The 72089-nt window shown below is 40.7% G+C and overlaps 2 protein-coding genes across 3 annotated transcripts; one reads left to right on the top strand and one right to left on the bottom strand.

Annotated features, from left to right (window-relative positions):
- Positions 1-42905: 42905 nt before the first annotated feature.
- On the top strand, positions 42906-66922 carry ZBTB40 (zinc finger and BTB domain containing 40). Of its 2 annotated transcripts, XM_072156106.1 has the most exons (18): positions 42906-43053; positions 45281-46320; positions 48169-48302; positions 49275-49479; positions 51563-51705; positions 51798-51990; positions 52448-52584; positions 53634-53832; positions 53935-54068; positions 54428-54596; positions 56809-57255; positions 59058-59264; positions 59359-59523; positions 59680-59894; positions 59978-60140; positions 60540-60626; positions 61633-61859; positions 64012-66922. In XM_072156106.1, exons 2-18 carry the CDS (start codon positions 45336-45338, stop codon positions 64234-64236), a joined length of 4035 nt encoding a protein of 1344 aa, XP_072012207.1. In that variant the 5' UTR covers positions 42906-43053; positions 45281-45335; the 3' UTR covers positions 64237-66922. The 2 variants fall into 2 exon arrangements, with proteins under 2 accessions (XP_072012207.1, XP_072012208.1); XM_072156107.1 differs by lacking the exon at positions 60540-60626.
- A 3581-nt stretch (positions 66923-70503) lies between these two features.
- LOC140065905 (olfactory receptor 1L4-like) lies at positions 70504-71439 on the bottom strand. The gene has a single exon (XM_072113465.1). It carries the CDS (start codon positions 71437-71439, stop codon positions 70504-70506), a length of 936 nt encoding a protein of 311 aa, XP_071969566.1.
- Between the last annotated feature and the right edge of the window lie 650 nt (positions 71440-72089).

The following is a 72089-nucleotide window of genomic DNA, read 5'->3' as shown; positions in this document are numbered from 1 at the left end:
TAATTTTATATTGATTTTAGAAGAAAGAAGGCATGGTTAACAAATATAAGAAGATTATCACAGTCTCGGGGCCTGAATCTATGAGTAAATGTGCCTGGTTTATCATGATGGATTTTAATGGTAGATTTTATTTAAGCTACTGGCCCCATTAGGTAGGTTATAAAATGTCCTTTCTAGAATATCCCGTTTACTTGTGAAAATAAGCAAAGAAGAGACTTCTTTTGCATGAATAGTTAGGTATGAAATCTGCATTTCTATCATTGGTTCTACAGTGCGTAAGGATGCACCTAGGGCATCGGGCTTACAGAACCATTGATATAGGCAGTTAATGAAGGTCCCTTTTACATTTGCGGCCAAATATAAGTTCCCATCGATGGCTATGGCCATGGTCATACCTGGCCGCGGTATGGTGCCACACACGTGTGGTATTGTACTGTTCCGTACTCGTGGAAAAGATAGAGCTTGCTGTATCTTTCCCTGTATGTACAGCCAGGCAGCGCTCTCCCCTCTTCTCCTCTCCAGTGCCCGGCAAGCACACGTCCATGTGAATGCAGCCTGACATTAACTAATGGTGAGATTTCAGAAAAGAGGGAATTCTAGAAAGCATATTTCATAGCCAATCTGATGGGACTGGTAGTTTAATGCGGTAAAATCTGGTTGAAGTCTCCTTTTATAATGTGGATAGATGATCAATGTTATTGGCTGGAATAACCCATATAAGGGATAAAGTGATCTTCTCTGTAGCGGTAGGGGTTAATATATGTCATTTTCTTTTACATTTCAGAGTATTATCAGGTATCATTATGGTAATTTCCAAATCAAGGATTAGCACAGTAGTATCAGGACAGCCATTTATAATGAACACATTAGAAGATCAGTAAACATGAGAAGTATGTGATAGAGCTCTGCTCATCTGTTACTGATTGGGAGACGAAGAACTTTCTTTAAACCGCCCAATAAAACTGGCTTGGAAGAGAATTTCCTGAATCCAAGATTAAGTGAATAAAGATGTTGCTGAAGAACAAGGAAGCATTTGGGCGGTTTGTCCGCTATATGCTGTTGATTTCGCCCTGTTTTGCCTAATGAATAACAGAAAATCACCTCTTATTATTATACAAGACTAAAATCCTATATGGGACCTATACTTACATGATGTTTGCCTTGGATATTATTTATCCATATATCTGTTTTAAAAAACTTTCTTTCCATTGATCTATTATATGGCCTTATTTATTTGATCTATCAAATGATCTATTCGTTACAGAATTTATCATCTATATGTAAATATAATTAGATTCTATAGAACAGTGATGGCTAACCTATGGCACTGGTGCCAGAGGTGGCACTCGGAGCCCTTTCTGTCGGCACCCAGGCCATCACCAGAGATGACTCCAGGTATATTCCTGCAGTCCCAGACAGCCCAGGACTTGCTTTGCACAGAGCTATTTTAAAGTGACAGCTGTACCTGGGAGTATTTTCTGCTTTATTGGTGTCCTCAGGTGCCGGTATCAATGACAACTGAGACATAGAAGGGAGTATAAATCACAAATTAAATTTCTGTGTCGGCACTTTGCGATAAAGAAGCGGGTCTTTGTTGTAGTTTGGGCACTCGGTCTCTAAAAGGTTTGCCATCACTGCTATAGAAATTTTTTGTCCATAGGCCATTAACCTATGCCCAAACGGTCAGTCTACGTCTTATCTAAATATTTCACTAACTGATTCAAACTGTCGCAGAGACATATTTGGCGAATTCTGGAAGTCAGGGGCACAGCTAAAAGTTCATTATCAAATATGTTTGTACCCTATGTACTGTTGTAACCATAAGGCCAGTTGCCTTATTGCAACACTATCTTTGACCACTAAGCTAATTGCCTCAATTCATGATAAGTTTGGTTTTGGTTATTTTCACTATGTTTTCCTGAGTCATTGCAAGCTACTCGAGCACAAATGATCCCAGTAAGGTGTGATACCCTTTCAAACATCTAATATATCTATGACCATGACTTTTGTCCTGGAAATTTTAAGTGTTTCAGAAGAAGCACAATGGTAATAATCAAAGCAAAGACTGATTGTAATATCAAGATTGCTCAAATCAACACTTTCCTATTATTGCAAAGGAAGGACCATCATAGGATCAGAATAATTATGCAAAAGAGACCAGCAGTGGATAGTAAAGATTATTCATATATTGCAATACTTGCTTTTGAAGTTCTGTAATCAGCAGGACAAAGTATGTGGGGGGAGCAGAAGGGGCACTGGTATTCATTTTAAGACTGACAAGCAAAGATGGTCTACTTTAGACTTCATCTGAACAACTAATAGTGTTCTAGAAAAGTGGGTGAATCAGAGAATCTAACAGCTGGTATCATGATAATCGCCACATTCAAACATGATCGCAACATCTGTAGGACTTTATCAAGTTCTTCTCTTTAAAGGAAACCTACCACTTGAAGTGGCAGGTTTCCGATGGCAATACCAAGCACCAGCTCAGGGTGAGCTGGTGCCGGAGCTTATTTTAGTTAGTGTTTTAAACCGCGGTATCGCTCGGCGCTTACCGTGCGCGCGGCTACATAGGAAGTGAATGAGAGCCGCACGCATGGTAAGCGCCGAGCGTGTACCTGCCTGCGCCGGCTATAAAGTTTAAAAAGTGTTTTAAACCGCGATACCGCGGTTTAAAACACTAACTAAAATAAGCTCCGGCACCAGCTCACCCTGAGCTGGTGCCCGGTATTTCCATCAGAAACCTGCCACTTCAAGTGGTAGGTTTCCTTTAAAGATCCCCCAATCCCTTTCATGCTGGTGTCAAAAATGTGCAAATAAAAAAAAAATAATTAAAAAAATATATATAATGCCTCATCCAATATAAAAGTCTCATATAAGATAAAAAAGTGAAAAATCACCACACAAACACTATGTATCAGTGCATCTGTAATAACTCGTACAAAAGAATAAAATTATTAATCAACACAAACAGTGAACGCCATAAAAAAATGTTAGAAACATACAGAAGATTATGATATTTGCTCATCCAACCTTACAAAAAAACTGGATAAAAAGCGATCAATAAGCAACATTTACCGTGACATGGTACCAATAAAATGTCAGTCAAAAACTCAATCTACAAAAAAATAAAATAAAAAACTACGTAAATTGCTTACCCAAATAATAAAGGTTACCTGTGCAATATTGCGTATAAAACAAAAATATATATTTTATTGTCAAAATGTGAAAATACAAAATGGAACCTTCATGTTGTTCATGTCAGATGCGTAAACGGTTAACAAGCTCACTAAAGGCAGCTTTAAATAGTTTAAGGGGTGCAGTTTTGAAAATGGGTCATTTATGGGAAGTTTCTAATAAATAAAACTTTTGAAATCCCTATTTAATTGATGTTCAATTTCTGCGCTTCCGAATGTCCTAATAAAATAAAATAACATTAAAAAACTAAGCCAAAATAAAGGAGACATATGGTAAATGTTAATTCATAACTACACTGGGCTGTAAAATGTGCATAACCATAAGAAATCAGAAAATTTACAATTTTTTAATAAATAAATGCAAACATATCATCCAAAATATACCACTAACGAGTGTATAACCTGTCACAAAAAAACTGAAAATCACCTAGGTAACTTAAGTAATATAAAGTTATTACCATATACAGTATCGTGACACATGGAAGATTTGAAAAATTGGACATGGTCTTGAAGCTCCAAAACGGCTTAGTCACAAAGGGTTTGATTATTTACGTTGAACATGTTTTAAAAATTGTTGGCTTTATTTTTCTAAATTTTAAACATGTAAATCTTTTAGACAGTTGTGAAAAGATGCTACAAAGTAAAAAATGTGTAACTCTAATTTCATACTAATGTTACCAAATTGTGATTTCTTATTTCAAAACAAACAGAACAATGCCTAGATTGTGCTGTCTACCCTTATTTTTCCAGAGTTATGTCATTTTTTAACTAGTTGTCAGAAATCATTTTCAGCAGCAATGAAGTGAACAGAGACAAACCTCTTCCTGTCTTTGCCCTAAAGTTGAGTACATAATGAATTTATATAGTGACTAGCCTGGCCGCTTTCAGCACATGAAAAAGCATGGAGCATGGAATAAGTAGTGCAAACCAGCAAAGAAACAGGTATGTGAAGTGTAGTCTGTGCATTGTGAGCAATAAGTGTTAACAGCTTCCCTGCTGTGAAGACAGTGTCTAGAGAGCAGTGACTGAAGGTGCAGATGACTCTATGACACAGCTTGAGGTACAGAAAAGACAGAGAAAGCTCTGAAAAATCACATACTGGGGTGGTGGGACTGATGGGAAACAAGGGAGCCCTTTTACCTCACTGTTCTTTGCAGGAGACTTATTCATACATGGAGGAGGAAATCAATGATATGTATCAGTTATATATAAATTACATTGGGACCACAACCCATAAAAAGCTTATCCCACCTAACCTTTAAACAATAACGTCCAGAAAGACCAGATTGAACATTTTTATTTTGTTAAATGGGTACTAGAGATAAGCTAAACTACTTCATAATTTAGACTGAAAGACAAGAAGATAAAAATACATCAATCTAGTCCCTATTGACAGACGCATATGATAATATAGCAAACCATGAGTTACCTCAAAATACTCCTAAAGCCACAGCCACATATTGGCAGTGTAGTGGGGACACTGGACTCAGGGACGACAGACAGAACAGCGAGTCCTAAACTCCATTTAAAACATAGAAAAAATGAATGTTTTTTCAATCGAGTGTGACCCGAGGAAGATACAGACGCATGTAACATGCAAGGATTACATTTGTCTCCACAAAGGCTTTGTGCAAGTGGCTCTGCTTTGTGTATAAGGCCTAATGTGTCTCAAAGAGATTCTGCAGCAGCTGAGATGGATGGGAAATAAGGTAACGGAACAACCCGGTAACATGTAATATATCTTATAACACAGTTTTGTATACACAAGTTTCCAGCATGATGGAAATCACTCCAACATGTAAGCGATCACCTCTCTCCTTCTGACTTAATAATACCCCTCCCCCTTCCAGTCATTATGCAGGAATCTCATAATGTTCGTTGTCTGCAACAAATCCATAATGTTCTTGCAGATTTCTGACTTCTCTCAGGCATTTTTAACAATGGTATTTTGATAACTTCTGACAAGCAATTTTCATTTTATTCGTTATCGGTTGCAGTTACTTCACAAATATGTCAGATTTCCAGCTCTGCAGATTAGCCCTAGTCAGGCTGGTCTATGTATTCCAGATTTCAATGTATAGATCACATACCATACATGCAAAAAAAGTAAAGTGACCTCTCTAGAGTCGTATTGTTATTCTGATTTAGAAGCCGTACAATAACATATTTTCAGCATATTAGATGGAGCCTCACTGAACTGTTATTCATCATGGAGTCTCAGTATGCCGTGGCGAAATTGACTGTGCATTCTTAAGGGACAAGATAACGCATCAGTATGTCTTGTTCTAAACATCTTTTCTTCATTACAGTACATTGGGTCCAAGAATTTTCTTCCCACACAAAGCACAGGAGTAATGTTTTAGAAAGTAGCTATGATCATTCTATCGTGAAGTCCATGGCTAATCTGGATTACAATACTTTTGGGGGGGGGGGGGTCTACCGTGTATAATGTGGGTAAAAACCAATAGCATAGTAATATATACCTTTTGAATAGTAAAGTGGATGATCGTGTGGAAAGCCCTTGGAAGAATGTTGAGAAATATCCCAGTTGGGAACTAAAACCCAAAAGGCTGAGAAAGAAATCTGAACTGTGAGATAAAGAGTCAAAATTCTGAAATAAAAAGTCATCATTGTGATATTTTTGCAATAGAAAATGCAATTTTGCAATAAAAAATCTAAAATAATCAATAAAAAATTCTATACAAATTATAAACAAAGAGGAATCAGAATGTTGTGTTAAATTCTGAGGTTTGAAAAATGTTGTGATAAAATAATAACATACAGAATTATAGGAAAGTTGTGTGTTAAAATTGTTTTGAATTGAAGGTAAAAAAAAAATCTGTTTTATGATTACAAAGTCATCAGTGTATGACTACTCCCACTGTGCTGGATATATCAGGAGGCTCTGGCCTGTTTACACTAGACCCTGTCTGGTCTAGAATTGCGCTATAACCTGAACAGACACAGGCTATAGCCAGTGAGCAGGCGCGGCCCCGCCCAGCATGGCCCCTTTTACACTCCTCCATCACAATTCCAGATGAGGCCCGAGCATTACGCAGCCTGGTGGGAGGGAGGGGGAGCCAGGGGGCGTTTTCGTTAGATGATCCGGTTTTAGGAGGGAAGGGGTAGAGGAAGGGTTAGGGCTGAGGGGACAGTCGGCCATCCGTTAGGTTTTGCTTGTGAACGGGGTGGAAAGTCTTTTGTCATGGCAGCTTTACGCGGGAGGGAGGTAAGAAGGTCCTGAAGTTGGTGGAGTGATGGTGAAAAATATAGGGAGCATTTTACACATCTGAAGTTGGGGGCCGTATGGGGGGTGGCGATTTTGGGCTCTTGCTGGGTTGTGTCCCAGGAAGCAGGTTTTTCAAATGGGAGAGATAGCCGTCTGCAATTATTTGTACCCTTGAGCCAGAGGGGGCGGTTAGGGGTAAGTAAGAGGGTACGCAGTTTGGCGTTTTTTGATTGTCTGCAGAGATAGGATGTTTTCCTGTGTAATGTTATACAATTTTCATGTACAGTTATGTTATGTTGTTTTGTTAAAAAAATGGCTGCTGTGGCCAAAATTAATCTAACAGGCATGTGTTATTTACAGTGGAGGACCTCTGGGGGCAGAGGTTCCAGGTATGGCCAGGTAGCAGTCCTAACGGTGGCAAAGAGTGACTGAATTCAACAGTGCGGCGTCAAGCAAAACGGCTGTACAAGCTTTGATAAATCTCCCCCAAAGTGTCTGAAATCTTGATGTTTTTCTTTCAATATATAGAATTCTACTTTTCTTTAATGTATTTTTCCATTTCGCGCACTCTTTTAAGACATGGTACCACCTTTATCCATTGGTAGTACGGCTGAAGTATATCACTTGAATGCTGCAATACTAATACACAGAATCTGTATGACAGGCTTGTAGTCTATGTAATTTGTTATACTGTAGAGAATGTGTTAGCAGAAAACCATTTTTTTTAAAACAAGATTTTAAATTACAGAATCATATTCGCTGATCTCTTTCTTTAATTATACTTTCCACTAAATTTTTGTATGGATTTCTATGTAGCAGTCACCTCATTTACATCACAGACATGATTGAACTAGAAGATAACATCTCTATAGAACATAACATTATTACATCACTACTGACAATAGATGATGTCACAGCTTGTCTCCTCTCCCTCCCTGTACAATAAGCTCTATACAGATAAGACTGACCCATCATTACATCACTACTAACAATAGATGATGTCACAGCTTATCCCCTCCTCCCTGTACAATGACCTCTATATAGAGGACACTGACCCATCATTACATCACTACTGACAATAGATGATGTCACAGCTTATCCCCTCACTGCACACTGACTATATATATATATATATATATATATATATATATATATATATATATATATATAATATATATATATATATATGTGACCTCACATATACTGCAGATAACACCTCTGAGCCATTATTACATCGGCACATTTTGTGAGAAGATAATAAAGATATATTGAACCAAATAAAGAACCAGAGATTAGAGCTTCTAAAGTGAAAAATATAAGTCGTACAAAAAAATTCACAATCAGAAAATGAAAACATATTACAAAAAAGTGATTGGCTGCTTGGGTGCAACTGCTACCCGATAGTCATCCACCTAAATCTGTGTAACAGGAGCTTTGTTGTGTATAAATAAATAGATAGTATAAGAAAAATGAAACATTATTGATTTGTTTTTCAACTATTTTACAGGAAATGCAAAATTATACAAAACTGGAGCAGTCATAACAATTATTTAGCACCTAATAAATCAGGGCACACGCTGTTTATTACAATAACATAATGGATGAGTGTGACAGCGCAGATGTTAGAAGTCAGTGATGACGTAGACGTGAATCAGACAGTTCCAGTAACAGCGATTACAATCTCTTTCTGTTCCGATAATACCTGTTCAATAACTGTTAGCATCCAGCACATGGGATTCCAGGAAAAAGGGCAACAGATGTTTCCAAAATTGGAAAAGCTAATAACGACATGTGCAATTAATATTTTCTTGTTAATCCATATTGTGTTCTGTATACAGCCAACATCCTTTAAAGGAAACCTACCGCAGGTTTCAGACGAAAATACCGAGCACCAGCTCAGGGTGAGCTGGTGCCGGAGCTTATTTTTGTTAGTGTTTTAAACCACTGTATCGCGGTTTAAAACACTTTTTAAACTTTATAGCCGGCGCAGGGAGTTACGCGCTCGGCGCTTACCATGTGCGCGCCTCTCCTTCACTTCCTATGTAAGCGCCGAGCACGTACCTCCCTGCGCCGGCTATAAAGTTTAAAAAGTGTTTTAAACCGCGATACAGCGGTTTAAAACACTAACAAAAATAAGCTCCGGCACCAGCTCACCCTGAGCTGGTGCTCGGTATTTCCATCTGAAACCTGCCACTTCAAGTGGTAGGTTTCCTTTAAGGGAATCAACCACTTGGACACCACAGTTTTGAGCTGATATAATTTGCATTATAATGCCAGTTCTTATAGTCAAAATAGAGCCATTACAGAAAAAACTTAGTCTCAGGCACTGCGGATAAAGCGTTCGGCGCTCCGTTATGACACTTCTTCCCTCCTCCTTCCTCTGTACCATTTCCCTGCCCGTTGGCTGGTGACATCAGCCTCCTCCTTCTCAGGAGGATGGGAGGAAGAAGAAGGGAAGAAATGCACGCAAGAGGCATGCATAATTATGTGATGTGGGAGCGCCGAACACCTTACCTGACACACCCTGTGGTGCCAGAGACTTATTTGCATATTTTTAAAAGGCGTATTACTCTGCAATGGCACAGTTTTGGGGATAATGAAACTAATAACCATTCTTTGCATGAAGACGCTCAAAACTGGTGGTTGACTTTAAAGGAGTCCTGCTAAAATGACAGGTGTCATATTAACGATAAGACGTGTTTTTTTACAAGTTACAAAACCAAAGATAGAAATAGATGGTTTGGCTGGAACTAAGATCAAGTTTCTGTTTATGTCTTTATAGGACTGTATATCCAGTTCTGTAGCTGCTAGAACTATAAGCCAAAATTATGATTCTGGGTAAAATAGAACCAAAGTTAAGAGCATCTAAAGCGACACTCTTACAGCCTGTAGGCTTAACACAAGATAGCAAAATATGATTCTTCTCTGCTCATTTTTACATGGCTATGGGGGAGATTTTTTATAGCTAGACAGGTAAGATTTTACAGAAAAGAGGAAATTCTAGAAAGCACATTTCATACCTTACCTGAGTGGGCTAGTAGTTTGGTGGGGTAAGTCTGGTAAGTGTGTCCCTTTAAAGGAGTCAGAAAAAAAGGGTTACACAAAACAGCACCTAACTTGTTTAATAGCTGTGTGCAGTATTATTATTCATATAAGTCTCATTTACAATTTTACAAGTCAGAAGTGGTATCAAGTGTATCAGATATTGAAACTACAGGTCTGGAACTTATGCACTTAGTCCATGTGGGCCAGTGGTACTTATGGAGACTCCAATGGCCAAGGGAATTTTTATTTGAAAAAAGTTTTTCTGTGTTTTACGATACGATAGTACTTTATTGATCCCAAGGGGAGAGATTGTTTTATTTATTGGGCTGGAGGGGTTGGTTAGTACTATTTTCTAACTTAACACAAGTTTATTGACAAATTTGTGCATATTTTCTGTGTAAACTGTTTTTGGTGTTTTGTTTCACGTGGGGCAGGAGTGGTTTTTCGAAAGCCGTATGTAATAAACTATTGGAATTTTTGACTACATATAAGCCAGAGAGCCATAGTAGCAAATAGATATAAACGAAATCTTCCATCAAGATAAACCTGGGACACTTACTCATAGATCCAGGTACTGTGACTGTGGATATCTTCTTATATTTGTTATTCATGGCCTCTTTTTCTAAAATCAGCTTTTATATTTTTGCTAATGAGTCAGAAGAGCACTAAGAGGCATTACCTCGGCCCCTCCATGCTGTAGCTTCACAGGATGTTACAGGGTGCAAGGAGCACTTCTCCCCTTCCACTATGTGCTGAAACTTCCTCTGCTGCTGTGAGATTACATCATGCAGAGGGAGGAAGGAAATGCTGAGGGAGCAGGGGGTGGGGTGAGATGTGCTCCTGCATTGCTCCATGTAACAGCCAGAGCACAGTGGTGTTTAGGTACCACCACTGATACCCCTCAGGCTCATAAGCATAATTATCAAAGTTTTTATAAGAAAGAAGGAGACGATAAGTAACAAATATAAGAAGATCACCCCAGTCCCGGTGCCTGGATCTATGAGTAATTGTCTCTGGTTTATCATGATGGATTTGGATGGTAGATTTCCTTTAATCAGGTGCTTATAAAAAAAACTTCCAAAGCCTCAACAATAAAAAAAAACTGTGAATTCCTAAAGGGACTGTAATACTATATTGATAAATCCCATATTATATTGTAATATATCGTACATTGTCTTTGTGAGGTGGACAGACATACAGATATACTATGCACAGTCTATAGAAGTTGGAATGAAGTTAGCACTTCTGTACATGTGAATAGAGAGTGACAGCTAATATGATTCTATCACATAATACCCGTCCTCCTCATTGACAAGTCTGACTGACATCTCCTTAAAGTGTTCCATGGAAATCCCTTTAACTGTTTCTGGTCTGGTTCCACAACACCATTAATTCTTGGGATACACATATAAAAGGTATGTTGTGGCAATAAATCACTATATAGAATAAGATTACAGACTCCTCCAGCTTGTAAAAAATACACACATTTAATAGGAACACATAATATTCAATATTTGACATATGGAAACAATCTAAAACGCCAGAACATTCTTGGTCATCATTCACTTTAAATGTATTTTACACGCTATCCTGAAGGGTCATACTTCATCCTTAAAGTCTATGCATATTGTATTTTTCCCACTACGGTTATTTGATGGTGAATCTAGATCCATAAAATATGGTCTGCCCTACATTACACTTTGTCTGTATCATACAGAGCTCGATGCATTTATAGAAACATTATGGGCTTCATGTATCAACCTGTCTACGACTGAAAAAATAACCCAGAATGTAAGTATGGCGAGAAGAAGGGAAAATAGTTCCAGAGATTTGGAGTCTTTGGAAAAATTCTGTGGGCATGCTCTGTGACCTGTGTAGAGGTCATTGTTCCAGGAGAGGGAGTGGCTAAATTTTCTCTATAATCTATGCTCTTGGGGGCTGCCCTTTATATCAGACTCAAACTTTATAATCGTGGTGTATGTTTGTATCATAATCCCACTGTTGGGCTCAGTTAAATTGGTAAAATCTGAATATTTAAAATGAATCTATCATGAATTTTGACTTAATGACAGGATCACATAGGCTGTGTAATACTAATTACCAATCTTCTTTTATAATAAACATTCTTAGTTCCATTCCGTTTTAAAAGAATATAAAACTTTTCTTGGCTCACTGCCGGGAAAGAGGATCGAGTAATGGTGTCCATACAAGGCTGTGAGTCCCTGTGTCATCACAGCAATGTAAGCTCTCCCCTTCCATCTTTCATCATGCAGATGAGGGGAGGGGAAGGTGGGAACAGGACGGAGGGGGGAAGATCTATCAGAGCTCTGATGACACAGGGACTCACAACCTTGCATGGATGAGCCTGTGACTTGATCCCATATGATCACATAGAGCCAGGTATTCTTTTATATACTTGGAATGGAATGGAACCAAGAATGTTTATTATAAAAGACTGGTATTTAATATTAAACGGCCTAGGAGAACCTGCCATTAGGTCAAAATGTGAATTCCTTTAAAAAGGTTCCCTTTAGTCCCAACCCTGTGAAACCTTCAAATCGGGTTTGAATCGGCGAAATTTCCTGCTTTCTGGATACATCTATATATAGAGGAGACTCGGACCTGCTTCTGCGGCTAGCACTGGAGCAGTAGGAAAATGCAGCGACGTCTGGGCCTGCGGCTGCTGACTTTATGAGGAAATAATCATTTTAATTTTTACTATATTTTAATATTACAATTGAGTAATAACTATTTTATAACTGCTTAAAAAATGTCATGCAAGAAAATACTCCTGGATGGTATCACTATATAAGAATTATAAAACAGGCGGCTACTAGACTGATGACATTCTCATCATCTGGACTGCAGGTGAGGAGGCCCTGCTTCAATTCCATGAGGGTTAAACAACTTTCACCCCACCATCAATCTGAAACTAAGCTATTTAGATAAGGAGATACACTTTCTGTATACCACCATACAGATTAAAGTCAGCCACTTAACCACAACAATATTCCATAAACCAACAGACAGAACGGCCTACCTGAGAAATAACAGCTTCCACCCATTTCTCCAGTTGGGAAACAGACCAAAAGTGACTGACAACCAAATAAGAAAAGCAGCAGCTATCAACAGAGACCATTTACTCACATATAAGGAGACCCAACAGGAGGCCAGAGTACCCCTAGTAGTCACTTACAGCCCACAACTGGAGATCCTGCGTCATATTGCCAAGGAACTCCAACTGATTCTGCATAAGGATACAAGACTAAAAGAAATATTTCCAGTCCCTCCTCTTTTGTCCTTCTGGCAACCACCAAACCTCATAGTGCCCTGAGACCCATATCAGAAAATGGTACCTCACTCTGCCTGCAAAGCAGGTGTAAAACGTGCCAGCACATTCGCACGGGTGGCCAGGTACCTGTACCTCAATCACAGCAGGTACATAAGATCAAGGGGACCTTTTCCTGCAGGTCCTCTAATGTGGTCTACCTTATTATGTGTCAGTAGTGTCCAACCACAGGCCTTTATGTTGGAGAAACAGGTCAGAGACTCCATCAGCATATGAACTCGCACCGATCTGATATAAAAAATGAAAGGAAAGATCTCCCAGCAGCTGCACATTGCTCCAGAGAGAGCCACACTATGGAAGATTTGCAGATCCCTATTTTAAATGGACATTTTAAGACACAGAGGGAAAGGAAAGAATGGGAATATAAATGAATGCAGAGAATCAACACCTTACAAAGTGGCCTTAACATTCATGCAGCTTCATGACCTCCTATCTCTGACCTGGAGGCCACAAGCAGATAAGAGCCAGGGCTCTCTTGTCTTGCCTCACAGGTTTTTAGTCTGTTTATTGCTCTCCTGTTGTAAATAAGATGTCCCTGTATTTATCAATATGTTGTTTTAAAGGTTTTTTTCATATCTTTTGATGATCACTGCCTAGTGTGTATAAAATGCTGTGAATTTTCAGGCATAACATCATGTCTGACGAAGAGAACTGGTATTCTTAAAAGGTGCTCATCAAATATACTCAGTTAGCCTATGCACTGGCATCATATTCCGTAGCACTTTACAAACTACACATATACAAATAAAATAAGACATTGCAGAGTACAAACAGTAGGAGTGAGGGCCCTGCTCACAAGACCTTAAGGATGAGGGGGGGCACAAGAGGTTTAATGTCCAGACATTCTTTATAAGGGTATATAAGTTAATAAATAAAAATTCTGTTGCTTGAACCTGCCATAAGGCGCCAACTTATAATACAAAGTCCAAAGTCAATGTGACTACAGAAAAGCCTGGAGCTTGGTATCTTTCTGGTGTTTGCCATAGAAACCTGTACTAAGAACAGCAGCTGTTAGTTAACGCTGCAGGAGAGAATAAAGAGCTGCAAACACCGAAAACAAAAGACTAAACTCTTGAACTTTCCCCTTCAGTAGAAACTATGTAAGGATATGGGGATCATAATAAGTTCCCAAAATCTGGTGGGTACTAACAATATTTGTCCCACCTTGCACAGTACTACAATATTTATCCCTATTATACTCTCAATGGAACTATGATAGAAAATAGACCTCTTGATAGTACCCTGTACTGTACATAGAGCAGCCCAGACAGGACCTAAATTGTAATAATTAATTTCTGTACTTTCAAGGCTGTCCGGTTTCAGCAGCTGGACAGCGTACATCAACAGTAAGGAGGAACACCATAGAACTTTCATTATGAACACTGATGTAATATAGGTCCATTGATGCAGAAAGTAATTGCAGGCAGTCCCCGGGTTACATACAAGGTAGGTTCCATAGGTTTGTTCTTGAGTTGAATTTGTATGTCGAAACTGTATATTTTATCATTGTAGATTCAGACAAATTTTTTTTTGCCCCAGTTACAATTGGAGTTTCAAAATCTTTTGCTGTAATTGGCCCAATAATTATCAATAAAGCTTCATTACAGGCACCTTACAGCTGATCATTGCAACCTGCGACTAAAGTAAAGCATCTAGAGAGCATCACCAGAGGTAACAATGGGCAGAGGTCCGTCTGTAAGTCAGGCGTCCTTAAGTAGGGGACCACCTGTATATGGCTTATAATTCAGAAACTCGTTACATTTGAGGATTGAAGTTCAATGCACTTTTGTTATTGGTATTTAGATATATAGAGAATTGTGTGGTCTAGCAGCTAGAGTAATATTTTGAGCAGACTTCTCCTTTTAATATATATTGTAGAGTATGGTTCTTTGTGAAGACTCCAGAAAGCTTTTCTTTTAACCAAATGTTTATAGAATCTTTTATTATTTATTCATGAACAAAATACAAAGTTAACAAATTATTGGGAAATCTAACTCAAAACAATATTTGGCGTGACAACCTTTGCCTTTAAAATGCCAAAAGATCTTCTAAGTACACTGGCACAAACTTTTTGAAGGACCTCATCAGGATGGTTGTTCCAAAAATCTTACAGAACTATTCTAAGAATGTAGACTTTCTCAAATCCTTCATGAAATCCCAGAAAGACTCAATGATGTTGAGAGCATGGAGCCCTACCATCACTTTCAGGACGCTTTGTTCTTCAGGTTGAAGACAGTTTTGCATTATACTGTATATTGTGACAGTAAGCTCCAGCTTTTCCAAAAGAATATTACCAGCAAAATTCTCAACCATAGGTCGTGACCCTAATTCAATGGAGGTTGGGAAATGACCTGCAGCTAAATTCTCAGTATGATGATATAAAAAAAAACACACAGGCCCCATGCCCTTCGGTATCAATTGAGTGGTGGTCATCTATGTCCACTGCATTCCTTCTCCCTAATTTATGGGACTGCTAGAGATAGCTAAGCGCTGTGTTGGGTTGTCCAAAATAATTACATGGAACAACGATTATCATAATTTATCCATACAGTTCCTGCTCAGCCTCCACACAATGCAGTCTGATCATGTAGTCATAATTTCATCTATGGTTCCCTATTTCATACTAATATTTTGTCTGTAATAAGTAGAATGAAAAAAATCAAAACAGACTACAGGGTCAGACAACCCACAATTTGATTGTAGTCTTTAACCACGGAGACAAATTCTCTAATATAGAAGCTGTATACCAAATCATTTTCAATAGAGACCTACAAAGAAGTGTATATTTTAATGTAGTTTATTGGAGATGCTTTTACTAATTCCGTGTAAACAACGTATGCACCATAAGTTAAAATATTTATAAAATGTCTCTATATTTTTTTCCAAAAGGTGTCGTACATTACTGTGGTTTGATACATCAAATGAAAAACCTTATACATACATAAACTTGGATGACCTCTTTGAAAGCTACAGATTCACCAGGTGGCAAAAGATTGCCCTGAAAGAAGAGGGTCAGATACCATTGGCTAAAGCTTTAGTTGGCAGCAGGTTACCAAAAGAATGTGGTGTTCTAGAGCCAAATTCAATCTCTCCAGGCTAAGATCAGAGCAAGAATGTACCTTCCCTACCAACCATCCAGCAAACTATGCAACAGAGAACTTGTTCGGGCAAAAGGAGTCAAGGTTTGTTTTTGAAAGGATGGGTGAGCTTACACAAACAATATGAGATGACATTTACTACAGGTTTATTTCAAAACGATGAAAGCTCACAATCTGTGATTGCAATAAAAATTGCCCACACCATCACCCTGGGCATATTTAATTTTCTTTATAGAATAGTCTATGCTGACTCTTCAACTTGAAGAACTATCCACAACATAACCATTTAAAGGTGCATGCGGTGGTATTATAATGCTGTTGTAAGGGAACAGACAACATGATGGAAAAAGAAGACACAGACAGTGAGCCCACTAACTTTCCCTACCTTCTTATCCTAAATGGTAAGTGACAACTGGTAGACATTCCCTTTCTAGATCAAAGCATGGAGAAGAAAAAACAGGAACAAACAAATTAGAATGGTCATTCAAATATAGGCAAAACCAAGAGGACAATGCAGTACAGAATTAGGAGACAAATTGATAGTCAGAAAACTAGCAAGAGTCAAAAGCTTGTAAGCTCAAATGAATACTTATAGCAAGCACTGGAAACTGAGCAGATAATCCTCTTATGAGACATCAGAGTCCCAGTGCAAAAGGTGATTGGACTGGTCCACTGACATGCAGACAAACCAGACTGGGTTGGACGCCAGGCAGTATGACCACGTGTTGCACTATCCCACATGTGGCGGTATACACATGCTTACTAGACATACTTTGTTGATACATGCCTTTTGATTTTACAGCTACAATGTGACTCTATTATTTTAAAACCTCTTTGCAACTGGCACCACTTCTTTGTATTATCTTTACATTTTAGTGCATTTATATGTTTGCAGTGAGATTGTTATACTTTTCATCTTACGCTGCTTGAATTGTCCGTTTGTGTGCTACTTACCCTAAACTCTTTGATGAATTTTATACATAGATTTTTTTAATGTATATAACTAAATAAAGTTTTTTGTATTAATCGGAGGCACAATTTCTTATTATTCATTTTTGGGGATATTAACAGAAGACAGATGGGTGTGGTAGAAGTCAAATAAGACAGCCAGCAGAGTAATAAGTTCAGAATAATACATCACAGCACATCAGCAGCTTTTCCCAATAAAGGAATGGATTTGTTAATTGTAATAATTGTCCGGATTTTTTATTATTTTCCATTGGACCCAAATGATGTTAAAATAAAAAATAAAAGTAATACCTACCTCCCGTCAACCCTGGTCGGTCTTAGTATTCATAGGCTCAGGTGAGATGTATAATAATAGCTACATCCAGGATGGGGGTGTGTTGTCGACATGAAGTCACAATTCATCCTCCGCTTATCGACAGTGAACGCCAATGGTTGGAGGAGCCATGCTGGAGTGGAGCACCCAAGAGAGGTGAGTACAAAAATGTATGAAACCTAGCAATCCCTTTAATGGAATAGAAAAAAGACAACATGAGTTGACACATCCCTAGAGAAATTTAGGTTGCATTCTTATCTGATTTTCATCAATAAATTCCCTGGTCTCCACTTTATCAGACAGTGTGAGTGATCTCTTGTCAAGCTGCTACTATTTCCAATTGAGTGCAACCAGTCATGTACAGAGAGAAATACACACCCCGGTCAAAAGATCGTAGTTCTCTGTCGATTGCAATGAAAAGGAAGATACTACAAGGGTTGAACCTAGATATCTTCAATACTGTTTCCTGCAACAAAGAAATTAAAAACCTTGTTCAGGATATCGATTGTTCTTTTTTAGGATTTTGGGAACTGTAGTCAGCTCTCAAATCAGCGAACAATGACCTGTGAGATGTCCAATGAGTCATTAGCATATTCAAGCTGTCCAGCTTATTCATGAGTCGGAGGCACAGCCACACCCCCAGTGCATGACTGACAGCCTGTATAATGGTGCAATGGCTCCTCCATGTGCTTCCTGGTGCTGGCGCCCCCTGCAGCCTGTGTGTGTATGTGAAAGATACAGCTCCAGGCAGCCATGTTATAGCAGAACATGTCAGGTACATGTGTAGCTGATGTCTGTGTCTCACACCTGTATATTAGGAGAATGCAGCATGTCACCAGACTTTACTATACATTACACACAGACATGAGCAGGGGGAGGGGGAACAGGGCTGACATCACTGCCTCTGACCATGTGACCAGCCTAATTTACATAATAAAGAAAAAATTTATCATGATTAATGTATGAAATGACTAGATAAAGGCTGGGATGGGATCCTTGTGAGCTGCTCCAACAGGTAGTAGTGACAGGACTAGTGACACAGACCTGATGACAAGTGTCCTTTAAAACAGTTTTCCTATGAACTTGGTTTATATTATGTCCACAGAACAGGGAATAAGTAGGGAATGAATGGAGTGGAGGTAACCCTGCTGTTCTATTCAGATAGTCAAGCACAGTACTCAGCTTCATTTTGTCTGTCCCATTCATAAAATAGCTAATATGTATCAGATCGCTGGGAATCTTGTACCTAGAATACCAAATAATCAGCTGTTCTCATCAGACAATGCCTAGGCAATGGAATAAGATACAGCTTTGTTTTCTTTGTGTAGAGTTCAACCTCAGTAACGGCAGCACTGCTCCCATTGAAGTGAATGGGAACTGATCTGCAGTAACATAGTCTGACCACTACACTAAGAATGTAGCTATCTGCTTATTAGCTGATTAGTCGATCAGTTGAGGTACTTACTAATCTTATCTTTAGGACTTACTATGTTATAAGAATAGGTCTATTAATATATTTATCCCTTGAAGGTACAGCTATCAAAGGACATCTACCACCAGAATGAAGGATTTGTAAGCCCCTAGGCGTATAGCCGTTGGGCTAGGGACTGCAGGCAGGTTTAGGGTCAGCCGAAGGTGAACGTCACATCCCCTTTAAGAATGTTGGTTGGGGGGTTGGTGGTGGTGGCTACGTGACAGTGGATATAATGGAAACCCTGCCTGGGGGGTGGTGCTAATACTTGAAAAGAGGACTGCTGATGTCACTCACCCTCTTTCCTGGATTGCTTCCCTTCCTCCCTTGCTATGGATATAATAAATATACAAAATGTCACAGCTGGCGGTTTATTATTTGGGGGTGAGGACCTACATGCCCTCTAATGAGGCATTTCAGGTGCCCTTAATTTGGCAGTTATGGTCAATATGTTATTAAAGTTACTGCTCTATGAGTAGGTGTTATAATGTTAAATTATTTGAGTAAAGCTGTGGCCGACTCCCTGTTGTCACTCCACACGTTAGAAGTTAACATCTGTGTCTGTGTCATTCTTAAGGGGACACATTGGGGATGATTGAATGTGGGCTTATGCATGCATTCTGCACACTGGCATACTGGTGTGCACTCCCTCTGGCAGGATCTGCTCTTCTTTAAACTTAAAAATAATGCAAATTGTTCAAAAAATACCTATGGAGCCTAGGGTCCATTTACATAATTATAAATGCCTTTTTTTGTAAAAACCAGGGCATAAGAAGCTAAAAGAAGGTCAGATCCTGGCAATGGGGGCACACACCAGTATGTCAGTGTTTTTGGTTTACGATCCTTTAATGTTTTGCATTCTTTTTTAAGCAGTAATACATTCATGTATCTGTTAAACATTCCCAACAACGTATGAATGTAACAGAGCAATGCAAGTGCAGGTTTCATATTTAGGTGAACTCAGCAATAAAAATCTAATGAAGAGCTAAATCAGAGCTGTTCCCAAGAGCCTGGATTGGCTCTAGTATAGGATAAAAAGAGCCAGGTCTAATATTAAGAGCGTTCAAGCCAAAGTCTGGAGCCATATTACCATGTCTTCACAACCATTACGGGAGGAATGTGCATTGTTATATTATAAGAACATGGGAACTTTCTTACAGACATATGACGCTTAATGAAACATTATCCATACCACTTATTTAACCCATGATAGGCCACAGATGATAAATACATATGCAAATGATACAGTTGTGATTATAGTTATTGACCTAATGCTGTAGACATATGTTATTTTTTGTGGAATATATCATTAAATTGACATTTGGATTTTTCCTCTATTTGTCAATAGCAATAATAATTATTATGGAGAATATGCTTGGGGCAGAGGGAAGTATGGGCGGACTGTAAGTGTACTTCTCATAGATGTGAATGAGAGCTGTGCCTGAAGTGCCGTCAGGTGGCCAGTAGGGTAGAGACGGAGCCCATTGCCTCCTGCTCTGACTATAGTGTAGTAGTTCATGGGCACTGGTTGAGCCCCAGGTCTTGAGCCCCACTAGTCATCTAATAATGGCCTATCCTATGGATAGGTTATCAGAAGTAAATAAGCCAGGAAAACCCCTTAAGATAGTAGAGGTATCCATTAACAATTTCTTGGTCACAAGTTGTCTCATTATAGAGATATAACAGAACCAAGTGTTAAAGGGAGTCTACCCCCTCCTGGAAATGTTACAATCTGCTGGCAGTATGTTGTAGAGAATTGCACTATGATTTACATCACACCTTTATTATTTCTCTCAATTATGCCATTTCCAAGATATTCCCAGTTTAAGATTTATGCAAACGAGGTAGTTGGTGGCCACAACTCTCCGAGCACTGCTATTTCTGCCTTAGCCACTTCCCTCTTCTTCCAGTATTGCTCCAGTATTGCTTTTCACTAGATAAATCTCCAGCTTATCTGATAGAAAAAGCAGTGTCTCATTAGCATATGGATTAAAATGGGAATTTCTTACACATGGTATAATGGATAGAAATAATAAAGGTATTTTGGGAATCACAGTGTTTGCCTCTACAACATGCTGCCATCAGAATAACAATATCGGAGGTGGTGGTAGACTCCGTGTAAGTTCTGCTGCAATGGACCTGAAAGAGAAAAGAAGAATTACAAAATGCCCACTGAAATACATCTACTGTCCATATAAATTCATCCAAAAGCCAGATCCACAACAGTGAAAGATGATTATTTCAGATAATAGGAGCAATGAGTCCCTCCTTCCCTTATTCTGCCTCTAGAAATTCCCTAATGCATTCCCTAATATGGTACTTAAAAATTGGATTGTAAGTAGATTTTTTCAATTCCAGGAAAAACACATCCTCTATCCCTATAAATAGTGAATAGTAAGGGTAACCTTTCTATGTTATATCCACTTAATAAGCAGAATACCAATACGGTTACATATAGTCCATGGTCATGTATATTTTCCAATACATCCTGTAAATTTTTTTCTTTGTCTCTGGCATATGACTTATCCATTTACTCAGGATGGGAATAGTTTAAATAGCTTTTTGACATCCAAAGGGCAAAAGTGGGTGTACATTAAAATGAGTGAACAGCTATTAAAATAAATTGGGTCCATGATGTCTGAAATATGTGGGATATAATTCTCATGAGCAAGATTTTCCTGAACTTGTTATACAGACAAAATAAATGGACTTTCCTTTCCAATATAACAGAGTTTAAGCTATAAAGTTGTATGAGTATTGGAAATGATAGATAATAGAATAGTTCTACAACTTATCTTCTGGGATTTAAAGGGACAATAGTCTTATTTTCTTAATATTTTCTTGTTTACACTAGTTCTTCATTGCTCAAACTTGTGAAACCCCTGCACGCCAACTTTCACACCTCTCCTTGCCCACATGGCTTGGCCTGATAAACTGGCATACAAGATCTGATAAATATGTCTACTTTTTATATATCTATGGAAATTCAGAGTAGGAAATATTGTAAACAAATCCCATCACATCAGTGAGTACTTAGCCGGGGAAAATATCTATCTATACATCAATCTAACAACTCTCTATATCTAGCTATGGGTACATTCAGACGGCCGTCTGGGGGATGTATATGCGGCCGCAAATTTGCATATATGTCCCCATAGACGGCAATGGCGACTTGGCGGCGGTACATGTGTGGCACCGTTCCCCGCCGTACACGGGGAAATGATAGAGCATGCTCTATCTTTCCCTGGGTGTGGCTGCGTGCCGCTTTTCTCTAAGGAGGGGTCACCTACTCCTCTCCAGCGCACAACGGTATGCCCTATCAGCTGCAGCCAGGCAGGCATACGGCTGTGTAAATGTACCCTTATATCTACCTATCTATCAGCTCTCTACATTGGGTACAGAAAGTATTCAAACCCCTTTAAATTTTTCCCTCCTTTTGTCATTGCAGTCAATTGGTAAGATCAAAAAAGTTATTTTATTTGTTCATTATTGTACACAAAAATGTTGACAGAAAAAACTGAAATGTAGATATTCTTACTAATTAAACAAAAAACTGAAATATCACATTATGATAAGTATTCAGACTCTTTGCCCAGAGTCATTGGGCCACGTGTATCATAGTTTTGTCTCTCTGTGGTGAATTTTTGAGACTTTGGCAGCTCTTTTTTGCGCCTTATGTATGATCATGTCTTTTTACTTGAGATACATGTTCAGTTTTTCCTATGCTGGCAGGACCAAATTTTGGCTACTTTTTGAGACTTTTTGTTGCAAATGTCTCAAATCCAGATGGACATAAGCCATGTGAGGGGGTTATATGCAGGAGTGGACACTACTGATAATTTGGGATTTGAGGTTGCACACTGCATTTTTAAGGACTCTAGTCACACCCCAGGGAGATGACGACATATGAGGCTGCGGTCACACGTTGCGCTTTGAAACTTGTAACAACAGCTGAGGAGAGGTGATTTGCCTAATTACATTACTGTTAACATTTGCATTTCCAATACGCATAGTAAACGCGATGTTAACACATGCATTAACGTTGGTTAATGTTGCGTTCATAAAAAGTCGCAAAAATAAGAAAAAAAGTGATAAGTAGCACAGAACATCTGGGAAACTAAGATACATAAAGCACACGGCACAAGGTGCAGACTAAGGCATACTTGAAAAACGACAAGTGAAAAGTCGGAAAAAATGAGACAATTTGGCACACCAAAATAAAGATACATGTCCCCCATTGTCTTGATAGAAGGTGAACCTTCAGCCCAGTCTTGAAGAGGTTTTAATCCAGGATATCTCTTAACTTGGCCGTATTCATCTTTCCTTCAACTACTCGTCCTGTCCCTGCAGCTGAAAAACACCACCATAATTATGATCAGGGTGACCATGGGGGGAGAGTGTAACTGACCTGTAAGGATTCTTAACACTAGCATACAGCAGATCCAACACCATTTAACCTCTAGCAGGCGCTGTTACATATTGACAGATTTTATGGAAAACAGGGTTTACCCGGTTGAAGGTAAACTACCAGTTAGTATATCAAAAAACAAAACAGAAATAGTCTCCTACGCCCCTCTTCATTTCGATCTTGGTGCCGGTCTTCTTTACGGTTGACACTCCGGGATCACCTAGAAAAAAGATTTATAATTAGCAGACCGGAGTGCTGGGACAAGATGTCCGGTGCTCCGGGCTGCTAATAATCCAAGCCCCCGCACGTCCCTCTCCCATGCCTCCCGCGTGACGTTATATTGTCCCCATGCTCCGGGCTGCTAATTATAAGTCTTTTCTAGGCGATCCCGCTAAGATTGGTATGAAGAGGAGCACAGGTGAGTATGTCTTGTTTGTTGTTTGGTATACTAACTGGTAATTTTCCTTTAAAATCTCCTGTAATAATGAAAAGGGCTTCTGAATACCTACTTTGAAGAACATCAAGTTCAGAAAATAACAAACCAAAGGCTAATGCACCATTCGCAGATAGTGGAATACACGTTAATACCAATCATTGCTTGAAATTCTCTTAGAAAATATCTATCGCTTGGATATTTGCCTCAGCGAGCAAATCATCTTTAAAGGGGTTGTCCAAGAAAAAAAAAACATTGGTGACTGGGAGGGGGATGGCAGCACAGGATGCCGGAGGGACTGCAAAGGTAAGTACATGTTAATTTTTTTAAGCAGCCCCCACTCGGCCACAAATGATTTTCAGACAACCCCTTTAATATGTGTTTTGCCCAACACGGTCCCACATTGTCAATAGATGCGAACCTCTTTTTTAAGAAATGCAGTTTTCCATATGATCATCTTGTCTGGTTTTTTGCATGTTTGGTGTAATTACTATCTATTTTTACTCCTGATGGTCAGTACATAACTTAGTATAATGCAAACATTCCGGATGACTTGCTATGCTACATATGTGTCCTCTTAATCGGTTGCACATGTGAGATTCTACAGAAAAAATGTTAACCTTGAATATGTTATTAAGTAAGATTTACATATCTATTGTGTAATTTGTGTTATATTTGTCATTTGCATAAAATATTTGTTATAGATTTAAACTAGGTGTTGGCAGAAAATCCTTTAGTTCCTTTCTGCTGTGAGCTGAGACTTCTATGAATTAGATTACTTTTTCATCACTTTCCATCCCACGAGATACAGTTTAAGAAATAATAGGGAGCTGGATCTTTATTTGCAGTTTACATTTCATACTATTTTTTCACTTGCTGTATTTCCTGTTCTGTAGCTAAAACAATCACAAGTCGGATGTGAACTGAAAGATGAAATTGTTATTTTTAATATGACAGCAAACGATGACCAGGTACTATAGAACCTAGGATAGAAGCATCTAAAGTGACACTTCCCCTGCATCCTTTAAACTGGACTCATCTCAGACAAAATATGACTCTTCTCTGCTCATTTGCGTATGAGTTTTTTATGACTTTAGAAGATTTTTAGGGATCGATTTATGTTGGGAATTGCCTATAGTGTCATTAGAAGTAACCTAAGGAATTCCATATATAGTTGTACAGAGTGTCGTATACATTTATCCCAGGTTTACATTCTCTTCTGATCTCATGTTACAAATGTTGAAAATTAAAATACTGCAATCCATTTCATAGAATTTAAGAATTGGCACCAATCAGCTTACTGCCCGTACCATTAACTTTTCCAGTAAATGCAAGAATTGGGAGCAGCCGGCACGGTCATCATGAACCACCGTGGGAATATGCTGATGTCTTGCCGCAATCATTGGTTGCCATATGTGTGGTCTCTGTCAGACAATGATGATCCTGATGATTACATTACCATTAGTCTATGTCTACCATCAGCTAAGTGTGGTTGTTACCATTTAGATTAGGAAGGGGAATCAGAGAAACAGATTAATCATAGAAAACCACAGAATAGATTGGTGTAATATGATTCTAGGATTCCTCATTAAAATGTCTACGATACCAGATCCATCTTCTGGCTCATCATTGTGTCTTAAAGAGACACTAAACCTAGCATAGTCATATTTTCATACCCTAAGCTGTCATGTTATTGTTCCCTGGTATCAATGGGAACAAGGCGAAAATTTCAGCTAATATTTAAGGAAATGCTGGATTTCAATGGTAGATTTCCATTAAAAGAAAAACCCTAAAAGTGGAAAATACAGCGTAAGGGCTCATTCAGACGACCGTCTATGGGGATGTATATGCGGTCGAAAATTTGCGGCCACACATATGTCCCCATAGACGGCAATGGTGGCGCGGCGGCGTTACAGGGTCACACGGTAAGATAGAGAATACTCTATCTTTTCTCTAGTGTGCGACCATGCTCCCACTGTTTCCTATGAAGGGGGGAGGGGCCACCTCCTCCTCCTGTCCAGCGCACGGCGGTATGCCCTCCCAGCTGGCATACCGCCATGTGAATGGAGCCTTATATTCATATTTCCAAACAGGAAGAGATGAACAGATTGTATCTGGAGTGTCCTAACTGCAGTCAGCAGGTTATAGAACACGAGGAGCTGTGCAGAAAGTAAATATAGGGCTCATGCACCTTTGTTTTGGCTTGGCTTTTTCTTCTTTTTTTGCAACTTTTTGCAGCGCATGTGTACTTATACAAACTTTTTTGCATCTAAGACAACCGCCCTTTGAACCTCCTTTGTCACAAATCCATGCCAGTTATTTGTAACCGTAGGAAAGCTGTTTGCAACGTTTGTTCAAAAAGTCAGATAATCGCAAAAGACCTTAAAGAGTAACTGTAAAGGGTTTTTTTCCCCACAAATTAATAGCTTTTGGGATGTAAAACAACTTTGCCTATTATCTTTATTACCTATATTCAGTAGTGTCTTTGCTATCCCCCTCAGATTACCTCAGAGCTACAATTGCTGCTTCCTCTCCATGTGCTGACAAGCTCTGTGAATCTGTACTTTGTTTATACTTTCTGAGTTGGTTTCATGGAGGTCACGTGACAGTGATGTAGCAGCTCGATGTGTCCAAGACAGTGATTGCAAATGTTTCCTGCACAGAATAGGGAGGTACAAGATCTCCCCTGTTCCCTATCAGTCCCTCCATCCCAATCTGTGATTCTACAGAACTTTCTCTGTCTTTCTCCTATCCTTATGCTGCTCCCCTTCACCCCCTTGTCATTGGCAGTATCAGCTCCATGCAGATAAGCTATTAACCCTTAGTGCTCACACAGCACAGGCATAGACTTCATTTACTAATGATTTCTACCACTTATTACATGTTCCCTGCTCCTTCATGTGAAGCTGCGAGGCTGTCACCATATACATCCTATATGTGCACTGTGCAATGTTCAGTAAATTTATATGTGGGAAACTAATTTGATTTAATGCTTAATTACTTTGAGAGAGAACACAAGGCATCATGGGATCTGTGGGCAAGCTAACTGGCCTCAGCTTGAGGGCAAAGATAGACAGACATTAGTCTCCACCCATTCACCTCTAGTGAGAAAGATTTTTGTCAAACATTTTCCTAACAGAAAATCCCATAACGTTGGACAGAAAAAGATAAGCAGCACAAAGTAGGCATTGTTCTGTTTGTTTTCAAAGGGGAAATCACATATAATAATTTGGTAAAATGACTATAACTTTACAGTTTACACTTTAACTGCGTTTAAGAAAGGCAAACCTCTTAAAGAGGTATAAAAAGACCTATAAAAAGGCACTAGGAGCTTCCTATTGAAGTAAGCAGCTCCTAGTGCAAAAACAGATGTAGCATTGTTAAACTGCTAACGTTAGCGGAATCCTCCGATAAAGCTAGCAGACACTTACGCGGTGTACAATAGGAACGCCAGACCGCAGCTCCTAGGGGCTTTTATGGGTGGCAGGCCCTCTTTAAGGCACATCTGACCAGGGGAAAAGGAGAAAAAGGAAAAAAGAGCCAAGAGCACAAAGCCAAAACTAAAGTACATGTGTCCAATAGTGTCTTATTTGTAGGCAGTCTGTTATTGAAAAGGAGGAGCAGCGCAGATTGTATATAATGGCCCAACATGTTATAGCAGAGGAGATCCACAAAATGTAGTCTTCTTGATGTTGGGAGCTTGCTATAGAGCAGGAGGAACTAAGAATATTGTACATAGCGTCCAATCTGCAGGCAGTGGGACACATTTACTAAGAACAGTGCAAACTTCACTTTGTGCAGCTTCCCTGTGTAGTGTGCAGAGGGCGCCAGATTCTGGACTTGTGGCGCCCCTTTTTCATGAATCTGGCGCCCCCTGCAATGCTTTTAGCATAGGGAGTTAGACACATTTCATGTTAAATCTGGCGCACGGTCTGACTGAGCACCGGAATGCCTCCTTCAGTGCAGAAATTAGTGTTGCATGATGCCTAGTGCAGCTGTGCCACAGAAGGGTCGCATGCGACACAAATGTGGCCCAGACACTCCTTAAACACCTATGCAAGCAGTTTGTACTAGAAGGAACATGCATAGTCCGCCAGAAAACTGGTGCACAGCCCTTAGTAAATGTGCCCCAATGTGTTATAGAGCAGGAGGAACTGGGCAGATTGTACATAGTGTCCTGTCTTCTGCCAGTGTATTATTTGGTGCACCTTTAACATAGGGAGTGCAACACATTTCTGTCGGACTTTGCATGTTAAATATGGTGCACAGTCCGACTTAGTGCAGCTGTGACACAAATATGGCGCAGACATTTCTTAAATTTGCAGTTTCAACCTAAAAGAATGTGCAAAGTCAGACGGAAAACTGGTGTATGACCCTTAGTGAATGTGCCTCATGGTGTTATATCTGCATGCAGCATTTATAGAGCAGGAGTAGCTGAGAAGATTATACACAGTTTCCTATCTGCAGGCAGCATGTTATAGAGCAGGAAGAGCTGAGAAGATTATACCTAGTGTCCTATCTGCAAGCAGAATGTTATAGAGCAGGAGGAGCTGAGAAGATTGTACATAGTGTCCTATCTGAAGGCAGCATGTTATAGAGCAGGAAGAGCTGAGAAGATTAAACCTAGTGTCCTATCTGCAGGCAGCATGTTATAGAGCAGGAGGAGCTGAGAAGATTATACCTTGTGTCCTATCTGCAAACAGCATGTTATAGAGCAGGAGGAGCTGAGAAGAGTAAACATAGGGGCACATTTACTTACCCAGTCCTGCACGTTCCCCGATCCAGAGTGTCCGACGATCATGCACTCTGCCGCAATTCACCTACATCGTGCGCCCGATATCCTACATCCCGCGCTCTGTGTGAATCAGTCGGATCGTCCAACGACCCGCCCCCCAATTTCTGTTGCATGAAAGCCGGTGCCAATGCGCCAAATTCTAATCACATGCAACACAATCCCCTTCTAAATCCCTGTCCCAGCACGCGATCCCCGAAAATGTAGGAAAACCTACGGAAATGCGGCCGTTGGACCCTTAGTAAATAAGCCCCATAGTGTCCTATCTGCAGGAAGCATGCTATAGAGCAGGAAGAGCTGAGAAGATTATACATAGTGTCCTATATACAGGCAGCATGTTATAGAGCAGGGGGTTAAATTGTCATTTCCTTATTTTTAACTGGAACACTGGAATATGGCAATGCAACATTGATGTATACCGGCCAAGAATATGTCACTAGAACACCCTTTACATTTATGGGATAACAACTTCCTACACGTTGGGAGACTCTGTGAATTTGCCAGGGCAAGCCACTGCCAGCTAGGCATCTCCCCTGCAGCAGCTGCAGCAGAGCAAAAATAGCAAGAATGGTTATATATTACCATGTAATATCGCTAGAATGGGAGCAGCATTCTGTTTTGGCTCACAGATGGGGGGGCTCCCTCAATGTAGTCCATATCACCTAATAGAGCCAATCCTATCATGAGATTGATTTTCCACAGACACAGTGTGAATTTAGCCTTACGGATAAACTACCGTACTTTTTTTCTAATACAATATAAATTTTTTTAAAACTTGCTGAAGTGTTTATGAAACATTTACATGAGTTTTATTGCATTGTTTTCTGTAACCGCACCTTCTGCCGCCCCTGCTCCGAGGTTTCAACCCTTCGCCCCAGCAGATAAGAAACACATTCCACTTCTCGAAAGAAGATGATGCCTGTTGTCTATCTGGTTTGAATTATATGGCAAGGCTTTCTGAAAAACATTTTTCTCATTAGCGATTTCATCGTCTGCACTGGCGCCTGCGAAGGGTAACATTTTATTGTTCCTTTTTTTTTTTTTCTACTTTAAATCTGCTGCAGACGCCACAAAAATGTGAAGGCTGTGCGCTGCTCTGTATGCACGCATCCATACTGGCAGGATACAGGCTCGCTTCCTAACACATGGAAACCTAGATGGACAGGCACAATGTGGGAACTTGATCTCTCCAATTGTAGTAGTTATTCATCACATTCTGCACAATTCCCAACAACTGGGAGTCAGAATATTATTTATTGGTATTTAGGTTTCAGCTTTTGAGAATCGCTTGAGTAACAATTCCCCGTAATAGAGCTATTCTTGTAATTGCCGTATGGTTCTGACAAATTCATCTTGGTTTGAACTGAACATTATATTCTTCCTGAAAAAGTCCCATGTAGCAACCACAATAGGTGAGCGTAGTCTCCAGCTACGCACTCACATGTGTCTATAAAGTTGCACATAACCACGGCCACCATCCAAAGGGTTAGATCATCTCACCTTCATGCATGAAACTCTGATCTCCAGGGTACAGATATCATGGGGCCCCATAGAAAAATGTATTAGGACCCCCCACAGTAAACCTCTTCCTGAAGCTTATACACAACACTATATTATTTCAAGTATTTATGACAGAGAACCGACATTAGTACACAGATATATTCCCTTTGTAATGAAACTGGATGCCTGCTGCCACCACTAGGGGGAGCTCAGAACATTGGAATTAAAACGGCATGCAATAAACCCAATAGAAACTGTAAACTTAATTTAACACTGAGTTACCAAAGTGCAGCAAATGCAGCAATTGACATCAAGGAGCAAAATAAGATCAGCATTGGACGTGTCCCCCCATGGAGCATATAGCAGTTGCATGGGCTTCCTTAGTGGTTACACGCTTGCTCCAATAGCTAGTGATAAATACCCAGGCTTTACGCATGACCATGTCATAACCATTTAAGTTAAAGGAAATCTACCATTTTAAACTGGTCATTCTGACCTAAACATACTGTTACACAGCGCTAGGTAAGCCGATGCTGGAGGTGGTCGTGATATGGCATGGAAATCAGTTTCGATGAAAAATCGATTTATCGATTGGCATATGACCCCATTCTGCGTTCCTGGGCTTTTGACACAGGGTGCTTGGCGCTTGGTCCTGATCATAACAATGAACGCGCCCTGTGTGCTTGAAACTTCTCCCCTCCTTGCTCCCTCGCTCGATCCCAATAGCCGGTGACGTCACCGAGCTCTCGGAAGCACTGGCGCACGCGCACTGTATCTTCATTTCGCATGGCCACTCATAATGAAGATACAGTGCGCATGTGCCAATGCTCCTGAGAGCTCTGTGACGTCACCAGCTCTCGGGAGCGAGGGGGGGGGGGGGTTTAAGCATGCAAGGCGCGTTAATTGTTATGAATGTGCACAAGCGCCAAGTACCCTGTGTCAGGGGACCAGGAGCGCCGAATGGGGTCATATGCCTATGGATAAATCGATGTTTCATCGAAACTGCGGATTTCCGTGCCATATCACGGCCACCTCCAGCATCGGCTTACCTAGCACTGGGTAACAGTATGTTTAGGTCAGAATGACCATTTTAAAATGGTAGATTTCCTTTAATTGAACTGAGCAGCAATGAAACCACCAGAAATATAATCTCTTGGTCTCCATGGTCTTTTCACTCATAAGAATGATGGTGTTGGTGGAAGTCATCCCCCTACTTATTGAACGCTGAAGATTGTGGCCCTTTGTATCCCCCACCAACCAGTGTTGGGGAGTAAGAGCTTTCCTTGTGGAGACTTTGCCAATTAAGACCACCTTACAGGCGTGTGGAGAGTCATGGCCATTGATGCTCAACTGGGGTATTCTGGAAAATATGCAATTACATTTTCTAGGATGGCATAAGTAAAACATTGCCTCTTTTGTATACCTTGTAAGTGTTTAACCCCTTAGGGACGTGGCCCTTTTTCGTTTTTGCATTTTAATTTTTCACTCCCCACCTTCAAAAATCTGTAACTTTTTTATTTCATACATTTACAAAAATTAAAACCTTCTGTACAAAAAAAATATTCTTCATTTTGCCATGTTCTGGCACTAATAACTTTTTCATACTTTGGTGTACGGAGCTGTGGGTTGTGTCATTTTTTGCGACTTTTGATGATGTTTTTAATGCTATCATTTTGAGAACTGTATGGGCTTTTGATCACTTTTTATAGATTTTTTTATATTTTTCAAAATGGCAAAAAAGTGGCATTTTCGACTTTGGGCGCCAATTTCCGTTACGGAGTTAAACACCGGAGAAATTTGCTATGATATTTTGATAGATTGGACATTTTGGGACGCGATGATACCTAAAGTGTTTATGATTTTTACTGTTTATTTATATTTATATCAGTTCTAGGGAAAGGAGGGTGATTTAAACTTTTACTTTTTTTTACTATTTTTTTATATTTTTTAAAAAAAATTTTTACCATTATTTGAGATCCTCCAGGGTAATTTAACCCTGCAGGGTCCGATTGCTAATATTATATACTGCAATACTACTGTATTGCAGTATATAGCTATTTTATAATGTTTTTTAATAGCCTGCCCTCTGCTGGCTATTATAAATCATTGCACATGGCAAGCCTACGAGTCTCAATGAGACTCTAGGCTGCCATAGCAACCAATCGCCGCCCTCCGATAACGTTCCAGGGGGCGGCGATCGGCCATCCAAGATGGCGGCACCCATATAACAGTAAGTTAGGTGCCATGGCAGTGACTGGCGGGTGTTGGCTGTTTTATACAGCCATCACCTGCTGTGTATGGAGAGTGCTCAGCTCGTGAGCTCTCTCCATACACCCCTTGCGGCGCGAGGACGATATAGTTCGTCCTCGGTCGGCAAGGTGTTAAAGAAGCCTAATGATATTAATTGGGATTGAAGCCAAACCACTATATCTATTCCAGAAGAAACTAATTCCAAACTGCAGACAGCACTGTTTTGATGTCTTTATATCTCGTCAGCATAGTGTAGGAAACTGGTTTAGCTTAGTGAGTGGCTTTTGACCAGGGTCAGGAACTAAGAATTCTCCTTACAGAGTCTTTGCCGTTGCAGGCCATTGCAGGCGTGTGGAGATTTACAACCATTGACGCTCCACTGAAGCACACAAGGCATCACCGGAAGCCCTGAGAACATTTGCTGTACCCTTACTTAAACTTTGCAGTGTTTGTTATATATTACTGTGACATCACAGTGTATGTACCTCTTTTGTGACATCATTGTGTGGAGTAACATCAGACCTGTAATACAACTCATTGTGACCACGATTACTGTGTTAGTCATCCCCCTGCTTAATTTTCTCTGCTTCTTAATATGCCCAATTTCATTGCGGTGTCTATGTCGGCATCACAGTTGATACTATATGAGGTGGCTGCACACAGAGAAGCTCCATTGTATTTGTACTTTAAAATTAGAAAATAAAAGTTATGTCAGTCTGGTCTTTTTTATAACATTTTATTTAAAAAATCTACATTTGTCCCAGGTTAAGTGTTTAGGATTTCTGTCTTTATGATCAATCATATCCTGAAAAACCCAGCACTAAAATCTGATTGACCCCAGAGTTTTGCAGGAATGCCTCATTATAATAATCATGAGGAGTAATTCCATTGACCTACAACCTCTGCCTTAGACGCTGTTTTATTTTCACCTAATTGCTGTTCGTTGCGTGGCGTATGGTCCTTATTAGACATCTGATGTCAGTCTACATCTCACAGACAGCAATCAGATGTCAGTCTTGGCAGAAGGGCTTGATGGTTTATGCAGAAGCTGTCTTCGCTCTGCTTGTGTATTATGGGCCAAACTTATCATACTAACCCTCAGGGTCCATATTGGAGTATGGGGCTGGTCAATGCTCAACTTGCAAGTTTCGCTCATCTCTAGTTTTAAACTACAGTATACAAAATTGTGATTCAGTGGGAGAATGTATTAGAATGGTGCATTGTGTCTTAAAGGGGTATTCTCATCTGGGTACTGACATTTCATTAAATTCACCTGCCATACATACACATTTCTTCAATTGGATGTTATTAAGAAAAATGTGTGAAGATAATTTCCCATAAATGTAGCCCTGTTGTCCCTTGGTTTGTGGATACGACCACTACTGTTGGAAAGATTGCTCAAAGAAACAAATAGCTTTTGCATATAAACTGTCCGGGAGTCACTGCATGTCTCACAGCCGTCCTGTGGTAATGAATGCAGGGCACCTCAATAGGGCACCCCAATATATGTGGACACTGCTTCAGGATTGGTCGTATCCAAAGACAGTTATCTTGGGACAACATCTCTACATTTAAGGGAAATTATCTTCACACAGGTAAATTATATTTAATAATATACAATTGAACAAATATTGAAGCCCTATAACTGGTGGCAATTTCTTCATCCTTTTCTGATTCTCATACAATAAGTAGTCATATGACCTATAGTGAGAACATGATGCTGTAATGTAGAATCGGAACCCTCATTCAGATCCCACCTGGATGGTCACAGTAAGGAATTATTAGTCTTTTGCTCATGAGATGTTGTTTACATTGAGTTTGGTCCAACCAGGCCCATTCACTGAGACATGTAAGTCCGATTTACATAACTTCATCCTCCTGTCTAAGAAATAATTGCATTACCTCACCGGGCCTCTCCCCAAGTATTTATAAACCCGACATGTTCTCAGGAAGAATTTACGAGTTACATACAGTTTGCGAATGAGTGGTGCTTCGCAGACAACATACTTGAAATAACTTCACAGCTTTTAAACATGCTTCTCATTCTTCCTCTATTGTGTGATAGGAAGACAGACGCTTTTCAGACGTGAGCTTTTCAAGCCTTCAATAAAACCCTGCACTGGAAAAAAAAAAGTGGAAAATATTTTATTACTACGGAGGATTAATTCTAATGACTTTTTCATTGTTTAAGAGAAGACACGTGTTTAAAGGGGGTTTCCAGTTGTTCTTAAATAAACCAAATTCTCTTCTTGCTGTCAGTGAATGGAGACATCATTAGTTACAGGGAACCAGGCATCAGGCAGGTTATTTTTACCTGACGACGGGTTCCAATAGCTTATGCTGACGACCTGACGTTATGCTGACGACGGGTTCCAATAGCTTATGCTGACGTTCATTTCAAAACTTCCTTTTGTCAGCAATATGAGTAAATGTACTGCTTTTTAGTTGATTATATTACATTACTTTGCTCTCTCCCAGCAGTATGTGGCCAGAAGCCTGGGATGAGTCCCACGGGGCAGTTCAAACGGCACAGGTCGTCTTTTCCTCAAATCCTCCTCCCCCCTTCTCACTTGTAGCCTTTACTTCTCCTGCCTCAGCCTCTTCCTTGCTCTCTGAGCACTGGATTTATTCATATTGTTGACATAGGATCTTCTATGCAATGTGACACTTTAGAGATCTTAGTGAATTTAGAAGATAATAAGATGCACTACAAAGTATATTATATTCACTTGTACTATTGATACAGGCACTGGTCAGGCAATTGGGTTTTACAGCCGTGTAAAATCGGGAAAATATGGAAGAATAAAATGTATTTTGTACAAATCATTTTTATGGGCCCTATTCACTCATTAACAGCTATTCTAAAAATATTACCTCTGTAGAGTTGCCTAACATTTAAATCTTGAAATGTTTGGAATTGGATAGATACATTGGGGCATATTTATCAGGGCCTCTGCGCCACGTCAGGATGAAGGATTGTAAACCAAGCACACTGACATACTGGTGTGTGCCACCTCTGGCAGGATCTGCTCTTCTTTTAGCTTCTTATGCCCTTGTTTTTAGGGTAAAAATCTTTACAATTATGCAAATGAGTCTGAGGGTCTCCAGGCTACAGTTATGAAGCCCGGAGCCCCTGGGGCTAATTTGCATAATATTTAAAGCCTATTTTTGTAAAAACAAGGGCCTAAGAAGCTAAAACAGGGGGAACACACCAGTATGTAAATGTGCTTGGTTTACAATCCTTCATCCCGGTGGTAGATTCCCTTTAATGCATGTGTTAACATTGCACAAAGTTAACTTATGTATTAACACAAGCATTAACGGTTGCGTTTTGTAAACACAAGTGTTAACAGCTATTTAATAATGAAAATCTCTCTTCAATGTTGCAATGCATTCTTAAACGCATGCGTTAGACGCAACGTGGAACTGCACCTGAAGAGGGTTAGAGCTCCAGCCATGCAAATACAGCAGCAGCCAATTGCTGTTCACACCTCCCCCTTGCATTGTGGGTGGAGGAGGGGTCCCATGGCAACGTATCCCATTGTATTAGCATACAGTAGCACACATCTGTGTCATACTTTGTAAGGATACGTCGGGAATCTGCCCAATGTGTCCTTGTTATGTATGGGAAAAAAAACTTGATGTGAACCAAGCCCACCAGTAGTTTACTACTTCTAGCTAAAATAATTGCAGTAATAGTGCTCTTTGGCTTCTGCAGGAAACTCATTACTCTAGTAGGGGCAATTGAGAAAAATATGCTATACTTACCCCTCTGGTGACCTCTACTCCCAGCAAGCCATCAGTGATAGCGTCATGTTTATTGTGCACGACACATCACCACTGACAGTCTACTAGAAGTTTATATTTTTCAAATTTCACCCAAAATGTTACCCATTTAATCCTTTCTTTTATGTAACTGCTAGGGCAGGTTCTTCACTGACTCATTCCCCCTTTGTCAAGTAAACCCCTCCATTACAGAATCCTCCGCTATACTGCCTTACTACTGTAGAGGATCTGCTCCTTCCCCGACAAGCAGGGCAAAAAGCTATTTCTAATGGCTACTCTGCTCTGAATAGAGAATCACTACGCAGAGGCCTGACTGAGGAGAGAATAACTTAGCACTCAATGGGGGAGAATTATCAGGTGTCTCAGAACTGTTCTCGTTGGCCATACTTTGTAATTAAATGGCATAACCCTTCACTGGACCTTTTTTAACCAAATATTGTTGGATTTCATGCTCTATATGACAGATATCACAAGATTGAGGATGGTATATGTTTATATGGGAAAAGGAAAACCATGTCTCCACTTCTACTTTACATGTGGATGTTAGGGGTTATTTTGGCTTAATCTTCACAATTTTGAGCCATTGCAGCTTCTCTCTGTAGTGCCAGACTATTTGCCTGAAGTTAAAGAGAACCTGTCATGCAAATTAACACACCCAAAATAAATACTTCATTAAAAATTATGATTAAAAAGCATTGCCCTTACTCATAAATGGCTCCTCCCCATGGCTGCAATGTTAAAAATTCTGTTTGTAAATTTACAAAACGTGAGTCCCATGAAGCCCTTCATATTCATGAGTTTCTTGCACTGTCCAGCCTCCTTGTTCCTGATTGGGAAGGTCTCGCTGCTGTTGTATAGAACATTGATAGAAATCTCTGTTACATCATTGCCCACTTCATGTCATGTGACCAGGGTGATGGCATCTAAATTGCTGTTATATTTGCACAGTTTACCCCATGTATGTATCCGATCACATGAAAGCACAGTATGCCTCCATGGAGGATGATATAATGCTTTGGATTAATCCCACAACATGTTATTAGACTTCTTGTAGGTCATGCTTCATGTTAAGGGGGCTGCCTTTCAAGGTAGTGAAAGGGGGCATTGTTCCATTTCTCAGCTTGGAAAATGTATTTGCATATTACTGTAGATGTTGCAAATGTAACTGTGTAAAGGACCTTAGATGACACCATCCTGGTCACATGACATGCTGAGAAGAGGCTTGGATTAGAGGGAGGAGTAGTTGAGAGGGGCCATCTGAGAAGGACACACATCCTCTGATGCCAGGTAGCATAAGATAAAGTTGATTTATGGGTATGCAAGAGAAAAAAAATAGTTAAAAGAAGGGTGTCAGTTTGTTAATAGGACTCTATGGGAACATATTCACTATTTGTATTTGTGAATAATGTGGTGGCAGGTAACAATAAAGAAAATCTACTATCAAAATTAAGAATGTTAAACCAGGGACACTAACTTATAGATCCAGGCATTGTGACTGTAGTAATCTTCTTATATTTATTATCCATGGGCTCTTTCTTCTAAAATAAACTTTTAAAATGATGTTAATGAGCCAGAAGAGCTCTGGGAGTGTTACCAGAACCCCTCCATTCTGTAGTTACACAGGCTGTTACACTTTACAGGAGCAGTTCCCCCTCCCGCTGTGTGTGTCAAGGGATAAGAGGAAGGAGGAGATGAGCCCCTGTGCAGTGAAACAGTCCGTGAAGATGCAGCAAGAAGGGGCTCTGCTAACACCTTCAGAGCCCTTCTTACTCATTAGCATAATTTTAAAAGTTGTGCAACATCCCCCACCGGAGCCTGGAGGCAGACGGGGCCCAGAATACCGAAGTGGCCTAGGGCGCACTGATGTCACGGTGATTGGTATGGGGACCAAGGGACTGTCCTACAGCCTGGCAGGTCTCCAGAAGGTGGTGTGTACAAGAAATAAGGAGGGAGAGGCTGATGTACTGGTTCTCCCTGAGCAACCCCTTAGTGCCCGTAGTATATGTCCCTGGGTAATGGATGGGGAGCCCGTGGTGGTAGACTGCCGTATCCAGGGATCAGACAGGGGCAATGTTGTGAAAATTAACTTACCGTTCTTTATTGAACAGGTCGCAGGCAATAGGCCTAAACAGTTAACAGCAGATTCTGGTACTGGAGTGGTCGTGAAGAGGGTCCTCAGTTATAGTGCACCAGCCTGGTATTAGATGCAGGCTGGGATGGAGCTGTGTCCAAACTGTGGAAGCGGCAGCTTTGAGTCTCCTGACTCTGGTCCTGGGATTAGGTTAAGTGTCAGCACTGTAGGTGTACTGTGCACTGCCTCTCTCTGTTCACTCTGTCCATGTGCTAAGAGCAGGCTCCTGAGAAGGAGCATGAGGTCCAAGAGGCCGTGCTCCTCCCTGCTCAGGGGTTTTATTCTCCTGGTCAGGTGGTAGCACCTCTCCAATCACACTCCAGTAAACAATGCAGCAACATCATTGGTCAATAACTTACACCCATTTAACTATTGTTTTTCCAGGCAGGGGCCAGAGGTGCATATTACCTGAGATCTCCCTGCATTATCCCTTGGGTGAGTTGCGCAGGCTCACCAGATAGATCCTGACAGGTAGAGGGCCCTATTCGCAACTACTCCCTTGCCGATAAGTTGGCAGGGGTGTTGCAGTTGATTTTACAAGGAAGGAGGTAATGGATAACGAATATAAGAAGATTACCGCCGTCACAGTGCCTGGGTCTGTGAGTGGAGGTGCCTTATGTATCAAGCTTGATTTTGATTTAAAATTTCTCTAAATTTAAGGCACATATTTTCTCAAGAAATCAACATTATGATGCCGGTCGGAAACATTAACACATTTTGGGAGCCAGATTAGCAGCTCCCATAATTGTAAAACCCATTCCAAAGAAGGTTATTTTATTTTTTTCAATATTCCAAATTGATGTTTGTGCATTTAAGTATAGAAAAAAGTTAAAAGTCGTGATCAGATTCATCATTTAACACTGCATCCATTGTCAATCTAAATGGGATGAAAAGGTTAAATAAATTTGGTTTAATATATGCATTTGAAGATATTTCCACATATAACCGTCATTTTACCTTAGACCAACATACTTTGTGGTTCAGCAATGTCTATGGAGACTCTAAGCAGCCAGTATGTACACAAGAACAAAACTATTTCAGGAGAGAGAAAAACTAGAAAAGTCCCATTAGTCACAACATGGACAAGTATTAAAAAAAAGGAAACTTCCAGGTTTCTGTAAGTTCATATGTGAACATCGCCATCTAGTGCTATAGCAGAATAGTACAATGCAGCTATACTTTTCCATACATATTCAAGAACTAGCTGTAACCCCAGGTGTTGCCCCGGGACAGTAAATAACTGCTCTAAGCTATAACAAAATAGAATGGGTTAACAAAAAATATTTTTTATCTATCTCTATATCTATCCTATTTTTATAAGAAGAGGTATGCCTGAAAACCCACAGACCAGCACCCAGCCTCATTGGTTACACAGTGTTGCCTTGGACTTTCACACTTCTATATCTATCTCTATCTATCTCTTTCTCTGCCTCTACCCATATTACCTCACACATTGCGAATAGTAACCAATCAGCAAGAGCTCATATTAATGAGCTGTGGCAAAATAGAAACTGAGCTGTGATTGGTTGCTAACTGTCAATTTTTTTTAAAGCCCCTGCACAGTTTTCTGTCTGACTTTGCACATTCTTCTAAGTGCAAACTGCTTGTACATAGATTTATAAAACGTCTGCGACGCATTCATGTCGAGGCTTCACTATGCCCGATGCCACACAAAATTCTGCACTGATAGGAGCGTTCCGGAACCTGCCCCACATTTATCATGCATTGTCTGACAGAATTGTGTCACATGCCCTATGTTAAAGGCACACCAAAATAAGTAGGTGTCGGACTAGTGCAAAGGCCGCAAGATTGATTGAGAACGTGCACCACAAATCATGAATCTGTCGCACACAGCACACTGCATCAATGTACCATTTTGCAGGCTTATACGTCGTATACATCCTCCATATACGGCAATGGGCGCACAGCGTCGTATGGGAGCGTGCCACCGTACCATGTCCTATCTTTCCCCGGAATATGGCGCCATGCACCATATATCGCTATGGAGAGGTGCAGGGGTACGCAGCGCTCACCACTTCCTCCTCTCCCAGGCGCCGACGTGTGCCCACCGTACCACGGTACGGCGAGCACATTGTCCTGTGAATGTAGCCTTACTCTGTTCAGTTTTCAAACATGGATAGGAAAGTAAGCGAGATTGGTCTGTAAACAAATTTAGGGCTATAAAATACGTCCATGCTTTTTCTGTGAATCCTGGAGTCCGATTTCACGGACTGAACAGATCAGGTCAGAAGTTATATATATAATGTGAGGAAACCTCCGGGTGACACCCGGCTGTTGTACTGCAGGGAAGTAGCAGTGCAGCATATATAAATATGATGCTTGGACTCCTGTCCCAGGCACAGTGCTAGGCCTAATTCACACGAACGTGAGGGGGATGTATGACCGCAAGCTTGCGGTTGTACATATGTCTCCTATAGAGGTCAATAGGCGCACAGAGCGATACGGTGCTGCACACATGTAGCACTGTACTGCTCCGTACATGGGGAAAAGATAGAATGCATCTTTCCCCATGTGCACAACCGTGCGGCGTGCATCTCTATGGAGAGGGGAGGGGTCGCCCCTCCTCTCCAGCACGTCAGACATATGCACGCCCAGCCGTAAGTTTGTTGGAATTCTCCCTTAGGCCTAAGAAATTCTGCCCTACAGTGTCTTTGATTCACAAGTGTTTTTTAGCCCTTAGGAGTAACATCTCGTAGCATAATTAAAGATGTGCAAAATTAATTGCAACTTTACAGGGAGGACATAGGTAGAGGTGACGTCCTGGAACAAACCACCCAGCGCCCAGAACAGTGGTACAGAGCCCAAGATTTGTGAGTGTGCTGCAGGATCTGGTACAGTTGGCAGGTAAAACTGATTTCAAAAAGTCTCCTAGTAATAAATTTAAAAAAAATTAATAAAAACACTTAGCAAATCACTAATAAAACAGAGCTTTTAACCCCTTGCCGACGTGCATCATCAAAAGTCTCAAAACATGATACCACCCACAGCTCCTTACACTGAGGTATGAAGAAGTTATTAGTGCCAGAAGTTGACAAAATTAAAAAAATAAATAAATGTTTGCACAGGCGGTTTTACTTTATGTAAATGTATGAAAACATTATAAAATCTATATATATATATTTGGTATCCCCGTTATTGTACCAACCCAAAGAATAAAGTAGACCTGTCATTTGGGTCGCTCAGTGAAAGCCGTAAAATCCAAGTCCACAAGAAAATGGAGCAAATGTGTTTTTTCACCATTTTCACTGCATATCTTTTTTTTCCCGCTTCCCAGTACATGGAATGGAATATTATATACCATCACTATGAAGTGCAATTAGTTACGCAGAAAATAAACCGTCACACAGCTCTTTACATGGAAAAATCAAAATTATAGATAAGAATTTAGAGATTTTTGAATGTGGGGAGCAAAAAATGGAAATACAAAAACGAAAAAGAGCCTGGTCATGAAGGGGTTAAAAGCTGTTTAACCCCTTAATGCTCTGCGCCGTAGCTCTATGGCGCAGAGGTATAAGGAGTGTATGAAGAGGGCTCACGGGCTGAGTCCTCTTCATACAAAGGTGGGGGTTTTTGCATCGTGGCTATTAACCTCTTTTGCATCGTGGGTTTTTGCATCGTGGCTATTAACCTCTTCATTGCCACCGGCAAAGTCGCCGGCAGCGTTTGAAAGGCGGCGTGCGCCGCCATCTCTTTTACAATCGCCGCGCCCCCGAACGTCATCTGGGGGTGACGATCGGTTGCCATGGTAGCCTCGGGTCTTCTTTTGACACGAGGCTACATGGCTTCTGCAGATTCGTTACAATGAGCCAGTGGCTCATTGTAATGAATGACCTGCAAAAATGCCATATATTGCAATACAGAAGTATTGCAGTATATGGTAGGAACGATCTGATGGTCTATGAAATAGTGGTAAAAAAAAAAAAAAAAAGTTTAAAAAATAAAAAATTTTTATAAAATATTAAAAATTCAAATCACCCCCCTTTCCCTAGAACGGATATAAAACATAATAAACAGTAAAAATCACAGACACATTAGGTATCGCCGCGTCCCAAAATGCCCGATCTATCAAAATATAAAACCGGTTACGGCCGGCGGTGACCTCCGAGACGGGAAATGGCGCCCAAATGTCCGAAATGCGACTTTTACACCTTTTTACATCACATAAAAAATTAAATAAAAAATGATAGCAATGAAAACGTCGCCTCATTTCGCAAAAAATGATACCTCACACATCTCCGTGCACCAAAGTATGAAAAAGTTATTAGCGTCAGAAGATGGCAAAAAAATTTTTTCTTTTTTGTACACATTCGTTTAATTTTTGAAAATGTAATTAAAACACAATAAAACCTACATAAATTTGGTATCACCGCGATCGCACCGAACCAAAGAATAAAGCTGAGGTGTTATTTTGAGTGCACAGTCAAAGTCGAAAAAACTGAGCCCTCAAGAACGTGGCGGTTTTTTTTTTTTTAATTTTTCCACATTTGGAATTTTTTTTCAGCTTCGCAGTACACGGCATGTTAAAATAAATAACATTACGGGAAAGTAAAATTTGTTACGCACAAAATAAGCCCTCACACAGGTCTGTACACGTAAAAACTAAAAAGTTATGGATTTTTGAAGTTGGAGAGCGAGAAATGAGCGGAAAAACCCTCCGTCCTTAAGGGGTTAAACCTGGAAGCAGTAAAAAACATGTAATTGTGTCCTTTCATATGAGGAACATCCCATGTGAAAATCCCCGTTTTTGTGGAAAAAAAGATAAAAATCTGGATTTATTCCACAGCGTTCATACACTATTCCACTATTTGGGGATTGTTGAGATTTTTAGTTCCATACATTCCAGAAAATCCGCGCTCAAGCTTCCTTTTTTTTTTTTTTTTGAAACAACTTTATTGTCACCACCGCGAACAAAGCTAGGAATCTAGTACGTAGGTGACGCAGTACGTACGTCTTGACGGGGTCGAAGGGAAAGGAAGAAGGTTCGTGGCCTGTGGCTCAACATGAAGAAGATGAAAAAATAGGAAGATTCTGGAGAGAGTTGCTATAGGGAGCGGATAGCGGGTGAGTGTCCGGTGATGGGGGATATTTGTGGCGTGTCGCGGGGTGAGGCGGAGGCCGGTGCTGCTTACTATGGCGGCTGCCGCTCCTTCATGTCAAGTACGGAATAGAAGGCGCTTATGTCTCTATGTTATGTGAGGTAAATGAGAGGCTGACTGTGACCAATCACACATCTCCTTTCATACTTCTTGAGCAGGTTGACAAATGAGAGACGCAATGTGATTGGTGTTTGTGCTGCTCTAATGCTGTCAATGTCTTCCAGGGCTTGTCCTGCTGTTGGTTCTGTGCCCGGGCTGTATACATGTCATTAGATACATGTCACCTCCTGGCACAGGCCACTGGATCATACACTGATGGTTCTGAATCACTGGACCTGAAGTTCACCATCAATACAATACAATACAATGCAAGGCAAGGCAAGGCAAGCACTGTCCAATGGGCTAGTCTTAAAGGATTTGTCCTGGTGTAAGCGCTACATCAAGTTTTCCCTTATCTGTAGGATAGGGGATAATTTGCTGATCATTGGGGTCTTGGTGGTGTCACACACATGGATCACAAGAACAGGAGGCTGTTGTATCCCAAATAAATAGAGTAGCCGATCACACATACACATGCTGCTCTGTTTATCTCTATGACACTGATGCCGATATGCGAGCACAGTAATCAGATCCTTCTGTCAGTGTCATAGACAGTAAATGGATAAGAAATGTGCAACCTGGTGCTCTGTTCGTTTGCTATAAACAGACTCCTGTTTCTCGTGATCCGAGATGTTTCCACCATTGGGACCCTCACCAATCCGCTATCCACAACTTGATGTGGCTGGAGAACTTATTTAAAGGGGTTTGCATATAAAAGAAAATTAAGTCTATACAATAAAGTTAATTTTTAACCCTTTACTTTACAATTTTACAGTTTTATTGCTGTTTTAGCTCTTATCACTCAATGATGATAAGTACAAAACTCCAGGGTGGGCAGGGACTCTCTAAGCAGACACTTCATGATCCCTCTGGTGCTGTGCGCTGACAGTGTGGTTAAATTATCAGGGTACAAGGTTTATATACACTTTCATTTAGCTTCTGAACATTCTATTAGTATCTGACACATAGAAAAAAAAAACATAATACATGTCTACTATCACAGCCATAACGTACACAGCTCTGCTATATCTCACCTATAACACATACTGTCAGATCTACAGTGCCGCCCCTGGATAATGATTTTATCTGTAGCTTCACTCTCCTCACGCGCCACTGGAAGGAAGTGTGTGTGAGCTTGTTCTGGAATGCTAGGGTGGGGGCTAGAGACGAGAGAGAAGCTCAGCGTCATACCGAAGAGCAAGATGTCTGCTGACCCTAATCTCCGAAGATACGGGGTCGGGTCTAGGGGCAACTAAAATTGTGTATACCAGGACTGGTGGAATTATATCTGGGAAATGCTGTATTTTTGTTAATAACATTGAATTAGAGGATGTTATTTTGTTATCCTGAGTAAATTTTAGGGACTTGTCTTCTTGGGAATACTCAACCAGAACACTGCATTCATGTTCAAAGCAGAGGTCAAGGTTAAGCTGAATGACTGTAGGAAGCCGTCCCAACCAAGGGCAGTTGTAGCAGGACCTAAGTTGGACATGCTGTCTAGGGTTGTCCTCTTTCAGGACATTCCAGCAAATAATCAGAGCTGCGGGATATATCGAGACATACACCTGTGTGACATCACATGACCATGGACCAGTGTTTATTTACGGGAAGTAAACCGAAGCTTCCTGTTGGCTGACAGCAAGCAGACAACAAGGATGAATCTAGAAAACTATGAATAATTGATACAGAAAGTATGTAGGAAAATCGTATAACTTTTAATTACACAAACAATATCAATTATTTGCTAGAATGTGGACAGCCCCTTGGAAAGGAACTTTTTAAAGGGGTTAACTCATGAAAGAAAATTCTTAAATATTTATACCATAGTGATGTTTAAAGATCATTTTAAACCTCTTGCTTTAATATTTTATTCACATTTATTGCTATTTTAGCTCTGATCACTCAGTGATGATTAGTGTGAAATTCCTGAGACCAGTTTTTATCATTCTGGGCCAATGTGTCAGCCACTTTCTGACTCCACTAAATCTTGTGTCTGGTTTATATTGGAATTTTGCAACTAAAGTTTTTTTTGAAATTCAAACTGCTGTGTTTTCTTTTAATTTACTTATAATTTCATAATTGTGTTTTTGCAGGTTCTCCTAGGTGCTCTGTGTAATAATTCCTTCTTGCCCGATAGTCCTGTAAACAATGGAGCTTCCGAATTACAGCAGGCAGCTCTTACAGCAGGTCCACACCTTGTGCAAAGAGCAGCAGTTTTGTGACTGCACAATATTTGTGGGCTCTTTACACTTCCGAGCTCACAAGCTTGTTCTGTCTGCTGCAAGTTTGCTTTTCAAGTCCCTGCTAGAAACGACCGAAACCATCTCCATAGACGCCTCCGTCGTCACCCCCGATGAGTTCTCACTGCTCCTAGAGATCATGTACTCAGGAAAGTTACCACCAGGGAAGCACAACTTGACCAAAATCATTACTGTGGCCGACAGCCTCCAGATGTTTGATGTGGCTGTAAGCTGCAAGAACCTCCTGACTGAACTGATGAATCACTCTACCCCGAGCCAGAAAAAAGAAGTCCCCGTCCATCCAGTAACCTTTGTAAAAACCGATCTGAAACCTGTTGTGCCCAGGAGTAATGTTTTGAGTGAGACTTTCGCTCTTGAAAAGATGTTGTCTCCCATGAGTGTGACAGGATCTTCTGTCCTTGCTGCACCTGAGCAACTACCAATAAACAAAACTCTAAGCCCGACGTTACTGGCCAAGAAGGTGGACGCTAATGGTAATATGCAGCTTGCAACCCAAGCTTTACCCGAGGGATCTACAGAACAGGGTTTGCCCATTAGCAAAGTCATGGAGAGGAAGGAGGAAAATGGGACAGGGCCTTCTAATGCTGAAAGAACTCTAACCCCACCACTGCCAAATGCTGCACTAGTTTTGAAGGAATCTATTAAAGTTTCTAGTCCTCCAAACACTGCAATAACATCTGCCCCTCCTGTAGATGAGATGTGTCAGCAGCAGCCAACATCACAACAGGAGTCTGCTGATAATGTCATGGATTCTGACTCTATAGCTGCAGATATCGAAGCCACTGCCTGCACTTCAGCGCAAGGTGATAAAGCAGCTATAGTAGAGGAGACTACAGAACCTGCTGCCAAGAAAAGAAGACTTGATGATACTGGTAATTGTATCTCTTTCTTATCCATTTCATTTGTCAATTTATGCATAAGGGGAACCTGTCACCACATTTTTCACAAATACAGCTTAAAGTCCTTTTAACTAACGGACACCCTTCTTTTAGCTACAAAATCGTTTCCCTCAGTTCCCCATAAATCATCTTTAATTTTACCTGGTATCCAGGGATATCGAGTCAAGGGGGCATGGCCTCCTCGGGCTGAATCCAGCAGCTCCTCCCCATACCTGCTCAGCATGCAGTAGTAATGTCATGTAACCAGGGTGAAATCATATCAGGTACTTTAGACTCTTATGTTAGCAAACTGTGCTAAAGCATGTATATATCTGATCACATTAAATCACAGCAGCCTCCACGGACTTCTACTCCTCCCCATCGTCCATGGAGGCTGCTGTGATTACATGAGGAAGCAAAAAGAAGGGTGTCAGTCAGTTAATGGGGCTCTAAGGGAACCTACCGCTAACTGTATATGTGAAAAATGTGGTGACAGGTTCCCTTTAAAGAGATTATTCTATGTTTAACCCCTTCTCGCGGGCTGAGCCCTCTCCATAGCCGGTAAGTCTTTGCTGCATATTGCAGCAAAGGCTTACCGGTAACACCCGCGATCGGTGCTGGCACCGATCGCGGGTGCTTTCACGGCGATCGCCGCCGGCAATGCTGCCGGAGGCTCCAAAAAGATGGCGCCGCCATCTTGCCGCGGATCGCCGCTCCCCGATGACGTCACGGGGAGCGGTGATCCGTTGCCATGACAGCTTCGGGTCTCACGAAGGCCCGAAGCAGTCTCGTTTTAACCCATTCATTACAATGTGCTGTCATGTGCTGTCAGCACATTGTAATGAATGAGGAGTAAAATCCCCATATACTGCCATATTGCAGTATGGCAGTATATGGTAGGATCGATCAGACAACCTAGGGTTAAAGTACCCTAGGGAGTCTGAAAAAAAGTAAAAGTAAAAAAAAAAAATATAATAAAAAAACCAAAAAATTCAAATCACCCGCGTCCGAAAATGTCCGATCTATCAAATATAATAACGGTTTTTCGCTGCGTTTAACCCGTAACGGAAAATAGCATCCAAAGTCAAAAATGAAATTTTTTTGCCATTTTGGAAAATATTAAAAAATTAATAAAAAGTGAAAAAATGATAGCAATGAAAACGCCATCAAAAGTCGCAAAATATGACACTATCCACAGCTCGGTACACCAAAGTATGAAAAAGTTATTGCCACCAGAAGATGACAAAATCAAAAAAAAAAAATTTTGTACAGGAGGTTTTAATTTTTTTTAAATGTATGAAAACATTATAAAACCTATACAAATTTGGTATCCACATAATCGTAGCAACCCAAAGAATAAAGTAGACATGTCATTTGGGGCACACAGTGAAAGCTGTAAAATCCAAGCCCCCAAGAAAACGTCGCAAATGTTTTTTTTCACCATTTTCACTGCATTTGGAATTTTTTTCCCGCTTCCCAGTAAGCATCATGGAATATTAAATACCGTCACTACGAAGTGCAATTTGTTACGCAGAAATAAGCCATAACACAGCTCTTTGTGTGGAAAAATAAAAAAGTTATAGATTTTTGAAGATGGGGAGTGAAAAATGGAAGTGAAAAAACTAAAAAAAGGCCAAGTCGTTAAGGGGTTAATAGTTATCCACAGGTTAGGGGATATGAAATATTAGTTCAGAAATAGCAAGTTAGAGGACAGTATTTGTATTGGGATTTCATTTTGAAATGTTGAAATAAATCCTATAAAATGTTGTATAAGATCAAAAAAACCACCACAGCTTCTATGGGTGAAATGGTCAATACAGCTAACTTGTATTTTATGTTTAGAAACGGAGAAAACTTCTGGTGAGTTGGATTTTCTTATCCGTTATGAAAGTATCTTCAGTGAGGCACTGTCCGACCCGCAAAGTGTCCTAGAAAACCTCAACAAGTGTCAAGAAATCAATGAGGCCGAGAAGCAGGTATGAGCTTATGAGGAGTGCCCAAAATTAATTTTTTCTGTCATTTTGCCAAAAGGTTTGTCTTTAATGTGATGGCTCATCAATAGTTGAGCGTGAGCGACTGTGTTAAAATTGTTTCTTGTTGGTGTAAGGACAAAGCTAGATGCTTCTGGTTCCATGTCCTTGTGTTAACACACTGTTGTACAGCTAATTGTGTGAGAGGGTAGCCCTTCAATAGTTATTGTTGGCCTACCCTTTTAAGATGTTCTTTTGTAAGAATCCATGATCCTTCATGGTGTCTGTGTGTCTGGCCTCCACTTTTTAAAGCTCAATTTTAATATCACTATTCATTGCTCTTTATGTATTTTATATTATGTATACGAGTAGCAGATGCTTTGTTTTGCTGTAAACAATTTTTACGATTTGTTTGTTGTAATAAATGACCAAACATTGGAGTCACTGATGGCCCTCTTGCTAGCTGGAGAAGGTTGCTGATGCAGTTGCATTGCTTTTATAATGCCTTGTGCTAGAAGCTGTGGGTGAAAAATACAAAGCATAGCGGGAGGATCACCTTTCAGAGCTGTGCTGTATGTCTTATAACGGACATAGAGGTTGTGTATAAACTGTAATGGTAAAGCCTTGGAATCGCCTCTTTGTGAAATAACGTTCGCTGCTCAATCTACTCTTCTGTGGGATAGAGACTGACAGACCCCTCTCATTGTCAGTGCAGTCATCTTACAAGCCCCCATACATTTGAACTTTTGCCTCCATGAAAGGGAAAAGCACAATAATTAGACTGCACGTGTGTTGTTTTATTTTTCATTATTCATCTTATAAAGTAAATTCATCAGGTAGCAGGGACATCGCTCACAGGAGTAGTAGTATCCATCCCTACCACATCCATGCCCAAGTCTTGCCCAAGGTCACACAGATCAGTAATAACTTGGCTGCTCCTGAAGTTTTCCTTTTAATCGTATGTGTTTTGTACCAAAGGTTGTGGTGGAATGTTGTCAAGCAGAAGAGGGAAGCTCAACATTTGCAAAACTACTGGAGAAGGTTAAAGACGGGCAGAGCATTGTGGTGGAGAGCGTCCTGGCTTTACTCAAGTTGTGCAGAGACACAAATCCGAGTGTGAATGAAGTGTTACGTGAGAAAGAGCCCCAAGACAAGGACTTGGATGAACAATCTGTGGAAACAGGTAACATCAATAGGGCAACAGGAGGAGCCAAGCAGATTAATATATGTATTTGGTGCAAATAGATTAAGGCTACCTGCACACAAACCTGTTCAAATCACGGTTCACAAATAATGGACCCCTGGTGTCATCTGCGTGTCCCAGGAGAAAGACTGCAGATGCAGAATAGAGAATTGTCAGAGCCACAAACACTGGCAGGAATAGAAACAGCAGATGGCTCATACACAGGACTGTGAAAGCCACAGAAATACATGGGGACATCTGTTAGCTGTTGAAACAACAGCTAGCAGAAGTGCCGAAACTATGTTTGTGTGTATGAGGCTTTAACCCTTTAAAGACCTGGCCTTTTTTTGTTTTTTCATTTCCATTTTTCACTCCCCACAATCAAAAATCTTTTTTTTTTTTTTTCTAATACACTTTTAAGAGCTGTGTGGCGTTTTTTCTGCGTAACAAATTGCACTTCATACTGATGGTATTTATTATTCTATGCCGTGTACTGGGAATCAGGAAAAAAATTCCAGATGCAGTGAAATTGTGAGTTTGGATTGTACAGCTTTCACTGTGCGCCCAAAATGGCATGTCTACTTTAATCTTTGGGTCAGTACGATCACAGGGATAACAAATTTTATAGGTTTTATGTTTTCATACATGTACATTAAAATCCCCTGTACAAATTTTTTTTTTTTTTTTTTAGATTTTGCCATCTTCTGGCACTAATAACTTTTTCATACTTTGATGTAGGAACTGTGGGTGGTGTCATTTTTTGCGACTTTCGCTGACGTTTTCAATGCTTCTATTTTTAGGATTGTACGACCTTCTGATTACTTTTTAAAGTAAAAAAGTGCCATTTTCAAATTCTATTGCTATTTTCCGTTACAGGGTTAAACGCAGTGAAAAACAGTTATTATAATTTGATACATCGGGCATTTTCGGACGCAGTGATTCCTAATGTGTTTTTACTGTTTATATTTATATCAGTTCTAGGGAAAGGGGGGTGATTTGAATTTTTTTTTATTATCATTTTTTTTTTTTTTTTTTGGAGAGGGCTCAGCTCCTGAGCCGACTCGTGGCGTGCTATTATGTTGCGGGTCGTTAAGGTGCTGTTCTTATCTGCACATTCACATTTGGGGTACATTCACACGCGGTAAAAGTAGGGTTTTGAGTTTTTTATGAAAATGTGAAAATAATAATTTTTACTAATTTTTGCCAAATATTTGTTTGTTTCATAAGTAAACGCAAAACATATCACTCAATTTTTTTAATTACTATTAAATACAAAGTGTCATGAGAAAAAATTCTCGACATTTTCTGTTTATCTTAAAGCGTTCCAAAAGTTATAACCTCTTACAGTGACAGGGAAGATTTGTAGAAATGGGCTGAATCAGGAAGATGCTAAATCGCCTGGTCATTAAGGGCATGTACAACGTAGGGGGTAGGATTTTGACTGCTGGCACCCACAGTGGTCACTAAAATGAAGGTACTCATTTTCTTGATGTGTATGGAAATGTGGTGTTCAGGCACCTGTTTACTTAGGAGCATCATGGCCGCCTGTTTTGGTGATTGTCCTTGGCAGTCAGCCACTTACAAGCTTATCCTGTTAATAAGCGTTGTTAGTTGGAAAGCCTTTTTTAAGTTTACATTATAATTCATTGATGTAAATCCTAGTCTCCTTGTGAGCCAAGGAGTCCAGTCATTGATCATAGTCCTGATTGATATACACATACTGGACTCTTAAGCTTAGAATGAGCAGCGCTTCTATCATAGAATCATGACATTTAAGCTTTTGCCAGTGACCTTGCTTGGTCCTTGAAAATGGATTTCACAGACCAAACACAGCACTGTAGTGATATACAATGCAGAGACACCTTGTATAATATTTTATTATGATGCACAGACTTCCGCCCCTGGTACTGTGGTCTGTGAAATGTGGCCAGGTCATGTGGCACCAGCTTTACTTGCAGCCAGAAGACCTAATGCAATGATGAACTTTAATTGTTCAGTTTTAAGTAAATATTTTAATAACCTTGACCGCTAGTAAAGAGAACTGCATAGTCTTATGAGGTGACACTTGTTTTATTATCTGCAGCACTGGTGGAGAAAGAGAAAACCTTGTTTGATCTCCTGATGGAGCGTCGAGAGGAGCTGATCCAGTGTATAACTGAGCTCAGCCCCATTATCGAGTGCCTGGACACAGCAGAGGAAGGATTTCTAACCAATATTGAGAAGAAGGTATTTTTCCTCAAACAGAAGAGTGTTCTTGATATTGCTTGTATTATTGATGAAGGTTTACCCTGTCTCTGACTCATTTTCCATTATGTCAGGTTATTACAGACTGCTGTGAGAGCGGAACACACAAGGAGGTCATGAATAAACTCTTAAGGAAAGCATCTGAAACCAAAACTTTGAGCCCTGACAGTCTGATAAAACTTCTACAAGCGGTGAGAGAAGCCTTCCCCGATCTGCACACATTGCTTGATATTCTGGAGCCGCACAGTAAAAAATCCTCGTTTAAAGGTACAAAATCTTTTAGTATTCCAGACATGCTCACTAATTACAATATCGGTACTCCAACTTTCACCCATGGGATGTCCTCTGAAAGTTAAGCTCCTACTTCATACATCTCTTCTAGGGACATCAAAGCAGCCAGGTGAAAACATTAGGTCTGATTCTGTACCTCCTATAGGACTGTATAGAGCAGTAGTGTGCATACTGGTGCACCACCCTATAAATCAACCTTTTGAGGGATGAGGTCAGGTCTCTTGATTGGTGGGAGTCTCCTTTGCTGTATTTCCTCCTATCCCCCAGATCTTCATGATTGGATTCCACTCTTTGTGAAATATTATATATTATAATTATATAGGTGTAGGCACTGAACAGCCGAGCTCATGTATCTAATACACTTCAAATATTCTCTTATCTTTTGAATATTTTTAATAAACTAAATTTTGGAAATTGTATTCTAATTATTTAGGCAAGATGAGCCTGGCAGACTACGGGGCAGAGTTACTGAAACAATACCAGGAAAATGTATCTGAAGTCGTCAATGATGCCGACTTGTTTATCAGTGGACTCTCATCAGCTACTAACCTAACAGACCATGAAAGAGAGGTAGGTCCTCAATACTCAGTGCAGCATTGATCGAAATAGTCATTGTGTCTATGAATTTTCCTGATTGATAACCATATGTTGTAAATCTCCTTTACTGTTTTTCATGGAAACAATGTGGGGAGTTGTGCAGTATTCTGTTGTTTAAGTCTCTTTTATTCTAAAAGCCGTTCCTGTTTTAAAGTGGAGCCAACAGAGCTCCCCTGTCTAAAAATACAAGAGTATTGTCATCATAGTTTCATAGTTTCTACGGTTGAAAAAAGACACTTGTCCATCAAGTTCAACCAAGGAAGGGAAGGGATTGGATGAGGAAGGGATTTAGGGGAAACAATTCTATATAACATAACCATCAATGTTATTTAGATGTAAAAAGGCATCTAGACCCTTCTTGAATCATAATGTGAGCAAGGATAGAAGGTGTTACAAGATGGCAGTACAATTGAAAGAATATACATTTCTTGATGGCAATTACCTTAATCCAGTTTACGAATGAGCAACTTTGTGCATGAAGGGGTATGATTTCAGCTCCTGGAGCATCTCTTTCCCCACCTGGACCACTCCCCTGTCCTGCTTGATAGAACTTACCTCTGTTGCAAACCCTGGCAAAATCTCAAATATTCACAGTATTTACTGAGCTTGCAGATACACACTAGGATAAAAGATACTTGGTGTCCTACCCATTTGCAAGATTTTGTGCAAGGAAGGTATCAGAGAGGGTAATCTGCAAAGGCAATGCAGTGGTCCATGTAGTGAGAGTGGTACCACTGAGACTTAAGGCATGCCCACATACTCTAATTCGCTCATTTGTATTCTAACGCACAATTCTCAATGTAATGTGACCTGTAACACTGGGAGTAGTAGACTCCCTTTTTAAATGATGGGATGTTCTCTTCCATGCCAGATTCACACATAAACCTTTACCAATGTAGGCTTTGAGGTGTAAAGCTCCATTAACATGCATAATAGAGCATTTTGTTGCCGAATTTCAGTATGTGAAGTGACTCTTATGGGGAATTTTCTTTTTTAATTCCCAAAACAAATTTCTGTTTCAGCTAATGGAGAATATTGTGAGAAAAAACTGTAGCACTCGTATCTTCAGTATTCTGGTGTCCTGTGTGTTTGAAGAGCAAACCTTAGGTGTTGTGGCCATCTGGCAGCTACTTTTGGCAATGCAAGAGATAAGCCCAGCTGTGAGGTCTCTGATGGATGAGATCCGTAAAGAACCAGGAGCTGATGTCTTCTTCCATAGTGGTAAGTGGAGTTCAGATTGAAAGTCTGTAGTAACCCATATGGTCCCAGTGTTTTAAATTTTCTTCTCATCAGGTTTAACATTACAATTGTATTTTTTCTCAGTGATGAACAGAGAGAATGAAGTTGCTGAGATTTTGGTGCGGCACAGTGAGTCAATAGCACAAGCTTTCAGACATTGTGATGTGCTCAGCTTGGTTTCACCAGATGACAAAGCGCTCACAAACTTGGTTAAACAGGTAAAATCCTTGTTTAATAAAATTTCCCAATTGGTGAATATTTTGTCAGGTTTTATTTAGTTTGTTTGGTGCCTAGTGATCGACTTGGAATCCCATTAACCGTGTCGGAGCAGTGATCCTGGTAACTTCATTTCTAAGAGTTGCTTAGGTGTTGTGATCAGGACTGACTTTGGCATCTAAGCTGTGCAAGGCCGTAATCTGTGTTTTCACTGACCATGGTCGATGCAGCAGGAGTCTGGCTCCTAGTCCTCATCGGGCTCCTGCTGCAGTCGGTCAGGTGGTGTTTTTGTAAGTGTATTGTGTCTCCACAGGTTAAGAGGCTATCCTAGTAAATGTCTATTAATAACATGTCTCTCTAGATGTTAAACATCCCTCAGCAAAAAGAAAACGGGAATTTGTCTGCAAAGCTTCTCCTGAGTTCTGCGCTGCAGCACAATGTGCCAGTCGTGAAGTTTGGCCAACTACTGTGTAGCCTCCAAGACTCTGCCCCTGACCTACAGCCACTAATGAAAGAGGTGGAAGAACTGGGTAAGTGGTTTGGATTGAACTTACTTTCCTGCTAAAAATTACAAGTGAAGATGAAGATTCTAGTATCCTGGTAGATGCATGACATTTCTAGTACTGGCTGGTATTATAGGAAGGTGGGAGATAAATATTATCGTCGTCAGTCTAGGAATTGTGTACAAAAGTTATACTGAATGTTCTCCTTGCGTCATTACTATGATGGGTCAGATCAAACGGCTGCTGACTTCCAAAAACGGAGAGAACCCCACTTGTATATTGCAGCTCCAATCTTAAAGGAAATCTACCTCTTGGGTAGACACAATTTAAACTAAATACACTTGCTGGTAGACCTTTTTTTCTTGCACTCCGGAACATATCTTGATTAGTACTGAAACGCCTGTTAAAAAAAAAAAAATTTCAAAATTCGGCTTTTTAAAATATGCTAATTAGCGCTGAGCACTCCTGAGGACATGACACAGGTGGCCTTTTGCTCCTTCAGTTTTTAATTATGCACACCTACTGCATGCTATCACATCTACCCACTCCCACCCCCGTGCCCGAGAGCAAATAAAGTCTTACGAATGCGTAGTCCTCGTCCCTCCTAAGCAGCCGGCTCGTCCTCACTCCATCAAGACTTCCTGAGAGCCTGGAGGTGTCATTGGTGTGGGTAGATATGATAGAATCCTTTAGGTGTGCTTGATTAGGAACTGAAGACCACAGGATTGTTTTATGGGGTTTTTTTTTTTTTTGCATTATACAGTGCTGCAATATTGAAGGTCTGAAAACTTTTTTTTTTTTAACCCCTCCCGCCGCGGCCCTTTTTCTATTTTGCGTTTTATTTTTCACTCCCCACGTTCAAAAATCTGTAACTTTTCTATTTTTCCATGTACAGAGCTGTGTGATGGCTTATATTATTTAATATTCCATACCGTGTACCGGGAAGCGGGAAAAAAATTCCAAATGCAGTGAAATTGGTAAAAAACCGCATTTGTGCCGTATTCTTGTGGGCTTAGATTTTACGGATTTCACTGTGCACCCCAAATGACATGTCTACTTTATTCTTTGGGTCGGTACGATTACGGGGATACCAAATTTGTATAGGTTTTATAATGTTTTCATACATTTAAAAAAAATTAAAACCTCCTGTACAAAATTTTTTTGGGGGATTTTGCCATCTTCTGGCGCTAATAACTTTTTCATACTTTGGTGTACGGAGCTGTGGGTGGTGTAGTTTTTTGCGGATTTTGATGACCTTTACAATGTTATCATTTTTACGACTGTACGACCTTTTGATCGACCCGAAGCTACCATGGCGACGGATCGCCGCTCCCTGATGACGTCACGGGGAGCGACGATCCACGGTAAGATGGCGGCACCTTTGCCGGCTGCAATCAGCGGTAAAATACCCGGGATCGGTGCCGGCACTGATCGCGGGTGTTACCGGTAAGCCTTTGCTGCAATATGCAGCAAAGACTTACCGGCTATGGAGAGGGCTCAGCCCGCGAGCCCTCTCCATGTACCGGGACCCGACATGTGACGTACTATTACGTCACATGTCGGTAAGGGGTTAAATCTCCCCCCTTTCCCTAGAACTGATATAGAAATAAACAAAAGTATCATAAACATGATGCTCGATCTATCAAACTTTAAAAACTGTTATTCCAGATGTTGAGGCCTGTAACAGAAAAGAGCACCCAAATGTCCAAATCGCCATTTTTTTTTGCCATTTTGAAATTCCTAAAAATGGCATGTTTTTTTTTTTTCCCTCCAATTTCACCACATTTGTTTGTTTTTTTTTTTTCCCCACGCTTTTCAGTACACAACATGAAATATTCGATACCATCACAGGAAAGTTCATTTTGTTACACAGAAAAAAATGTCTGCACACAGCTCTGTACATGGTAATATAAAGAATTTTATGTATTTTTGAAGGTGGGGGAGCAAAGAACGGAAACTCAAAAACAAAAAAGAGCCAAGTTGTTAAGCGGCTCAAGGGTCTTTTCCTATTTTATTTTGGGATTGTGATCAGCATTTTGATTGGTAGGGTCTGGCAACCAGTGCATCTGCTGATCGACCATCCAATCCCAAGGCCAGTGTGGTTAGTAATATACAAATCCTGAAATGCCCAGCTGAGATATTTGAACCTCCTTTAACCCATTTTATTTGCCTCCTACTATGGCTTGATGATTTTATCACTTACAATTGCCTTTTGTAAAATGAATTTATTTGTTTTAAGGTTTTCTAGTGGACGGCAAATTTAATATCCAAAGCCCCATAAAGTGGACCGTGAACAATGACTGCCAGCTCGATGTCATTGAAGAGATCGGCGATAGAAATGAAGACGACGACGAAGCGAAAGATGATGAAAATGAAGAAGTAGATTCAGAAAAAGAGAGAGCAGAACTTGCCCAAGAAAAGGGCTCAAAGAAGAATTTTATCTGCAAAGCATGTGACAAGATCTTCTTGTTCCGCTGCCGCTTGGAGGTGCACATGAAGCGCTGCCGGATGGCGAAAAGAAATCCCCTGCAATGCAAAGACTGCAACGTGGTGCAGGCCTCTAAGAAGGAGCTGGACCAGCATCGGGAGGAGGTGCACGGCTATCTCATCTCTCGCAACAACAAAGGGAAAAAGAAAATGCTGGTGACATGTGACATCTGCGGCAAAGAATTTGCTCATCCGTCAGGTAAGTAATTTGCTTACTTATTTCTAATACAAAGTGTCTGAACAGCAAAATCTCAAGTCCCAACTGTCTGCAGGACCAACAATACCACAATCCATAAATACTACGGACACATGATGAAAGCACAGTATTTATTAGGTTTCCCAACCTTTTTATAACATTTTATTGGTTTTAAACAACATACAATTAAAGCTCCACAATAACAAATAGACATTGATGTAGTTTAAAATGTAAACCCATATCATTTGCCTGGTAAATATGCTCACTTGTATCGACTACAGGCAATCATCTGACTTACAGACGACTCCTAGTTACAAACAGACTTTTAGATGTTGGTAATTTAATGTACTTTAGCCTTGGGCTACAACAGCTGTAACAGTTATCACAGGTGTCTGCAATGAAGCTTTATTGTTAATCCTTGTTCTTACGACAACCCAACATTTTTTTTAAAAAAATTTGCCCGCGATTACATTTATAAACTATATAGTTCCAACTTGCATACAAATTCAACTTAAGAACAAACCTACAGAACCTAGAACTGTATGTAACCTGGGAACTGCCTGTTCTATCTTTTCAGTCTTACTGGGTCCAATATTGCATAGACCAGACTAAGTAATTGGCTTCATTTATACACATGTATAAGCCTCTTCAGAGCCTACGCTGGCTGTGGCCTGAAGTGGCAGCAGTGGAAATTATTTAATAAAACACATACAACATATTTTATCCTTCATACTGATCTTTTTTGCCATCTGGTCTGCCTTTTGGCATTAAAAAGTTATGTTTTAACCGAAACCATTTTGGCTAGAATAATATGAAGTGTCTACATAGTACTGTGTAGTACTTTCTTCATGCTTTATCAGTACCCTGTGGGAATGCTTGCCCATTACTTCATCCCCTCATATGGGACTGACATAGAGGAACACTCCAGTCATAATCATTGAATAATTCATGGTACAGGGCGAGAAGCCAGGAAAATGACTTTCATTGTATTCTTAGAACATTTAGTCATGCTCCTCCCTTCAGGCCCTGTGCAAGGTTTAGTTAAATGAATCAGTTGTGATTGGAGTGTTCCTTTAAGGTCATTAAATTGAGCAGTGGTCATGCAGGAACACTAGAGTTTCATTCACACAGAAGACTTGAGAAGCTGTGTCCTCACGTTTGCCAGGGGGTCTTGACCTTTTGCAGTTGTCCTTCCTTGTCTGGATAAAGCCCCATAATGGAAAATTGTCTGTATCTCTGTTAGGATGATAATAAATGTTCTGCTTTAACGACGCCTGGCTGCATCCCCCTGCTTTTTCCGTTAGGGTGATTTAAATGAGTGATCTGACATTACCTTTAAAGGGAACCTGTCAGCAGAAATTCCACTAACCACTACCAGTATGTTGCCAAGAAGCTGAACATCTTCCATATTGTGTTTCTTTCGTGACCCAAAGTGGTGGCCTCATCTAGAAAATCTGCTTTGATGTGAGATGTAAATTGGTTGTATAGAGTTGATGAGGTATATTTTAACACTGAAGTCAAGCTCTCTCTTCCTCAGAAAACCCCTTAGCTCTGTAATTGATGGTCCTGCATCCAGAGACTTCACTAACCAGATCTCCTGAAGTCTGATGCATGATGTCAGAGGAGGAGGCGTCCAGAGCTTCCGACCTGGACTTCAGTGTTAAACTCTCTGCCTCGATGACTTCAAAACTTTCTACTGATGTAGCTAGGAAATGGTAGAATCAGATTTGGAACTCTTGCATGAACAACGATGTAGGTTTTACTGGGCTCCTAAGTTGATGTGTATGGAAACTTCCTTTTGACAGGTCTGCAGTACCACAAGCGAACAGAGCATTTTGATGAGAAGCCATTCTCCTGTGAGGAGTGTGGCGCCAAGTTTGCTGCAAACTCCACTTTAAAGAACCATCAACGACTGCACACAGGAGAGCGCCCCTTTGTGTGCAAGCACTGCCACATGACCTTCACCCAGGCCGCCGCACTGTCCTATCACACTAAAAAGAAGCATTCAGAAGGTAAAGTACTTGCTTCTCTGTTCATAAATACACCCACGTAATACTAGACTGATTCCTGCAATATTTTCTATTCTGTTGTGCCATCCCATTCCAGGTAAAATGTATGTGTGCCAGTATTGTGATGCCGTATTTGCACAATCTATTGAGCTGACTAGACACGTCAGAACTCACACGGGAGACAAGCCGTATGTCTGTCGAGAATGTGGGAAAGGTTTCAGTCAAGCCAATGGACTGAGTATTCACTTACGGACCTTCCATAGTAAGTTTCAATACTTTATTAAATGCAATTATCGTTTGGCTAGTACTTCACTACTTTGCTTTATTAAATATTTCCTGCATCTTCACTACTTTGTAAGCTATTGCATCAGATTTACAATAAATTGATAACTCTTTCACGTGCGCTTCATACTTCCAGACATTGAAGATCCCTATGACTGCCAGAAATGCAGAATGAGCTTTCCTACATTAGAAGAGAACAGGCAACACATACAAGTTGTACATTCCAAGGAATATCATCCCTGTCCTTCTTGTGAAAAGATTTTCAGTGCTCCTTCTTTACTAGAGCGCCACATAGTCACCCATGTGGGAGGGAAGCCTTACAACTGTGAGATCTGTGACAAGGCATACCAGGTTGGTACTAAGTTAGGAGTACTTTCTCCAGATGCCTGTAAATGGTATCCTTTTATGTAATGTTGTTGCTTAATTCTCCACAGCAACTCTCCGGCTTATGGTACCACAACCGCACCCATCATCCGGATCTCTTTGCTGCTCAGAGTCATCGCTCTTCCAAGTTCTCTTCTGCTCAGTGTAGCTCCTGTGAACAGGTCTTCTCCAACTCCTCTACTCTTCAGAAGCATGCAAAGTTAGAACATCCTGGTGAGTACAAAAATGGGACAAAGAAAATGATTGAGGATAATAGTAACTTTCTGTACTGATGCAAATGTCCGCTCTGCTGTATGGTGTAGTATAGAAGACTTGCACGCTCTCCACTAGTAATAGCCATCTTTACATAAAGCTCTTGTCGCTGCCTGCTCTCACACGTTACTGACCATGTCAAGCTGACAAGGGCAGTGTTCACACTCGTCAGTTTATTCAGAAGTATCAAACGGGAGGAACATCTCATTGTGAAGATGTAAGAAATGATGCTGCAGAATTTTTTATTTTATTTCAAATGAAAGCATTTACAGAATCGGACACATGAGGAGAGATTAGACCATTTCTGTAGAGCTTTTGACCCCCAGATAACACAAAGTCTCTGGCTCTTGTCCCTTTCAGATAATAAGATTTATGAATGTGAGAAATGTAAGCAGACATACCCATCACCAGCCGCATTACAAGTGCATATTAAGTGCAAGCACTCAGGTAAGTGGTCACATGGGTGAGTGCTTTATTTTTGACAGAGCCCCATCTTATGTTAACTAACTAGCATTGGATGGGAGTCTAAATATTAATAATCACATCCAATACACCTTTTACCAAGGTACAAAGTATTGAGAAGTGATAATATGGCCTTGTTGTCATTCCATCATACTGTTAGCATGAGCCAGAAGAGAATTGATAGAACTTGAGGCTTATTCTAATATCTGATAGGTAGGTAGTGGTGGTGTTCCCCAATTTAAAGGACAGATTTATTTGGGAGAGACATTAATAATACTCTGCAGCAATAGCTTCTTTGATGTATACATTTGAAACAAGAAGTTTACACTATAGAAAAAGATATTCACATTTTTTTCATTGACTTAATAAACCTAAATCCGTATAAACCTTTCCCTTTTTAGGTCTATTAGGGTTACCAAAATCTAATCTATAAAGGTGTGTGTCCACTAAAGGAATCTGCACTGTTGCATTTACAATCACTAAATCTTGCACAGCCACACTCTGTGACTCAAAGAACGGCATAGACTAGGTTTTGAGTCAAAATTTTCACCCCACACTTTCCAAAATACACTTATGAATTCCCTTATATAGGAGCCATTGTCTGTTGGCTACTGTGACAATCGGCAACCAATCACAGCTCCGTTTCTACATACATGGTGTAGTTACACCAGTTCTGTCAGGAGGAATAGGCACAAATTCCTAACAACTATTGTGAGAGTTTGTGGATTGATATCCAAGACAGTTATATAGTACCCAAAAACTAATGTAATTTATGTAAACTTTTGACTTTGCATAAAGAAGTAAAAATGTTTTTTATAAATTCTCTAATTTGCCAAATATACATTATTTTGTTCCTAATTCACCGAAATGGGAAATGTTCATTCTGATTTATGTCAGGTGGTGAGAAAAACATGCATACGTTATTTTATATATATGCTATGGAAACTTCTGGTGTCCGCTGCATGTTTATAACCACGCTTCTCCTTATTAGGGACCCAGCCATTCCAGTGTCTGTACTGCAGCGAGTGTTTCCAGTTCCCGGGCGCCTTACAGCACCATGTATCCACTGACCACTTTAACGAAACGGAGAACACATTTGGTTGTGAGCTATGTGGGGAGCTCTTCACATCACAGGCCCTACTAGAGAAACACTATGAGACAGACCATCCCGACATAGTACTGGCGGAAACCCAGGCAGCAAATACTCAAGTTGTACAGGTACTTTTACTTGTCTTGTGTGTTCATGATTTGTGTATGGGATCAGCTTCCAGAGACCTGAATGTATTAAAGCTATGTGCCAACGATTATAATGACCTTGACATTAATATTCACTTTAGTATCTGGGTAATGCAGGGAAGATTGTGCAAACCAACACTTATATGGCATCTTTAGCCCTAATACAGTTTTCTCTTAAAGGGAACCTACCACCACGTTTCTACCTATAAAGGTAGAACGGGTGGTAGGTGGATGATTGGGACGTGAGGATAGCCCTTTTTTGGCTCGGCTGTCCCGGCTATCTTTTGGAAAACTTTAATACCCCAATATGTTAATTTTATTAAGCGTCTACTGGGGCGTGGAGTAGCCGGACATGAGGCTACAAGTCGCGGCTACTCCACGCCCCAGTAGCCTCCTTTCTCCGCCTACCACTGCATCTTCGGCACGCAGCTCCTCGTAGCATGCGCAGAACGCCGGGTATTCGGACGAGGGCACGCAGCTATGAGGTGCTGCGCGCCGAAGATGCAATGGTAGTGGTAGTAGCCACTTTAGAAAATTAACATATCGGCGTATTAAAGTTTTCTAAAAGATAGCCGGGACGTGAGGATTAGCTCAAAAAAGGGCTATCCTCACGTCCCATCCATCCACCTACCACCCGATCTACCTTTTATAGGTAGAATCGTGGTGGTAGGGTTCCCTTTAAGTGCACTAATCTATGTAGATTTTTTTTCTTCTCTTTTTTAACTTCTCTCTGCTCTTCTCACTCATCTGCTGATCCTGTTTGCACATAGACTGAACAAACAGGGTGACAAGGGAAAGGGAGGCCACTGAGGAGACCTAAGACAATGTATAGCATTTATTAAAGGGAACCTGTCACCAGGGACATCATTTTCACTGAAGACTGGTTGCAGAAGCCCATTACAGCTGCATTTTAATAATAAAAGAAAATTGTCTGTGCTGCTCACTCACTCCTCAGCTCTCAGCCTCCACTTTTCTGCTTGTGTACAGCTTCTCCCTTTGTGAGTGAAGGAGGAGGAAGAGGGAGGAGTTGTACTGCAGCACAAAGGTGGGAGCTGAGGAGTGAGCTGCATGAACCATTGAAAGCTAGAGGAGAAGTGAACATCAGCAGCGCCTATTGATTGGCTGCTGCCCCTGTTTAGTTTGTGTATATATAGACAGTTACATCACTGGGGATCTCCCTGAGTGTAACCTCAGTGAAGGACAGGGCTGATCGCACATTATAATGAAAACGACACTTTTCACGGATCTTCGGAAGACCCGAGGCTGTCATAGTAACAGATCGCTGCTACCCGATAACGTCTGGGGAGCGACGATAGTCGGCAAGATGGCGACGCCCATGGCGATCGAGATGACACCCTTGATCTGTGCTAGCACCGATACGGTGTTACCAGTAAGTCTTTGCTGCAATATGCAGCAAAGACTTACCGGCTATGGAGAGGGCCCAGCTTGTGAGCCCTCTCCATGCATTGGCAGCCGACGTGCGCTGTACTATTACAGCGAGCGTCAGTAAAGGGTCCTCCGATGCAGTACGGGATTGGGCTATCACATAGACAGCTCAATCTTGCTCATGGCTCTGTGTGCACACAGCCATGGGGATGCGCAGAGCTACTTTCTACATCGGCCACGGGCTAGAGCAGTAAGTCATCTGACCTGAGCTCTGGTTACATGACTTTCCATTGGAGCCGCAAGGTGGCTCGGCAGGAGAGAAGGGGACGGCACTGTGGGTGTTGCCGAGTGGTGCAGATGCGAGCAGTGAGCCCTAGCACCCACCAAGCATATTTATACGCATGGTGGTTATTTGGGGGAGTAAATCGGCCTCTACAAGCATCGTAGACGCTTGTAGGGGCATTATCACGATCTCTGCTGGCGTATATGCTGAACGTATCCAAAAAAACATTTTATAAATGTAGCCTTATTTTTAAGTGTCGGCTATCACACACAAATTACTAACCTTGTGTCCCAAGCATTGGGGTCAATAGTGTGCTTGTAATAGTAGTCTATCAGCACTCATGTCATCACATTCACATGATGCAGTTAGCATGGAGTTCCTGTTAGTATATTGGGCAGCGTTGCCCATAAAGATGTCATCACTCTGATAAGCCACCACTCACTATTTACCTTCTTCCCACCGTAGGTCATCCAGACGCAGGATCAGGTGGCGGCAGGAGAACAAGTCATAACCTTAGACCAGTCCCAGCTGGCAGGTTCTCAAGTCATTGTGGCATTACCGGACTCTCAGAGCAGCCAAGCAGCTGGCACAGAACTGGTAGCAGTCAGCATGGAGGATTTATTTGATGGAACAGTCACCCTTATATGTGGAGACGCTGTCTCGGGAATGACACAGAGAACTCAGAGCTAACATCCCATTATCTTTGACATTGGTTCATTCATTGTTGTCTATAGTTTCTTATTTTTACCACTTGCAAGGTCTCTTGTTCACTTAAGGATTTTATTTCTGTTTTTACACACCTAGTTTTCGCGCCTCACTCTTAATTTATTTTTCTTCTTTGCCAGTCTATTCATTCCTATAAACAAATGGTCAAGAAATCAGTCAATCCCAGAAGTTCCTTACAATAGTTGTATAGTCTCTTGTGATAATACAGGGATAACTTAAGAAACCTTCATGCTCTGTCCCGCCTGAGTTGAAGGTCTATGGATGTATGATTTCTTTTAAGATCTGCTCTCCTTTTGAAGCTACTTTGGTTACACTATTATCACCAATCTTATGCGCTGGTAGCACAGGGGTTAGGTTTTGCCTCTGTCTTAGAGCAGCGTATAAGTGATGCTTGGTTTACCCATAGGCTTCTGCCTGGTGCTACTTCTAGCCGTTGTTCTAATTCAGGCATGTGGGTCATATAAGAGGACCCTCCCTTCCAATGTAAGCAATAGGGGCACTTTCTTGCAGAGGATGTAGCATGACTACATGCCATATACACATATGCCAATTGAGCTCCTGCCAATTAATTGATATTGACAAGAAATTAATCCTATGGCTACCTTTTCAGTATGGATGGAGAGTCTGCAGCAGATCCACAGCCAAATTAGCTGATTCTCCTATAGCTGTAGCAGAATCTATAAAAGTTTTCAGGCCTTAAAACTTTGAAATATCAGGAGTTAAAGGACAGATGTCTGCTGCCTTCAGCAACCCCTTACTGGGATGAGCAGTGGTGACTTTTATGGGTTATGGATTCACTTTCAGTGAAAGAGGCTTACGCTGGACCTTGTTGACTACATGGGAATCAAGGATGTTTCTAGGCTCTTTACATACACGGCAGTGCGAGTGGTTGTGGGATGTGCCCAAGGAATAATCTTGCATGTGTTCTGCAAGTATTAGAAATCTGATTTATCAAAACTGTCTAAGAGCAGAACTGTTCTAGTTGTTCATAGCAACTAATCAGATCTCAGGCTTTCATTTTATAAACTATGTGTGGAGAATAAAATCTGAGCTTTGATTGGTTGCCCTGAGCAACTAGAACAGTTCTGCTGATAAATGCGGCCCTGTGTGGACAATGCTGCAGATTTGTAAATTGTCCATTGCCAAGATTGATTTCTGCACCATGATTCACAGGAACAAGTGACGTGTGAGGTATACTCCACTGTAATGCTTGATCTCCACCCCCATCTGGCAGCAGCCAAACTGGCTGCCATCAGAATCACAGCACCTGGCGGATGGCCTCACCTGGATAGACTGGGGGGGGGATTCACTATGCCATCTTTTCTGGCTTCTGTGGCCCACACACACCACTTCAGGTGGGGCAGAAAACCGGTGGAGGCTATTAAAAAAAAAAAAATCTCTCTGCCGTTTCATACTTGATCTAAATTGGCTTGTACTGAAGAAGTTTGCCAGCAGCTGGGGATTTTAAGTCTTGCTTCAAAAGGCCAGTCTTAATAATACCTATACCCCCACTGCATTAGGTGGACACATGATGGGATCCCAGCTGAGATTTCCTGGTAGTAATTTACTAATAATGTAATCAAAGTAGCGGACGCAAGTTCTAGGAAAGTTAGATGACAAGTAGCTGCTTGCACGGACTATTCGTTGTACTATGGACTGACATAACTAAGTGCATCCTGGAAGGACTTGTTGGAATATTTTTTTTTTAATATATATACTAAAAGTGGAAAGGTGTAGAAAATGCAGGCGATATATCAGAAGCCTATGTTTATTATATAGATGAATTGCTAATTTTTCTACACACAAACCTATATTGTTTCTTCCTGTGGAAGAACTCTGCAAAAAGAAAAAAATTGTAGCTACAAATTCAGGTCTTATTGTTCAGAAACAGATATTACATTCAGCTTTCAATATCCAGACAGTGTATCCTTATTAATCTTGTGCCATCCCATAGTGTTGTCCTCACAGGCTGAGAAGAATATGTTCAAGCTGCTTGTTTCTTTAAAGAGGACCTGTCACCTAAATTTTCGGCACTAGGAGCTGCTTACTAAAGTGCTTGATCAAACGCCGCAGTCTTATAGTAATAGCGTTACCGGAAACCTCCGGTAACGCTATCAAACACTGCGGCGGGGTATAGTGTAAGCTGTCCGATGTATTCATGAGGGGGCAGTCCGAGGCGCTGCCTCTTCCCTGGACCGCCCTGCCAGCTACATAGGCCAGCAGTGACTGCCGTGCGCTAGGCAGCAGTCACTGCCCCTAGCCACGCCCCAACCCCGCCCCCTCATGAATACGTCTGACAGCTTTGCGAGCTGTCCGACAATTACATTGTACCCCGCTGCAGTATTTGATAGCGTTACCGGAGGTTTCCGGTAACGCTATCACTCTAACACTGCGGCGTTTGATCAAGCACTAGGAGCTGCTTACTTTAGTAAGCAGCTTCTAGTGCCGATAAATTGGGTGACAGGTCCTCTTTAAGAAATGAGACGGGGCTGTGGAAATGGAATTGAAACTTCTCCTCAGCAGATCTCACAGATATCCTCCAATACCCGACCCCCTTAGAGGTTCTGGACATTTTGCGTGTTTGTATAGAATATATGAGATTGGATTATACATAATAAGCTTTATAATTAATAAAATTTTTAATTTAAAAGCCTCAACTTTGTTCAATAGAGGATTAGGAATTGTTAAATTATGTGAAACACTTGTTTTGTTTTTTTTGTCATTGGTGCAGTTTACCGTTTTCTACAAATTACCCCACCATGGCACAACAACAAAAGGATGGATAAAGCCAACTAGGTAAGTGTTTCGGCCTCCCTTCTCATGGCCTACTGGGCACATTCACCTGCAGTAGAGTTGTTGCAAGTGAAAGGACATGTTCTTCCCATGGGGCAGCTGTTCTGAAATAATGAAGATGCCACATTTCCTAATTATCAACAGCGCTGGTTGCCAAACTTCCTAATGCTGCGACCAATTTGTGACCGGCCCCTCTCTGGTGTTCTTCGCTCTCTTATGGAAAGATTCTGGCAGTGATGGTGTGAACAAGTGTAATTTTGCAGCGCCACTTTCCCCATCGCATATACATTACATTATTCCATTACAGAGAGAGGGTCTTGGGAAACCCCTGGAACCGGCAAGTGGAGAACTGCTGATCTACAGTGATATATATTTGAGCTGACCTCTGAATATTCCATACAAATCGAGGAGGATTTATCAGAGCTTGTGCACTGCCATAAAGACCTAGAAATGGGTGCAATTCCTGGCTTATGGTTAGAATTTTCTTCCCATTATGCAACTTCCACTCCAAGTGGGACTGAAGGGGGGAGCACCTAGCGGCGGAGTGTGTTGGTGTTTGAGTCTTCTTGCCTTGCACCTGTGTATTACCTATAGCCTGTGCAAGGTACACCACTTAACTACCAGTACCCTCATGTAAGGTTTGCTTTTTATTATTCCCTCTTTCAATTTAAACTCGCCCGTATTACCCAAATAAACAAAGGTTTGTAAAGTCATATGCTAATCAACAGAAATGTGTCACTTTTTGCCTGTTATGTGTTACTTTTAGAGGGGGGGGTTACGTTTTGGTTTTATAGTGTGACCTTACTACAACCATGCTTTTGGTCCCACGAAAGCTAAGAAATTTTTGAAATTACATCAGACTTGTGGATACGGGAGCTACCCAGTCAGATATACAGGCTGTTTAACACTGCCTGTTAAATATCTTCAACTGCCTATATCTCTGGTTCTGTATGATACACAATCTGCAATCAATGCCAGTTCACACATGTCTTTGGTCTTCAGTTTTTCACTTTAGTTATTGTGAAGCAAAATTAGGAGTGGCCAAATGCACAGGACAGGTGCAAGTCTCCCCAGCGACTGTATTCATGTGTTTTCGATCACTACTGTTTTGGGCTCAAAATAACTGAAGACCTAATGGAAGATGTGAACTGGGTCTAAAAGTGCAGAAAGAATTTTATAATGAAAATTATACATCAGATTGTGAAACTGCTGACAAATTACCATATTTTTTGGACTAAAAAAAGTCTTACAAAAAAAAAAGTGTCAGGAGTATCCAAAACTAGTAGACCAACCTTCACACTGTCCGAGAGATTGGGGGAAGAGCTGACAATGCATTTCATCTGATCTGTAAGAGAACTCGGCCGCTGCACTGTTCCCTGCCTGCCCACCCTGACTTCAGTAGTACCTGCAGGACCTTTTAGAGTGCTGTCAGAACCATGTGACTGATTACATGTTTCATTACTGTGAGGTCCTTGAACCTTTTTTTTTTATGCTGTGGGTCGGAACAGAGCCAGGGGATGGGAGGAAATCTTACTGCCCCTGGGACTAGGTATGTACAAGAGTTATAAATTAATGAGTGTAGCAGAGCTGTATGAGAGTTAAAGGAAACCTGCCACTTGTAGTGGCAGGTTTCTGATGGAAATACCGGGCACCAGCTCAGGGTGAGCTGGTGCCGGAGCTTATTTTAGTTAGTGTTTTAAACCGCGGTATCGCGGTTTAAAACACTTTTTAAACGTTGTAGCCGGCGCAGGCAGGTACGCGCTCGGCGCTTACCATGCGCGCGGCTCTCATTCACTTCCTATGTAGCCGCGCGCACGGTAAGCACCGAGCGCGTACCTGCCTGCGCCCACTATAAAGTTTAAAAAGTGTTTTAAACCGCGATACCGCGGTTTAAAACACTAACTAAAATAAGCTCCGGCACCAGCTCACCCTGAGCTGGTGCCCGATATTGCCATCGGAAACCTGCCACTACAAGTGGTAGGTTTCCTTTAATGGAGGGATGCAGCAGAGCTTTGCTTGTTTGTGACCACCAGGGAATTTTTTTTCATTGTGCCAAATATATTTTTCCTATATTTATTGAAGACTACATTTCCGGTTATCTTATAATAAACTGAAACTAATAGTTTGCAAGTATATGCATTCCTAAAATCAAAAAGACACTACCTGGAAAAAGAAAGCTAAAAATAATTTTCATTAGGTGTGTCTTAAAAATGTTGAAGTACACAGACTGCCCTATGTCGGAGTCTAAGTGCCACAGACTTGGGGATCCAACCCCATATAATAATTGTCATGGAAGAATGTGCACCAAATTTACATTTATAAGGATTTTATTCAGTTGAAACTTTGAATACAGCGCATAATTTTTGATGTTTCAGACGCTTTGGCCTTTATAAAAACACAATGCTGTATCTGTATAACGAAAGGATGTATTGTGTAATGCTCTATAGCAGTGATGGCGAACCTTTTAGATACAGAGTGCCCAAACTACAACCACAACCCACTTTTAAAGTGCCAAAATGACAATTTAAGCAGTAACCTATTGACCTCTGCTGTATCACAGGTTTCAATCATATTGGTGTCCTGAGGACACCAATACAATAGAAAGCAAGAGATATTTGGATTGTAGCTTCCTTCCAGGGTCCCCTGAAGAGGAAGAATCAGGGGACCCAAAGCAGGAGCTCCAACGATCCATCTCTGTCCACACCTTCTCGCACCTCCTGTAGTCCTGGCAGCCAAGAAGGTGTCACTTTAAAATAGCACGGAGCGTGGCGCGTCCTGGGCTGTCTTCGACTGCAGGAGGAAGCTTTGAGTCCTATCTGGTAAATTCTGTGCTGGGTGCCCACAGAAAGGGCTCCGAGTGCCACCTCTGGCACCCGTGCCATAGGTTCACCACCACTGCTCTATAGCATCTTGCAGCCGCACAGAAGGAATACATCCTTTCATTATACAGAGACAGCATTGTGTTTCATAAAGGCCGAAACATCAAAATTATGAGGATTTTATTCAGTTAAAACATTGGATAAGGCGTATAAATGCAATTTTGGTGCACAATTTTAAAAAGTTAAATGCTCAGGGAGTAGAATGATGAGCAGAGAAAAAAATGTGCAATGTGTTTTACATGTACATAAAATTGGGCATCAGCAGTGAATTCGGAGAACAGTGCAGGACAGTATAAGTCATCCGTCCACCGAGCTACAATGTATAGAGAAGTGGGACACCCTCCTGTAGATTTCTGGGTAAAAGCTTGTACCCCAGTCACTACAGCAGTGTCACTCTCAAATTCATTTTCAAGTAGATTGACTGTACGTAAGTATTCGGGCACTAGTTTAGTTCTCATATATAGTCCCAAGGTATGCTATTACTTTAGAGCTAGATTGGATTCGGACTAACCCTAGCCCTAGTCATATACATTAGTCTCCGCTGTGATTTAATGTGACTTTACTGTACATTTTTGGACACAATCAACTTTTTGAAAGCTTTCCTGACTGCTTTATTTCTCAGGCTATAAATAAATGGATTCAACATTGGCGTAAAGACTGTGTACAAAACTGATGCAAACTTATCGTGATTAAGGGAATATGCCCATGAAGGTCGAAAATACACACAGATCATTGTCCCATAAAACAAAGTCACCACAACCAAGTGAGATGAACAAGTAGAAAAGGCAGTCTTCATGCCTGAGGTAGAGGGTATCTTCAGGATGGTCCAAATGATATGGAAGTAGGAAATTGCGGTCACCAAAAAAGGTGCGGCAACCACTAAGAAACCTTCTGTGAAGATGACCAACTCATTGACCGATGTATCAGAACAGGAGAGTTTAAAAAGTGGAATTAAGTCACAAAAAAAATGCTGGATGAGACGAGGTCCACAAAAAGACAGCTTCGATATTAGGAAAGTGTGAAGAACGGAGTTGATGAAATTTATGGTCCAAGAAGCCAGTGCCAATAGAAGACACATTCTCCTGTTCATTATTGTCACATAATGCAAGGGCTGGCACACAGCCACATATCTGTCATAGGCCATTATGGTAAGAATAAAACATTCAACTCCAGCAAAGGCAATGAAGAAATATGCCTGGGCAATGCACTCCATGAAGGAAATAGCATTCTTGTTAAACAAAGTTCCGAGAAGACGTGGTACCACCACTGATGTCAAACATAGGTCTACGAAGGAGAGATTACTGAGGAAAAAGTACATTGGAAGGTGAAGCTGAGGAGAGGACACGGTCAATGATAGCAGTAAACAATTGCCCACAAGCGATAAGATGTACGTTGATAGAAAGACCAGGAAAAGGATGGCTCGGTGGTGGGCGTAGTCTGAGAAACCTACAAGAAAGAAATATGTGGAAAACATATCTGATGAGTTTGTCTCCATGTTTGACAGGATAATGAGTGTTAGAACATAAAAGGATTCTTATTCAGAAGATTTAACCTCTTGTCAGAAGTCCACAATATCATGTTGCTTTTTTAGGTCTTCTCTAGTTCCTTGGGTTAAAGGAATCTCCTTTAGAACTTGCTAGTAGTGTACTTCAAGCTTTTTGGGCATAGACTCCAAACCATAATGTGATCATAGCATAAGATACATCCATATATACTAGTACTTCAAGTGCTGCGTAGAACTTGTAACACTACAGCTTTGCTCATCCATTGTTTATATGTCTATGAAAAATAAGGTGAATTCCCTGCGGGGCAATCTGGGTAATTCTCTTAAGCTCCATAAACCATTAACTTGACACAAAGATATTGTGTAATTTAATAAAGCAAGGTTTCTATTTTCCTAAGAAGTCAGATTTGTGAAACCAAAATTCTGAAGAACTGATTTGTTCAAAAATAAATTCGGAAATGTATAAATAAATTTACACTTGAGAAAATGAGGACAAACTTGTGGTCGAGGGAACATTGATAGAAATGACAAATATACACAGATTTGTATATATTTTTTTTAAACTGCTTTATTAAGGTAGACAAAACAAAAGATCACAATAAAAACAGCTATGTAATGCATAATACATAATGAGATTGTAA

The sequence above is a fragment of the Engystomops pustulosus genome, chromosome 6 (assembly GCF_040894005.1).
Source record: "Engystomops pustulosus chromosome 6, aEngPut4.maternal, whole genome shotgun sequence".
Taxonomy (NCBI): domain Eukaryota; kingdom Metazoa; phylum Chordata; class Amphibia; order Anura; family Leptodactylidae; genus Engystomops; species Engystomops pustulosus.
This window is presented reverse-complemented; position numbering and strand designations above follow the sequence as displayed.

Coding starts and splice junctions, on each gene's coding strand:
- ZBTB40 (XM_072156106.1), top strand. CDS start 45,336: ATGGAGCTTCCGAATTACAGCAGGCAGCTCTTACAGCAGGTCCACACC. Junction 52,585..53,633: donor TAACAGACCATGAAAGAGAG/GTAGGTCCTCAA, acceptor TTTCTGTTTCAG/CTAATGGAGAATATTGTGAG. Junction 54,597..56,808: donor GAAAGAGGTGGAAGAACTGG/GTAAGTGGTTTG, acceptor ATTTGTTTTAAG/GTTTTCTAGTGGACGGCAAA.
- LOC140065905 (XM_072113465.1), bottom strand. CDS start 71,439: ATGGAGACAAACTCATCAGATATGTTTTCCACATATTTCTTTCTTGTA.